This window comes from Bos taurus, chromosome 14 (assembly GCF_002263795.3).
Source record: "Bos taurus isolate L1 Dominette 01449 registration number 42190680 breed Hereford chromosome 14, ARS-UCD2.0, whole genome shotgun sequence".
NCBI classification, from domain to species: Eukaryota; Metazoa; Chordata; class Mammalia; order Artiodactyla; family Bovidae; genus Bos; species Bos taurus.
In genome coordinates, this window is record NC_037341.1 from 20,829,787 (window position 1) to 20,901,875 (window position 72,089).

Consider the following 72,089-nt stretch of genomic DNA (forward strand, 5'->3'; position numbering starts at 1 on the left):
GTCAGCCCCCATTGAGACAGCCTCCTAGACACATCCAGAAACAACGTCTTATCATGTATGTGGTGTCCAGCAGCCCAGAAGCCATCGTGGTCCATGTCATGACCTTGTACTCAGGAAATTAGAATGTCACCCACTGGACAGATTTAAATGTTAAAATGTGAAAGATGTATCTTATAAACTATTATGTGAGGCAGAAAAAGATTTTACATTATTTTCTGGAAATAGTGAGTTTATTTTCTAGGCTCTACAACTTCACATGAGTACAGACCAAAGAGAGAAGAATCACTTCACTGTCTTCAAACACTGCAGCAACGAGAGGTAAATAAACATTCATATGCTCATTTTACTTTTTATTTTTATTTTTAAAAAATCCAGAGAATTGAGACCTTTCAAAGATTGAAACTAAAGGAATCCCAAATTTATATAAAAATGCATTTTCTGCCTTTTAATTAAGATGATTAATGCAATTAATAGTGATTACTTTTTCTAATGAATACTTAATTTACTCTTTGGGAAGTCACTTATGATTACAATTCATTACCAAATAATTGTGTACTCACTCTTTAGTGATTTGTGTTGTGTTGTGAATTCATACTAATGAAGGGGATCAACATTCCTAAACTTAAATTTCTAGCCTTCTGTATAGTTTCTTTTGCTAATAAAAATTAAGGTTAATCAATGTTGTTGTTGATATTGTTGGTTAGTTGCTAAGTCATGTCCGTCTCTTTGCAACCCCATGGACTGCAGCATGTCAGGCTCCTCTGTCCTCCACTATATCCCAGAGCTTACTCAAATTCATGTCTTGAGTCAATGATCCCATCCAACCATCTCATCCTCTGTCATCCGCTTCTCCTGAACTCAATCTTTCCCAGCATCAGGGTCTTTTCCAATGAGTCGGCTCTTTGTGACAGGTGGTCAAAGCATTGGTCAGCTGCAGCATCAGTCTTTCCAGTGAATATTCAGGGTTGATTTCCTTTAGGATTGCTTGGTTTGATCTCCTTCCTATCCAAGAGATTCTCAAGAGTCTTCTCCAGCATCACAGTTCAAAAGCATGTATCTCAATGGAACCAAATAAAAAGTCCCAAATACTTTTTTGTATGATATACTATAGAATATATTTTGCTACATTTCATATATATATATAAAATATTATATAGCCACCTTGGAAGTTTGTGCATATATATACACACAAGTACAAATATATACACAAGTATATATATACACAAGTACTTATATATATACATAAGTACAAACTTAATTGTTTGTACTCCATTCTTTTAAGATAACATGATATATTTACTGGTTGAAAATATCATGAAGCTTACTTCTTAAAATTTTATTTATAAGACTTTAGTTCTGGAAATATGCTTTAGACAGGTTCAAAATAACATGATCAACTCACTGATATTACAGATATCATTTAGATTTCTACAAGCAGATTTGATCAATTTCCTGTCAACTAGAGTAAAGAAATAATAACTTCTTCAGAAGAAGTTGAATGCCTGGGGAGGCACCCAATGCATTTAATAAAAGTGAACAATGGCACGAAAGATGATGAATCTTACATACTCACTTAGCTTGGTTACAACAACAGTGTTATTTTTTGTTTGTCCCCATATCTCTGTTATCTGTCTAATGCACATTTTATTTTCCAGGAAGAATTCTTATTGAGGATATATGTGCCTGACTGCTAAGGCAGTTAAAATAATAATTCTAAATACATATGATTCCAAAACCTGTGAACAGAGCTGAAGTCAATGAAGTGTGTATGCTCAGTTGCTCAGTCATGTCCAACTCTTTGGGACCCCATGGACTGTAGCCCACCAGGCTCCTCTGTCCATGGAATTTTCCAGACAAAAATACTGGAGTGGGTTGCCATTTTATTCTCCAGGAGATCTTCCTGACCCTGGGATTGAACCCGTGTCTTCTTCCTCCTGCATTGCAGGCAGATTCTTTACCCTCTGAGCTGTTGGGGAAGCCCCCAATGGTAAGCAAGGAGTCAATTTAATCAATGAAAGAGCACCCAGGTTCCTATTATACCTTTTGAATTATGCATTAGAAAATAGAGGAGGCAAAAAAGCCCTAAACCATAATATAGAATCAAAACTGCAGGAATGGGGCTTGAGGGTCTCCTGCTGCTGCTGCTAAGTCGCTTCAGTCATGTCCGACTCTGTGCAACCCCAGAGACAGCAGCCCACCAGGCTACCCCATCCCTGGGATTCTCCAGGCAAGAACACTGGAGTGGGTTGACATTTCCTTCTCCAATGCAGGAAAGTGAAAAGTGAAAGTGAAGTCGCTCAGTCGTGTCCGACTCTTCACGACCCCATGGACTGCAGCCTACCAGGCTCCTCCGTCCATGGGATTTTCCAGGCAAGAGTACTGGAGTGGGGTGCCATTGCCTTCTCCGTGAGGGTCTCCAGGTAACAGCAAAATTAAAGAAAACAACAGATGCTGAAATACCTAAAAAGAGCAAGTTTCTGATCCATGTCAGACACAAAACTCTCTCTCAGAGTCATCCCCTGGAGGATCTAAATTGCCACATGCCACCTCTCAGGTGGGGTCATAGCGGAGTCTTCCAGGGTCCCTTCCCAGATTCATCGGGCCATAGCTTGTGAGCGATGGGGTTTCGAAATAAGACAAGTAAACTCAACAGCATGGGCCTTTGCACATTCTTACCCTGTGAAGGAAGTTTCCCGGTCAGAGCAGTGTTTCCTGGAGCATCGTCTTGGCAGATAAAGCATTCTGAATGTGCACAGAAGGCAGTGCTGGCAGACGCATTAGAGACAAAGAAAGGGAAAATACATCTGGGAACCCCGTATCTTTTCATGAGAAGATTGCTGTTCCCTGTAGGATGGCAGTGATCCAGTGTATGGAATACCCTCTAACCTCCAGTGCGATCACTTAAGCGCTGGGACTTTGGGAGATAATTGGGGTTAAATAAGGTTCCAAATCATACAGGACCCACTCCCTCATGAGAACAAACAACAGAGATCATTCCTTTGAGGTGCTTATAAAGAAAAGGCCATGTGAGGATGCAGCAAGAAGACACAAGAGATGCAGGTTCTATCCCTGGGTTGGGAAGATCCCTGGAGAAAGTGGCAGTCCACTCCAGTATTCTTGCCTGGAGAATCCCGTGGACAGGGGAGCCTGTGTGTCAGTCTCTTGGTTGTGTCCAACTCTGCCACCCCATGGACTGTAGCCCACCAGGCTCCTCTGTCCACAGGATTCTCCAGGCAAGAATACTGGAGTGAACTGCCATTTCCTTCTCCAGGGAATCTTCCTGACCTAGGGATCAAACCCATGTCTCTTGTGTCTCCTGAACTCTCAGGCAGATTCTTTACTATCTGAGCCACCAGGGAAGCCCCACATAATCTGAAAATTGACTAAAAATACCACTTCTTGCTTTATTACTAGAATTTAGTGAGATAACAGCTAATAAAGATCTACATGTACCTTGCTTTCAATGAATGTTAGTTTTTACTTCTATTTTTTCCTCCCACCTCTCTAATATTTATGCACTTAAATGAGAAACAATCAGAAGTATTTTATATTGTCTGATTATGTTAATATCATATAACTTTTACATCATAAAGATAGCTTAGACAAGAAAGTCTGTTTCCTTATGGATTACATATTCCATCAAAGTAAATGAGCCTGAGAATATCTCCTTATACAAGATTATTGAGTTTTAAGTGGAAATTACAGAGCATAGCTGACATGTACCATGCATAATTTATAATTCAAAGGAAACATCAATACAAATGGAATTCTCTAATGTACAAGAAATGACTTGGTTTCTTTTTTCTTTTCACTAACTAAGAAAATTCCTGAGATGATCAACAGATAAGCAGAAAAGGTGATGGTATTAAATGATTTAGCGTCACAAATGAGTTAAGATTTTCTAATTTAATCTTTATTTTGTTTTGGAGTATAGTCTGACACTCGTTAAGGAAATATTTTCCTTAGGATCAGATTGTCCCTTTCAATTTTGCTTCAGTTCCTTATTTCAGCATTGATTGGTCCCATTTCTCAGTGACCTTCTATAGATGCCATGCAAGTTCATGGTGATTTCATTCATGCCGTGTGCACGTGACTCTAAGAGTCCTTGGAGAAACAGCTTTATTTTCCTTGGGAAATTAAAGAACAACAACTACTACATGTTAGTATTGAAAAATAATTTTAAAGGCATAGACTTATGCTGGAAAAGAACTCACAGAGAGGAAAAATGCTTTCCTTCTACCACTTCTTTTCAAATAATTTCATGAAAGACCTATATTTATACTGAAAAGAATTTAAAACATTTTAAGATGCTATAATTCTCTACTATCTGTTTCTACTAATTGGCTGCTAAATAATAACAGTTACCTATAAGCTATTTTCTATCCTATTATACTTAGATAAAATACAATGTTCTTTGTTCTATGTCTATTGTTGTTATTAGACAATTTTCAAAATGTAGAAAGTGGTATCAATTATTTTAAAAATTATCCCAAGTCATTACTTACATTACATGGGTCCCTAGTTTTGCGTTGTTCTAATCACAGCATTTCAGAGGAAGAGGAAGCACTGCTTTTGAGTTTCATCGCCTCAAAAGTCAGAGTATATCACTGAGAAATTCTGCACCGGAAGGTCTGTAGACCTGCCTTGTACTTTGTAGATCTTTCCATCTTTTTCTCTGATGCTCCCTCATACAGATGTGTCACATCTGTAACACAGGCGTTACCAGACTTGTTATATTCCAGATAGAAATGTTATGAAGCGACTGTTGGACAACATGGCAATTTTCTGTCCATCTCTCCGCAGTACCATGTGTGACATCAGAATGAAGAGCCCCAGGTTAACGCTCCTTATAGCATCTACTTAGGCTTCGTTACTGGAGTTAACTGCCAGTCCGGGCTCATTGCTGTGTAGCTGATGAACCAATATACAGTCATCCTTGTCATCAGGCTTCTGATTCAGTTAATTTGTGTTGCCTGAGGGGTCGCAAGGCTTTGACTGCTGCCTCTTCCGAAAGTCCCTCTGCACAAACCAAACCCCGAGGAGCCTCCATGGGGGGGAGGAATGTAAGCTCACCATGGTTCCCCACTCACTCACTGATTTCACCCCAAGATTATAGAAACAATGACAGTTCCCACTGTGATCTCAGACCTCTTCCTTTACTTTTAGTTTTTTAATTTAATTTTCAATTTTACATAGGTGAATAGGGGATTTACAGTGCTATGTTACTTTCAGGTGTACAGAACAGAGATTCAGTTCTACATATACATATATTCATTCTTTCTCAGATGCTTTTCCCATATCGGTTATCACAGAATATTTTAAAGCATAATGAGTAAATACCGTCAAAATGTCATGAAAATGACATTTTAAAAAAATCTGGTATTAGAATAGATCCCTCTTAAATGGTTTCACATCAGTGCTCAGCTTAGACTCACCTGGAGATGTTGGAAAGCAAGGTTATTACTTTTCCTTCCTTCCAAATATAAATCAACAGCCACTGAGACCGAACTGGCTGTACATTCAGTTCTTGACTGCAGAACAATATCTATTAACATGTGAACGAGCAGAACACATACCAAATTACATGGCAACAGAGATTCAAGGAGAAATAGACCAAAGATCCAAGGTGAAATACACTGTGAAGCCTCATGAGTATGGTTTTGTGTTCTAAAGCCAGCAGCATACGATTCTACAGCTGCCTAAAATCATATTAAACAAAGAAACCACACTGTATTTATCACAGAAGAATGCAAATAAACCTGTGTCTAACACACTGAGTCATGTCCTACTGAGGAGAAGCAACCTTTTTACTCTTAGTCTGGTTTTCTTTGCAAAGCAGCATTATACAGTCCAAGGTGAATAACATACAAAGTGAAGCAACTAGTCTAAATAGAATCAAAACAAATTTGACTAAAAATGCAATCAATATATTTTTCCATCTTTCCTTATTGTGCTAGTTGCTCAGCCTTGTCCAACTTTGTGACCCCAAAGACTGTAGCCTGCCAGGCTCCTCTGTCCATGGGATTTCCCAGGCAAGAATACTGAAGGTAGACATTTCCTCCTCCAGGGGCTCTTCCTGACCCAGGGATTGAACCTGGGTCTCTCACATTGCAGGCAGATTCTTTACCATCTGAGCCACCAAGGAAGCTTCTCAGAACTCTCCTAGACAAGATTAATTCTGATACATGGGGAGCGGGGAAGGCGGGGAGCCAACATTTGATCAAAACTCCGTAAAGCCAATTCTGGTCAAGTGGCAGGTTCATCTTGGGCTTGGCCGTCAGCAGTCAGGGTCCTCACCAGCCTTCTGCCAAATGTAGTGATCTCCTTTTCCACTTGCATGGTGTGTGGGGAGGTTTCTTCACATCTCAAAGACATGAAACCCTTCTACCCACACCCAGCAACACTGTACACACCAACACTCACACGTGAACTTTCAGGTGACAGCCCACAGCCTATATGGAGCCTTTACAGATGTTCAGTATTTTTTTGAACTCGTCTGCTTATCAAATTTTTGTGAATTATTCAGTTGGAAACAATCCGACGGCTATCAGTTCTGCTTTGACAAGACCGTATGTTTCACAAATCAAATTTTTACACCTTTCTCTGCTCTTCAGTGATGACATTTGTCATGTAAGTGCTAGCCCCTTTTACATTTCACTTTCAAATTCTTTAAAAATGTAAGTATTGCTCTTCACAATAGCTGATCCGTGAAAACAGAAATAGCGTTTTGAGCTAATCCTTTTCCAATCCTGGGGGTGGTGTCAGACTTTAATTATCAAGGCATTTTGAATTCTTATAGATGAAGAGTTAAGAGACCCTACCGCTACCAGCAACGAAACATTGCCCATGCTCTCTGCAGCACTCAGGTGTATGTACAATTATTTGATCTGTATCTATGATGAGAAAAGGGTAGGATAAGATATTTGATTCTAAGTCATAACCCACTGAGTTAGTAGTAAAAGAACAAAATGAAACTTACTAAGGTTGATATTGGCAGTCTTGGTTGATAATATACAAGGTCATCCATTTCAGTGATTTCTCCCAGGAAGAAATGCCTTTGGAATAAATAGCAAGCCTAAGAAATGCAATGTTCTGGCTGCCCTGAAGTCCTTAAGAGACTTCAGTGCAGTAGACAGGTTATCAAAAAGATCCTTTGTACCATTTCCAAAACGCTTAGCCATTCAACCATGTTACCAGTCAGAAGAATCCTATAGATAACTGAGCGATAAAAACTCCTAGCAAAAACGTTTAGAACATAAATGCAATGATAAAATAGATCTTCTCCAGGTTTCTGCTTATTTATGTCAAAGATTCATTCCCTTTACAGAGGCAGAGTCATTGGAATACTATCCTTTTGCTTACATGTAATTCTTACACCTACATGCACTCTCTCTCCAACTTCTGTAAATTATTAATCATTCCATTTAAGTTTGATAGGTCACATCACTTAAATCTCTCCTTTCTTAAGCTAAAACAAAAGAATGTGGTGGTCTGCAATGAATAACCTGACCATTACAGTAACTGGTATCAGAAACAAGGAGTTAATATCTGCTCTAATTGACTGAAGGCTAGTGAGAATAAGTATTAAATTATAGGATATCTGGTAGTCCTGAATACCAGCAAGAAAATAGATACCAAGAGTGAAGGGTCAGTCAAGACTGTATTTAGACTGTGAAACTGTTGCCCCATGGCCTTAGGATGGTCACATAAGTTGCCAGGAATGTAGGGTGGGATGGTCATCTTTCTTTGCATTGTATAACTTGGTAGTAAAATATTACAAAGTCAAATTTTATTTTTGGGGCTTGAATTACGGTCATAAGATGAGCAGGTCTTTATATCTGCCTCAAAATGATTTCTCATCTCTGGTGCCATGTGGGTGAGGGCAAAGGGAGAAGAAAATCAATCACCAAGACAGGTCCCAAGCAGAGACATTACTTTGCCAACAAAGGTCCGTCTAGTCAAGGCTATGGTTTTTCCAGTGGTCATGTATGGATGTGAGAGTTGGACTGTGAAGAAAGCCGAGCACTAAAGAATTGATGCTATTGAGCTATGGTGTTGGAGAAGACTCTTGAGAGTCCCTTGGACTGCAAGGAGATCCAACCAGTCCATCCTAAAGGAGATCAGCCCTGGATGTTCTTTGGAAGGAATGATGCTAAAGCTGAAACTCCAGTCCTTTGGCTACCTCATGCGAAGAGCTGACTCATTGGAAAAGACTCTGATGCTGGGAGGGATTGGGGGCAGGAGGAGAAGGGGACGACAGAGGATGAGATGGTTGGATGGCATCACCAACTCGATGGACATGAGTTTGAGTAAACTCCGGGAGATGGTGATGGACAGGGAGGCCTGGCATGCTGCAGTCCATGGGGTTGCAAAGAGTCAGACATGACTGAACTGACTGACTGAACCCTAACGCTAACCCCACCCTCACCAAGGATCACAACCTACCTTTTCCAGTGAGCATGGATGCCACCCCCACACTCAGTAGGTTGACCTCACTTGGAGGCAGCAAGTTCAACTTGCTGAAAGTCTTGTCATTGCCATCATTCATGCAAAAATAAGACCTTAAAATTGGACCTCAAAACATAAGATAATAAACCTCAATTCCATATACAGTAAACCTGAAATTTTATCTGAGTGCTAGGGCAGTAAGTATACATCAACATCTTATCAATGCTTTAATTTGCTTCTTGATACAATTCATCTTTAGGTCGATATTCAGCCAAGTACCTCATTTCAACAGTGGAGCAGGACATTTAGATATTAGCTAGGGAAAAATCACATCTTTTTAATGTTTTTCTTCATTCTACTGTTGGCTGTAAAGCTTTCTTCAGGAAAACTTTGACTAGTCTTGACTCACTGTTCTTCTCCTACATAACAGAATAAGGAAAGAAAGTCCTAACTTGAATTGCACTAAAGTGCCATAATATTCTCAGATTGTATTGTAAAAATATTCTGTTGTGCTTTGAGTTATTAAAGTACTGGCTTTGAAAGTCATCAGGCATAGAAATGTTTACAGGTTTGTTCCAAAGATACCTTCAACACCAAGTCAAACCATAAAAAAATCAAATTGAACTTGAGCCAGACTTGATTAATTAGTTTTATCAGCTGAAAATCACAGTCAGGATTTTGAAGGAGCTCCCCAATTCCTCCAGGCTTTATTACATGGCATATTCTTGGCATGTTTGTTTGTTTGTTTTCATATCAATTTATTAAAAAGCCCAATGTAGCTGAGAAGAATCACACTGTTTCTCTGGATGGTCCACGTGGCATTTTAAGGGCAAGGTACTGATTCTCAGCATGTTTTTTAATTTTTGTCTTTGGCACAACAATGGTAAAGAAAAAAGATAGCTTTGGTCCCTAAGAGACTCCTCCTGTTGCATTTTCATCACTATCTTTTCTTAACCCTACAAAATAATGATTTTAGAAGTCTATTTGGCAAGAGACAGATGTTAAGCTTTCTACCATTGTATATTCTGCTCAATTCGTGTAAAAAAGAGTGATCCCATACCTGATGATATCAGTTTTACAGGAATATTCACTTTTAATAGCTCCTTGTATCCTTCTAGAAATTTTCTGTGTCTATAAGAATGTATGTGATTTTAACTTGTGTAAACTTGCACAAAATTATCTACTAACCTTCTGAAAATTGTTGTTCTACATCAGACAAGCAATCAATCATGGGTAGGTTGTAAATCTAAATGTAAAGGATAAAACAGAAAAGATTCTCAAATAAAATCAAAGGTATGAAAAAACATCTCCCTGAAGAGGATTTACAGATGGTACCTAAGCACATGAAAATTTGGTGAACATCATTCGCTATTAAGTAAATGCAAGATAAACCACAACAAATGATCACTACATGCCTATCAGAATGGCCAATTTTTTTTAAGTGACAGCATCAAAGGCTAACATCATGTGTGGAAGAACTCTGTCACTCACATTGTTGCTGGGAACGTAAGACTGTGTAACTACTCTGAAAACGGTTTCACAATTCCTGACAAACTAAATCTGTCCTTACCACATGACCCAGCAATTGTGCTACTGGGCATTTATCCCAGAGAAATAGAAATATATCTTCACATGTAACACCCTGGATATGAATGCTTCTAAGAGTTTTATGTTAACAGGCAAGCTCTGGAAACAACACGCATGTCCTTCAGCAGTTGGATGGTTAAACACAGTGGGTGCCACTAACCACGGAAGGCCATGTAGCAATAACGGGAAGAAACTGTTAATACACACAGACTGGGATGGATCTCAAGGGGATTTCATGGAGTGAAAAAAGTAATCCAAAAGGATTACACACTTTATGATTTCACTTAAATAAAAGTACTGAAATGACATGACTTACAAACATGAGCAAGGCTTTTGTGGTTTCTAGGCTCTGGGGGTCAGAGAAGGCAATGGCACCCCACTCCGGTACTCTTGCCTGGAAAATCCCATGGACGGAAGAGCCTGGTAGGCTGCAGTCCATGGGGTCGCTAAGAGTCGGATCTGACTGGGCGACTTCACTTTCACTTTTCACTTTCATGCATTGGAGAAGGAAATGGCAACCCACTCCGGTGTTCTTGCCTGGAGAATCCCAGGGGTGGGAGAGCCTGGTGGGCTGATGGGACACGACTGAAGTGACTTAGCAGCAGGCTCTGGGGGTAGGTGGAAATGGCTTATAAAAGGCAGCACAAAGGATTCTGTGATGAAGTGTCCTCCACCTCAACTGCAGTGGTTTTCTATGAATCTGCACATGTGATAAATTGCAAAGAATGAAATATACACACACACATACACACACACACACACACTGGACTGCATATAGAATGATGACCTTCACATACAGCCAGTGTGTTGTATCAACCCCAGTTTCCTACTGTATGACTGCACTCTAGTCAAGCATGGTGACCCCACTGGGTAATATGGGGTAAAAGATATGTGGATTCTCTCTGTAATATTTCCTACAACTGCATGTGAACCTACAATTGTGTAAAAATATAAATAAATCATGTAAACCGAGTATATATTTTAGTATGAACAAAACGTCAAAATGAAGTAGTAGAGACGTGTCAACACAGATCCACAAATTGTGACAAATATTCCATTCTGTGCTGTGTGTTGATGGTGGGAAGGCTAAGTCCATGGGGGCGGATTGTATATGGGAACTCTGCACTTTCCACTCAGTTTTGCAGTGAACCTGAAGCTGCTCTATATGTCAAGTTGACTTAAAGAAATAAAAACTTTTATCATTATTATTACTGATCCTTTGTACTTTGAAATCCAAGGTTGTCATCTTCCTCTCATTGTCAAGTTGCAGCAAATAATGGATCAGGTTTCCTTTCCTTCCAGCAGGCTCATGCATCTTCTTAAAAATTATCCTGAACTGATTATCAACTACTTCCCCCTTTTATCTAGTTTTGTTTCATTGAGTAGCAGCCTTGTAGCTATTTAACCAGAAGCCCACTTACTTACGAGGCACTGAGGACTGTATCTTCCCCACGAGACATATTACTAATTTATATTCCATCCACTTAAAGTGATTCACTCCTGTAGTAACATTGCTTCAGTAATAGGGACATATTTCTTCACCATCTCGTCCCCATCTCCCGAATGTGGTGACAAAACAGATTCCTTCAGGACTCATATTCATGTGTAATGACTCTCTCAAGTCACCAGTATCTTTCTGAACAAAGCTGAAAACCACATTTCTAGCTCTATTACTTTCCATCTACCTGATAGATGCTTCCCATTCATCATCTACGGGGAGAGAAGGGCTTTGAAATTAAATCAGCAAAATAAAAGCCAGACAGTCCCCCAACTCAGCCTTCCTCACTGACTTCCTGGAAACATTTAAACAGCTACAGAAGCTATGTTTCTTTTAAAGAAATCAAATCAATACTTTCTCTCTCTCTCTCTCTCTCTCTCTCTCGGCAGTGGCAAGTATTTCTTCTGAATTAGCCCAACTTATCATAAAGATTGCTTGCTAAAAACACAAATTTGAAATCACTTTTCTTTTGAAATATTTAAGTATGATATGTGTTCAAAATATGTCCATGTCTTAATGTACATTTTTTTTCAACCGATATCACTATGTCTGTCTTGCCTTGAGTTTCTTCTTTAATATGATAGGTAATGTTAATTGCTTTTTTGAGTTACTTTGACTTGAGATGTCTTCAAGACATCAAACTAATGGAAAGGGAAAAGAGCAGGTGAAATATTTCACATAGAAGCTGTCTTTAGTACTCTCACCTTGCCAACCGTTTGAATTTAATCTGATTACATTCTTTAGTTAAAAAAAAAAAAAAATGAATTTCCCACCTGCTAGTGACCAGACTGCTTTGACATCATATTCTTGGACAGACTTCTCACACTTCAAATCTGAGCTGCCAACTGACAGCTCGTGTTTAAGGTGTTCCCAGGACTCCTAGGGAGTGGAGCTGGAGGTGGGGAGATGGTGGTTTAATCACTGTGACAGTTGCCCAAGTGTTCCTGTCGCAGGAGGCAAGCCCCCTAGCTCTTGCTATTAATGGAAAGAGTGATTGAACACGGCCTCATGCTTTCCATGATGTGGGATTTCATGCCATGTTGTATTTGTCTTTAATCTTTTTCTGGCACATTAACTATGTTGCACGCATAATCTCTTAACTGATTTCATTTGCTCAGGAATCATAAACATTTTATATGCTATTGAACGAAATTTGCCTTTGATGTAGGAAGCCTAGGGCTTAAATTCCAAATGTATGATTCATTACTGCACAGTTTTGAATATGCTCACACATGTTTCAAACAAAATCCCAAACCAAAATATAAAACATTAAATATATTTTCACCTGGATATGAATGACTTCATATAGGAGAAGAGGGCAGCAGAGGATGAGATGGTTGGATGGCATCACTGATTCATGTACCAACAAGTCCAAGTCAAAGAGAAGTTAAACAAAACAGGAATGTTTTATTCTCTATTTCAAATGCTTATGTATGATCAAACAAATAGAAAGATCCACTTATGTCATGACAGAGTTTCGAAAAATGTAATTGTAGAAGCTATTATTTTTATGAATGAAAGGAAAATAGAGAACAGAATATCCTTCACTACATATAATGGCAGCAACTGACATGTGAGTACAGTTTACAGGTAATGAGGATATGCTGTGCTTAGTCACTCAGTCAAGTTCGACTCCTTGTAACCCTATGGACTGTAACCTGCCAGGCTCCTCTGTCTGTGGGGATTCTCCAGGAAAGAATAGTGGAGGGCATTGCTATGCCCTTCTCCAGGGGATTGTCCCTACCCAGGGATTGATCCCAGGTCTCCTGTATTGGAGTGGAGTCTTTACTATCTCAGCCACCAGGGAAGCCCAAGAATACTGGAGTAGGTAGCCTGTCTCTTCTCCAGGGAATCTTCCCAACTCAGGAATTGATCTGGGGTCTTCTGCAATGCAGGTGGATTCTTTACCAGGTGAGCTATCAGGGAAGCCCATAATGAGGGGTGACTATAATCAAACAGAAGTTCATAGACACAAAATACAAGTCCTTCCCATCAGAAAACACTGAATGGACGCATTTTTCACAATGAATTTTCTTAGAATTTAATTTGCTTTTAATCTCCAGTTGTTGATCAATTGGTTCACAACTACTCTGGTTGTTTCAGAAGAGAATGCAGAAACAATTTGATTTATAAAAATTCCTCAACTTTGATTCATTTCAGTTCTGTTCAGTCGCTCAGTCGTATCCGACTCTTTGCGACCCCATGAATCGCAGCACACCAGACCTCCCTGTCCATCACCAACACCTGGAGTTCACTCAGACTCACATCCATCGAGTCAGTGCTGCCATCCAGCCATCTCATCCTCTGTCGTCCCCTTCTCCTCCTGCCCCCAGTCCCTCCCAGCATCAGAGTCTTTTCCAATGAGTCAACTCTTCGCAGGAGGTGGCCAAAGGACTGGAGTTTCAGCTTTAGCATCATTCCTTCCAAAGAAACCCCAGGGCTGATCTCCTTCAGAATGGACTGGTTGGATCTCCTTGCAGTCCAAGGGACCCTCAAGAGTCTTCTCCAACACCTCAGTTCAAAAGCATCAGTTCTTCGGTGCTCAGCTTTCTTCACAGTCCAACTCTCACATCCATACATGACCACTGGAAAAACCATAGCCTTGACTAGACGGACCTTTGTTGGTGAAGTAATGTCTCTGGTTTTCAATATGCTATCTAGGTTGGTCATAACTTTCCTTCCAAGGAGTAAGCGTCCTTTAATTTCATGGCTGCAATCACTATCTGAAGTGATTTTGGAGCCGAGAAAAATAAAGTCTGACACTGTTTCCACTGTTTCCCCATCTATTTCCCATGAAGTGATGGGACCAGATGCCATGATCTTCGTTTTCTGAATGTTGAGCTTTAAGCCAACTTTTTCACTCTCCTCTTTCACTTTCATCAAGAGGCTTTTGAGTTCCTCTTAACTTTCTGCCATAAGGGTGGTGTCATCTGTATATCTGAGGTTATTGATATTTCTCCCGGCAATCTTGATTCCAGCTTGTGTTTCTTCCAGTCCAGCGTTTCTCATGATGTACTCTGCATATAAGTTAAATAAGCAGGGTGACAATATACAGCCTTGACGAACTCCTTTTCCTATTTGGAACCAGTCTGTTGTTCCATGTCCAGTTCTAACTGTTGCTTCCTGACCGGCATACAGATTTCTCAAGAGGCAGGTCAGGTGGTCTGGTATTCCCATCTCTTTCAGAATTTTCCACAGTTTATTGTGATCTACACAGTCAAGGGCTTTGGCATAGTCAATAAATATCTTATTAATTGTTTTACCTAGAGATTTTGTCTGTATTTTGCAGATAGTTTACCTGTATTTGCTATATAGGTATCTGAGCAAAAAAATAAACATCAGTAATACTGATCCTAATTTAAGACGTTGATATTTTATTTTATCAAGCATTTCTGCATTATTTTTGATTTTTTTCCCAAACAACAAAGCTTTTTTATATTTTTAAAATTTATTTATTTGTAACTGAAGTATAATTGCTTTACAATATTGGTTTGATTTCTGCCATACATCACATGAATCAGCCATAGGTAATACATATGTCCCCTCCCTCCTGAACCTCCCTCCTGTATCCCACTTCCCAGCCCTCTAGGTTTCTACAGAGTCCCGGTTTGAGTTCCCTGAGTCATTGGGAAATTTCCATTGGCTATCTATTTTACATGTGGTAGTGTATATGTTTCCACTGTACTCTCTCCATTCATCTCATCCTCTCCCCCGCCCCCTGCCCCGTCCATAAATCTGTCTGCGTCTCCAATGCAGCCCTGCAAAAACGTTCATTAGTACCATCTTTCTAGATTCCATATAAACACAATATACTATATTTTTCACTTTCTGACTTACTTCACTCTGTATAACAGGCTCTGGGTTCATTTACTTCATTAATTTTTTTATTGCATAAAGCATGGTTTATCTGTATCCTGTTTTTTGACATACTCTTACATTTTGCACCTGATGGTAGACATGAGCATGAGCATGAGCAGGAAGTGAACCTTGAATCAGGGGCACCATTGCTCCTGGGCAACTTGTTTTCATAAGAGTCATACACCATTCCTTTATTTTCTAACATTAACACATTGTTATTAAAACACTGCTTATGGATCAGTGACTCAAAAGGATTAATTATAGCAAAAAGTAATAATTATTTCACAAAAAATAATGTGAAGAAAATACTAACATAAAGTATAAAAATAAAAACTGAAAATAACAATGTAAATGGAGAATATGAGTCATGGACTGTGATTTCAAATTCAAGTGAGAAGTAAATATTTAAATGTTTTGGTCGCACCCAGACTCTTACGAAGTAAACTCTGAATAGAAAACACAATTATAATTATCTAAAAAGTGTTTTTAGTTAGTTAGTTCAGTCGCTCAGTCGTGTCCGACTCTGCGACTCCATGAATCGCAGCACACCAGACCTCCCTGTCCATCACCAACTCCCGGAGTTCACTCAAATTCACGTCCATTGAGTCAGTGATGCCATCCAGCCATCTCATCCTCTGTCGTCCCCCTCTCCTCCTGCCCCCAATCCCTCCCAGCATCAGAGTCTTTTCCAATGAGTCAACTCTTCGCAGGAGGTGGCCAAAGGACTGGAGTTTCAGCTTTAGCATCATTCCTTCCAAAGAACACCCAGGGCTGATCTCCTTTAGGGTGGATTGGTTGGATCTCCTTGCAGTCCAAGGGACTCTCAAGAGTCTTCTCCAACACCACAGCTCAAAAGCATCAATTCTTCAGCACTCAGCTTTCTTCACAGTCCAACTCTCACATCCATACATGACCACTGGAAAAACCATAGCCTTGACTAGGCGGACCTTTGTTGGTGAAGTAATGTCTCTGGTTTTCAATATGCTATCTAGGTTGGTCATAACTTTCCTTCCAAGGAGTAAGTGTCTTTTAATTTCACGGCTGCAGTCACCATCTGCAGTGATTTTGGAGCCCCAAAAAGTAAAGTCTGACACTGTTTCCCCATCTATTTCCCATGAAGTGATGGGACCAGATGCCATGATCTTAGTTTTCTGAATGTTGAGCTTTAAGCCAACTTTTTCACTCTCCACTTTTACTTTCATCAAGAGGCTTTTGAGTTCCTCTTCACTTTCTGCCATAAGGGTGGTGTCATCTGCATATCTGAGGTTATTGATATTTCTCCCGACAATCTTGATTCCAGCTTGTGTTTCTTCCAGCCCAGCGTTTCTCATGATGTACTCTGCATATAAGTTAAATTATATGATATCAAAAATCCTTAGTTCCTTGTATATTATCTTTCATAAATTTTGTCAGAAAATAGCATAAAGCCAGAAAAATGTGTATCATTTTGTTTTTCCAAAAATTTTGGCTGTCTATAACATGATCAAAAGCATGTTTTATAATAAGAAATGGATTTTTTCCACCCAGAAGACACAGAAGAGACCCAAACTAGAGAAATGTCACTTAAAGGAATACTAGTCATGGCTCAAAGTATCCAAGTAAGTCTATTACAGAGAAGTTTAAAAACTAGCACCAACGTTAGTGAAAAGGGCCTATGACTGAGGCAGAAACCATGCTAATGTTGACCAGACCGTGTATTGTATGACACTGTGGAAATTGCAATTAGTAGAAGAGTGATTGTACTCAGGCCTCTGGAAGAAGCCAGGTGAAGCTGGACCAGCTCTCAGCATACACACGAGAACAGAACAATTTCAGGAAGGGCACTGACTCTGCTTTTTGTTGCGTGAGAAAGGTGTTTTACTTATTGAGCGACTTTTTCATGTGTCATGGAGGAGGCTGAAACTGTGGTTTGGAATCAGCATAAATACAGCAAGAAAATGCCTTAGTGCCAGTCTTCAGACTGTTTATTCATAGACAACTGGTCACAACACACTTTATGGTTGAAAGAGGCAGTGACGCATATGAAGCTGGTGAGTCACGGACACAACCATCAGCTGTTCATCAGTCGCATCCAGGAACGGCCACAGGGTCAACAGTTAGGTATGTTCTCTGCCCAGGGAACAAACGCACACTTACATTATCCAAATGAGTGACATGATTTCTTAAATTCTTCAGGAAGGCATAGTTTAGCATATTGTATTACATTGAAAAGCCTGACTCTCTCACTTAGTCCTGAGATGACTTTTTTTTTTTCCGTTATTGAGTGCTATCGTCATTTCTTAAAAAATAAACAGTGGAAAATCTTGCCAGTTGAATAATTGAGTTTTACCAACTTATTAGTTCAGTTCAGTCGTTCCATCATGTCCGACTCTTTGTAACCCCAAGGACTGCAGCAATACCAGGATTTCCTGTCCATCACCAACTCCCAAAGCTTGCTCAAACTCATGTCCATCTACCCACTTATTATGTCTTTTAAAAACCACATCTAAATTCAACAATAGAGAATCAGAAATGTATTCCAGGGGTGAACAAAACCAAAGAAAAGATAGGAAATCCTTTATTTGCCTTTTCCAAGCTTAAATTTTAAACTTCCAACTTTTAGGTTTTATTTATTTATCTAACCTGAAAAATGTCTTCAAAGTTTTCAAAGGCAATTCTGAGATACCACTTTCCTGTTCCCTGTTTAACAAAGGTCCCAGCATTCTCTTCCTAAAAATGTAACTCTGAATTAGAAATGTCATCCTCATAAAGATTTGTTAGAGAAACTAATGACACATTAAACCTTATTTATTGTTCAAGCCCTCTCTTGAGCTTGATGTAGATATGAGTGTCAAGAACTGCCATTGTATAGCTTCCTGATATGACTGTGTGTGGGGGCACATACACATACACACATGAAATTGATGCTTTTGAACTGTGGTGTTGGAGAAGACTCTTGAGAGTCCCTTGGACTGCAAGGAGATCCAACCAGTCAATCCTAAAGGAAATCAGTCCTGAATATTCGTTGGAAGGACTGATGCTGAAGCTGAAGCTCCAAGCCTTTGGCCACTTGATGTGAAGAGCCGACTCATTAGAAAAGACTCTGATGCTGGAAAAGATTGAGGGCAGGAAGAGAAGGAGGAAACAGAGGATGAGATGGTTGGATGGCATCACCAACTCAGTGGACATGAACTTGAGCAAACTCTGGGAGATAGTGAAGGACAGGAAACTCCGGAATGCTGCAGTTCATGGGGTTGCAAAGAGCCGGACAAGACTTAGCAACTGAACAACAACAACAAAACAGCTTTTTTCTTAAATTTGTTGTCTCTTGTGTTGAAAAAACATGACTAACTGATTCCAAATGTTTGAGAAACTTTACTTCAAATTTAATATTATTTTATTTTTACATTAATACAACACCAGTGTGATTGATAATAATTGACTAAATGTTAATTGATTAAATATTAACAAAATATATTTGGCTTTAAATGTGCAGTTCAAACAAATGAACATAGTGCTTATTATATGATTGCCTTCTCATCACAATCTTTAAGAAATGACTATGGGGAAGCTCTTTACTCTCCCACAGATAGTAAAGATGGTTTTTAATCGTTAAGAAAATAAATGATGAATTCAGCACATTTGTGTAGCACAAGACCTTGTCAACCAGAGGTATGAGTTTGAATTTTTATCCTAAGGTGAGAAGGCCCATAGATTTCAAACAGAGAAGAGGAATTTTCTGAGTTTTGTATTTAGAAGATGGCTCTGGAGAGATAAACAAGGGGGCTGGATAGAATGAACCATGGATGCCTGGCTTGAAGTCAGGACATAGTTGAACCATCAGCTTGATGTAGGTACTAATGGGATATGTACACACACACACACAATTAATACACAGGCTTATATCCTAGCCCTGCCCACTGAAATGGTCTAGAAGCAAAAGCAGCCCATAGAGAATACCTAAAAATTTATATAGATATGCCCTCCCACAAGGAGGTGGGATCCTTGAACTGTGGTCTGCATCTGTGGTAATCTGCCTCCCAAAATACAGTGTGAAGGAGAAGGGAGGGAGTTAACATTTCAGTGGAGAAACCAGTAAACACCCCCTAGCTAGGAGATCAGGGTCAACATCGTTTACGATAAATCCTGTTGCTGGAACATAAGTTACACATAATGTATTGAGAATTGCACTTCCCTCTGTCAGCTTCCTCTCCCAAACACAAAACCCCAGGCTAACCTTGAAAAGACACCAGACAAACACAAACTGAGGGACCTTTTACCAAATACCTGAGAAACTGGCAAAGGCCCGAGTAGCCTAAGAAGACACAGTGATTAAATAAAATATAACATTATGGAAGGGATTTTGATGCAGAAAAAGGATATTAGAGAAAAACAAATGCATCTCAGTGAAGTGTATTTTAGTTTAAAAAGAAAACAAAGATCACTCTGGCTGATGTATAAATAATAACACTAAGAATGATGCAAAGAATCACACTAAGACTGGTGCTAAGAATGATGCTGTATAAAGAATGATGCTGAGAAGGATGCAAGAATGATGCTATGTAAAAATGATGTTACAAGCCTGGGTGCCTCATGTCTATATAGCCATCACACCAACTTTTCATATCTTTATCTGGACTCCTTATTTTGGAGAAAAGTGAGCCTTTGTATGCTGAAGTTATGAGTCTTCTTGTGTGTGTGTGTGTGTGTCTTAAATATCTTTATTGATATCTTTTGTATATCAGCTCATTAAAGTCTTTGTTTCCTATTTATTGCATTAATTTCCTGAAAGCTCCAGACTGGCAAAAATATTAAGTACACAGAAGATATCTATATGACATACTTAATATTTATAAATTTGTTATTTGTTTTGCACGTCTATGGCTTAACTGCTTTCAAAACAAAAATCACATATAAAATTACAGACTAATCAAAACATAAAAGTCAGCCAATGTCTATGGTTTACAATGTAGAGCTTGCAGACAACACAGACTATATAATTCATCTGTTTTTTAAAAAAGAAAGCAGTGCCTCATACTGAACTCTAGAAAAATGTGCTCATACACGGGGAAGCTCACTGATGATTCCCTTTATGTTTATAATATAGATCTACACCAAATTATTTCACATATCATATACTCTCTTATATATATATATATATATATATATATATATATATATATATTTAACCAGATTCTGGTGTAAAAGTCACAAACCAACATGCAAATACAAAATGTTCAGTTCAGTTCAGTCACTCAGTCTTTTTCGACTCTGCAACCCCATGGACTGCAGCACGCCATGCTTCCCTGTCCATCACCAACTCTCAGAACTTACTCAAACTCATGTCCATAGAGTTGGTGATGCCATCCAACCATCTCATCTTCTGTCATCTCCTTATCCTCCTGCCTTCGATCTTTCCCGGCATCAGGGTATTTTCTAATCAGTCAGTTGTTCACATCAGGTTGCCAAAGTATTGGAGTATTAATTATGTCAAAGGCTTTGACATAATTAATAAAGCAGAAGTAGACGTCTTTTTCTGCTTTATTAATTATGCCAAAGCCTTTGACTGTATGGATCACAACAAACTGTGGAAAATTCTTAAAGAGTTGGGAATACCAGACCACCTTACCTGCCTCCTGAGAAATCTATATGCAGGTCAAGAAGCAACAGTTAGAACCAGACATGGAACAATGGACTGGTTTCAAATTGGGAAAGGAGTACATCAAGACTGCAGAAGTAGACGTCTTTTTCGGAGAAGGTGATGGCACCCCACTCCAGTACTCTTGCCTGGAAAATCCCATGGACGGAGGAGCCTGGGGGGCTTCAGTACATGGGGTCGATGAGGGTCGGACACGACTGCACGACTTCACTTTCACTTTTCACTTTCATGCATTGGAGAAGGAAATGGCAACCCACTCCAGTGTTCTTGCCTGGAGAATCCCAGGGACGGGGAGCCTGGTGGGCTTCCGTCTATGGGGTCACATAGGGTCGGACACGACTGAAGAGACTTGGCAGCAGCAGTCTTTTGGGAACTCTTGCTTTTTTGATGATCCAACAGATGTTGGCGATTTGATCTCTGGTTCCTCAGTCTTTTCTAAATCCAGCTTGAACATCTTGAAGTTCTCAGTTCATATACTGTTGAAATGTTAGGAATGTTAGAAAAAGGTTAATATATATAGGGGAAAATAATGTCTTATGCATTGTGAAGAGTTTTTACAATCCAGCATAAAGGCAAACGTGGTTGAAAAATAGGGAAACACATATACAATGATAGAAAAAAAAAATGTAGTCACGCCATCTAATAATAACAGATTTCAGATATCACGTACTTAACATTATGTCCAAAAATGTCCATGTGTTGCAGAAGTCTCTACAAGTCAATTAGAATAGGGTCAATTAGATCTGCAAATAGAAGCCTTAGCAAGTAAGTTCACCTCATGATTCTGTCTCTGAGAGAGAGAATGAGGCTTGACTTCCAGTGAAAGGCAGGTAAGCAAAGCCATGAAGAAACCTTCTTTACAATAGCTTAACTGTACCAATTCAGGGCACTGCCCACATTTCCCCAGCTGCTCATGCACACAGTATTCTGTGATAAAATGATTCCGTTAATTTTAAAAAAAGCATAAATGGAAAAAATAATAGAACTCAATGAAGTTAGTGAAACCACAAAGGCACTGAACTCAGCAACGCTTGGGAAGCTAAGGGATAAAATTAATCGTAAAATCTGAATGATTAATCTTCCATCAGCACTCTGATTTTGGATTTACTATTAACATTTCATACTAGCCTTTGGATAAAATTGAAAAGTTTGACAAGAACCAATGTTTCAGAAGAAGCAGTGTCACCTGTAAACATCCTGCCACCTAACAAAATGGCCTCGCATGGAGACCGGGATGTGACAAGACAGGAAACTTTCAACACCCAGGCCTGGAGAAGACGGACTGCACATACCACTGTGAGTAAAACCACTCTGGTGCAATAGAGCTACGGATCATTTATGTTTGCTCGTAAGAAAAATTCCAAAACTAACAAATCTTTTTCTCCAGAATTACAAAAGATAAAATCTATGAGTCAGTACTGTAATGTGATTGCAGAAAAATGGACAACTGAAAAGAAAACTCCACGCCAACCCCAGCATCCCAGTCCACTTCCTATGGCCAGCTCCTTCCACCTGCTCTGAGGATGGAGCCTCAGACACCATCAACTCAAAGCTGAACCAATGATCATCTCTGTCACTGCGGCACAAGCAATGTAGCTTCTTTCTTACACACAACACTGATATGCTTCTTCAAGATTTTCTTTGAGGGTATTACTCAACACCGATTCTTCTAAAGGTAATGAAGGTGGCACAAAAAGTTCCGTGGAATTCTTCTGCAATTCCACAAAGACATCTGGTCACTTCATACTTTCATTCCTCCCCCCATCAGTTTTTTCTTTTTCTAAATTACAATTGACAACTCATGTAAGATTTCGTTATTTTACTTAAAATAAGGGAGCTTTTCTGTGTCTCCCCACTCCAGATAGTGAAGATTTAGTGAAACTCAGTGCCAGTAATTAGGAGGCAGATACTGTAAAATTCAAACCTGGACATCAGCGTGTCCCACTCAGAAAAGATTCTATACACGTAGAAACCTGTGCTTTCTGTCTCACATTTTATAAGCAAGACAGGTTAATTTCAATTTCAGTTTTCCTTTCTGATGCAGACACGCGTACCTGGCGTAAGGAACAGTCTCCCAGCCACCTTCACACACAGACCTCAGTGTTTCCTGAGAGCCGGAAGTCAGCGCCTCCTCCAGGGGCACGCGCCCATTTGAGAAAACATTCTCCCTTGCATCTTACCTAGTAGACTATGTTCACAGAAATCAGACAGAGGCAGGAGTGTCCTAGAGGACAGTCAAGGACAGGGGATGCAGAGCCGAGCCCCTGCTTCCCCAGTGTACCTGCACGGGTGGTGCTCCAGGCAGGCTGGGCCTCCTCCCTGGACCACAGACCTACTTTACTCTGTAATAAAGCAGGTAGTACATCAGGGGATCTGGCAGAGGGAGGCTCAGGACCTTCTCTGAGGAAGTTCCTCTGAACTTCCTCAGAGAAGTTCAGGAAGTTCACCGGGGTCCCAGGCTTGGCCTCTGGCGGGGTGGTCACCTCTTCTTTCCCACCACTCCTCCTCCAGGTCTCCAGAGCCATTGTCATCAGTGGGGTTGGAGATCCGACTGGCAAAGACCTCTTTGTGCAAAAAGACAAGCGTTTCCACTTGGCAGCGGCGAACTCGCCTTCGTTTAAAGCTGGGAGTGTTCTTCAGTCTGTTTCCCATTTCTGTTCCCTTCTTCCTGGTGAACGATCTTCTTAATGGTACCCCGGATGGCGATGTGGGCCAGGTCCTGGAGACTGTGAACTGCCAGGGGTGTCACGTAACTGGACGAGCCTCGGCTTCGCTGACTGACTGGCAGGGCTAGAGCGGCAGAGCAGAGGAGACAGCCAAGAAACCTGCTTCTTGGTTTCCCAAGCGGCAGGGCCAGTGCGCGTTAATCTCCATCGTTTCTCTTGCAGCAGCGGGACCAGGATGCCCCCAACCTTGAGGAGACTCTTCGTGTACTGCTCCTGCTCCCTCTGCACGCCTGGCCTGCAGTCCACCTAGTCATACTGACAACAATCCGGAGAAATCTCCAGGCCATTGCCAGTAACGAAGGAGGGTTCAGAGAAGTCAAACTTGTCGAAGCTGTCACTTGTCCTGATAAAGAAGCCCAGCTTCTGCTTTGCGTACTCTGTCACATCTGAATGGAGTTCCACCGCGTGGTTCACACCCAAGAGGCCGACAATGAGCCCCACTATGGAGCTGAGGTACCCAGTGCCGCTGCCCAGATTCAAGAAGGAGAGGCCAGGCTGCAGGTCGAGGGACTCCATCAGCCCCAAAGAGATGCACGGAGCAGAGAGGTGGATGTTGCTGTGCTTCCACGCCATGTGCGTTCTCTAAACTCTTTGAGGTAATAGCCTGCATGGTCAATAGCTCGGAAAGCCTGCACCACCAGCTTTGAGCCTCCTTCAGATTGTCTATCAGCTCATTGTCATCCTCACCAGTACTGAAGGCGCCTCCTATCTTCGAGATCACGCTTAGGCAAAGCTACCGCTCCTCCGGTGCCCCTCGCCCATCCACCTCCCACCATGCAGCCTGGACCTTTGCCGCCATAAACATCCACCCAGTCGTGAGTCTTCTTGATGCACAATTTCTCTAGATGTGAAAATACGATGCATATTTCATTCTTCTTTCATGAAATGTGACTGTTGACAACCTTACCATTTGGATGGAATACTGCTTTCCCTGCTACACAGACCACTCCTGTTATAACTTCATTTAAGGCACTGTAATTCTGAAAACTGATCTCTCTTTTCACATTGAGGGTGACACCACTTTCAGTGACAGCAACCTCGGGAAATGTTTGCCAAATCACTCACATGACTAGTGAGGGGTGTACTACTCTTCTGGTTGACCAAAATATATCACCAAGTCGGGAAATTCTAATAGAGAACCTGAGACACAACACTTGTTTACAAAAGTGGAATAGTTGTGTTTCAAGTCGGTCTCAGTGGTTTGGAGCTAAGCTTTCTAACCTGACCTTCACTTTGGTGCACCTGTTTTGTGTTCTGTATACTTGTTTGCAGTCTGTCCATCTCATCTTGCATTTCTACAGTTATACCAGAATTCTGGTACACCTCAGTAGCATCAACGAACAGAATGGAGTCAGACTGGACCCCTTGGGGAGCATTTGTCCAACGACTCCTCCGTGATATTGACAGCATCATCAAGATGTCTATATAGATATAGATATAGATATAAACTGCAACTAAGCAAAAATCTACCCAAACAAAAACCTTGGGTAAATTAATCTACCCTAATCAACAAAATTTGTAAATATGTGACAGATGTTCAAATCTAGGTCAGCCAAGCCTGGATGTTTCCTAAGCCTGTATATTTTCTACTGATAACTTGATTATAAAATTACTGAGTTGTGTATTTTGCATTTGCACATATAATTCCTCTTTACCTTTAGAATTAAGTCACTGACCCCCAAATTGCCCTCTTCTGCTTCTAATTTATTTAAAATAGAACACAGTTTAGCATGGTCAAGAGGAAAAGAAATAACATGTAGGGCATGCTTGCTGTATGCCAGGTTTTAAGCTAGAAATTTCACAAATTTTAATCATTTCCCACTGCAGCTTCCATCTAGCTTTTTGTAGGAAATCTTAATTTCATTGGGAATTAGAATTACACAGTAGGTTCTGTGAAGTGAGAAATGATAGTCTATCTTAGGGGCTTCCCTAGTGGTTCAGCTGGTTAAAAAAAAAAAAAAAAAAACCTGCCTGCCAGTGCAGGAGACAAAAGAGACATGGGTTCAATCCCTGTGTTGGGAAGATCCCCTGGAGGAGGGCATGGCAGCCCGCTCCAGTATTCTTGCCTGGAGAACCCCATGGACAGAGGAGCCTGGCGGGCTACAGTCCATGCAGTCGCAAAGAGTTGGACACACTGAAGCAATTTAGCATGCACGCACGCAGTTTAATACACAATTCACTAAATCAAACATTTCACTGTCAGTACACCCTTTGGCAGTTTTGTTCCTCCAGTTTTAATATTCAGTTCTTTTCTCAGTCAAATGTTCTATAGTTTTGAGTACATACCTTCATTAAGAGTTTTAAATATGTATCTTTGTTCAGAGTCAAGTCATGGATTTTCCGAACAGTGTGACAGGAGCAACATTATATTTGAATAGACAGCTCCAACTGATTTATTAAAGTATTGCTTTTTAAAAGATGAGCAACACTAATCATATCCAATGTTCAGTCAGATCTGCAATGTGTGATGTTTGCCATGCAGGTTGTGGTCTATAACGAGCCTGTATGGTTTTCTGAGCTGAATGAGTTGGGTTTTTAGTCCTTTTCTCTACTAAAATACTGAGATTACAAGATTGTCCTCTTGAGTAAAAACATGTTAATATCTTTCTCTTGCTGAGGCTAGGCCATTTTTGAAGCTGGAGGGTAACTGCCTTGCTGAGGGAAGGTAAGTAGCTGTGGTTTCCTGAGAGTATTAAGTTCCAGTGACAGCCCTCTCTGCCGCAGGCCCAGCAGATGAAAACTACTCAATTCTAGATCCAGTACATAGCCAGACACATTTAAACCTGGAACTATATTTTACAAAAAGATGTTTAATATCTAAGATATTTGATAAAAATTTTCCCCATAGGTTAGGGTGTCAGGAAGGACCATTCATATCTCCAGATTATAAAACATTATTGATTAATGATACTTGTCAAGGGTTTAGAAGGTTATGGTATTTTAATCAAATTCACACTTGGAAACAAATTTCCCCTCTTTTGAAAAACATACAGTTTTATCTCAAGATAAAACAGCATCAGTTGAATGAAGGTTGACAATTTGTGTTGGTGGAGCTAGACAATTGATTTAAACTTTGATCTTTAGAATTTTCTGTGACATTGGAGACATTTTGACTCTGAAACATTACACAGCTGTATCTTGCTGGAAAGGTCCAGGAAAAGGTGACAACCGATATCAGTATAATACCGATGGAAATTAGACCCACTCCTGATCCCCACAACGGTGTGTCCATGTATCACTTTCCCCTGCAAAATAAAAAATACCTTATTGAAATGAAGAAAGGATGCTCTAGAAAACTGGGCTGTGTGAGATGCCTGCACTGTGTATCTTCACCTGCTCTGATGTGGTCCCTGTCCTTTGCCCTCTACCTCATCCTGGTGGCAGTTTTTTAACTGTGCCCTCTTCTTGTATATTCTTTCAGTGCCTAACTTTCACCATGATTTTGTGACAGTTAGTCACTGTATTTGATTGCTTTTTACACATTCTTTACTCTGTAACCTCTGCTGACAGGATAAATAAAATCTTCCCAAAGCATTAGATACAATGATTTGAATGAAAATCCTCTAGGAGCCTCTACACAATTTTTCAAGCCTATGTATAATGTCATGTTTTATTACACTTACTCAATTTAAGTTGAATTAGGCAAGTGCTATGTCTTATTCTTCCTATATTTGGATTTTTCCTCACCTACAGTCTAGCATAGAACATGCACAATCAAGGTTCATTGAATTTAATTAAATTCCTTTTCCATGGAATTTGGGCTTCCCTTGTGGCTCAGCTGGTAAAGAACCCACCTGCAGTGTTGGAGACCTGGGTTCAATCCCTGGGTTGGGAAGATTCTTTAGAGAAGGGAACTGTTACCCACTCCAGGATTCTGATTGGAGAATTCCATTGACTGAATAATCCATGGCGTCACAAAGAATCGGACATGACTGATCAGCTTTCACTTCACTTTCCATGGAAAGACATTCTTAATTCCATTCAACAGCTGTTTTTCAGTGTCCATTTCTCCAACTCACCTCACTTCAACATCACAGATGATAGACAAGCAAGTTTCTTCTCAGATATCATGACATATTTTGCTTCTTCTGATTTTTTGCCTGTTTGTATACTAATCCAAGCAAAGATGATTGCCAAAGTCTTGAAAGTGGAGGAAACTCAGTTAACATGAGCCAGTTTATGCACCTTGGCCACACCCTGCAATAGCAACGGTGCTTCCCACTCGTGTGTCAACTAGACCAAGCAGGGACCTTGAGCCTATACCTCCACCTGTGTAACAAGGGGGACCCACATTCTCCTCTGCAGCAGGATTAGAGGGGGACCACTGCAATATAAGCTCCAGAGCCTGGATAACTTTGTCACAAAATTGTTAATATGATCCAATTAAAATGAACTGGAACGTCTACATAAAGAAGCCAAAGGTTGCTTAAAGAGCTATCAAATCTAAGGGTTTCCCAGGTGACAGAGTGGTAAAGAACCTGCCTGTCAATGTAGGAGATGCAGGTTCGATCACTAGGTTGGGAAGATCCCCTGAAGTAGGAAATGGCAACCCACTCTAGTATTCTTGCCTGGAATATTCCATGGACAGAGGAGCCTGGCAGGCTACAGTCCATGGGGTTGCCAACAGTCGGACACAACTAAAGTGACTTAGCATCAGATCAGATCAGATCAGATCAGTCGCTCAGTCGTGTTCGACTCTTTGTGACCCCATGAATCACAGCACGCCAGGCCTCCCTGTCCATCACCAACTCCCAGAGTTTACTCAGACTCACATCCATCGAGTCAGTGATGCCATCCAGCCATCTCATCCTCTGTCGTCCCCTTCTCCTCTTGCCCCCAATCCCTCCCAGCATCAGAGTCTTTTCCAGTGAGTCAACTCTTCGCATGAGGTGGCCAAAGGACTGGAGTTTCAGCTTTAGCATCATTCCTTCCAAAGAAATCCCAGGGCTGATCTCCTTCAGAATGGACTGGTTGGATCTCCTTGCAGTCCAAGGGACTCTCAAGAGTCTTCTCCAACACCACAGTTCAAAAGCATCAATTCTTTGGCGCTCAGCCTTCTTCACAGTCCAACTCTCACATCCATACATGACGACAGGAAAAACCATAGCCTTGACTAGACGAACCTTTGTTGGCAAAGTAATGTCTCTGCTTTTCAATATGCTATCTAGGTTGGTCATAACTTTTCTTCCAAGGAGTAAGCGTCTTTTAATTTCATGGCTGCAGTCACCATCTGCAGTGATTTTGGAGCCCAGAAAAAGAAAGTCAACCACTGTTTCCCCATCTATTTGCCATGAAGTGATGGGACCAGATGCCATGATCTTTGTTTTCTGAATGTTGAGCTTTAAGCCAACTTTTTCACTCTCCACTTTCACTTTCATCAAGAGGCTTTTGAGTTCCTCTTCACTTTCTGCCATAAGGGTGATGTCATCTGCATATCTAAGGTTATTGATATTTCTCCTGGCAATCTTGATTCCAGCTTGTGTTTCTTCCAGTTCCCCCCCAGTACAAAATAAAAAAGCATAAGGCAAAACAAAACTGTGTCCTTTTACTACTCAGTTCTCACTGCCTTGCCAAGGTCATATGTAAGCCACTTAGTAAATGTTTCCTGACAAATGAGTAAATGAGCCAAATCATAGTAAGTTGCTTCTTATAGACCCAATTTCAGTCACATATTTTTTCCACTGTAGTAGCTTTACAGTAGTTAATGCTTTCTGTAATTTGACTATGTAAAAACTGGGTGGATGGATGGATGGATAGATAGATATAGATTAATGATTACCAATTTTAACCTGTTCTCAATGAATAACATATCTTTTAAATTTGATCTAAATTGTAGATGCTTGGTTTATTTTATATTTGTGCTTGAATCTTGTTCATAAATAATTATTTTTAAAATAGGTGTGCTTGAAATAATCAAATAAGTGGATTATGTAGTTGTTTCCTTTTGACCATTATTCCTAAAGATGCTTCCAAATCACAGGTTTCTGAAAAGAATCTCTTTATTTCCCTTATTATAAAAATTATGTGAGTACACAGTGATTCTGAAGTCCACTGAATGCATTTCTCTCTTTGTCAGAGAACTCATTCTGTATTTTTTATCCATAAAGGTCCTTGCAGGAAGATATTATTAATGTCCGTCCCTTAACTTTACACCATCTGACCTCATTTGTAAGGTTTCTTCCGAACACAGCTTGCATGGCTGGCTGCTGCATCGCACAGAATCAGAAACATACATTTTGGTCTGAGCTTGTCTTCTCTCCCTGCCCCAGTTCAAGAATCATTAACCTGATTTATAACTTTTCCAAGTTTCTTTTTACTTCCACTTTCCAATTTTTAAGGTGTTTGGCGAGTTTACTTTTTTTCCATTCTAAGTATCTTTCTCTTCATCACAAAACAAATCAATTGTTTTAATGCACTAGCCTGGGGGCAAGAAAGGCTGCCAGACCCCTGAGAGGAGGCAGCCTCCCTTCAAGTCTAGAGACTTAAAGAGAGAGTCTGACAGGAAGAGGGGGAGCAGCCATGGACTCTCTCAGAACAGGGGGCCCAGCACACAGCCCAGGACTGACCAGGAGGAGGAGAGATGTCCAGAGCACAAGAAATCTAAAATGGATGCTTAAGTGCAATGCTAAAGTGGATGAGTAAAAAGCAGGATTAGTCTGGCACTTCAGGGGGAAAAAAGCTATGACAAACCTAGACAGCATATGAAGATGCAGAAACATCACTTTGCTGACGAAGGTCCATATAGTCAAAACTATAGTTTTTCCAATAGTCAGTTATGGATGCGAGAGTTGGACCATAAAGAAGACAGCACCATAGAATTGATGCTTTTAAGTTGTGGTGCTGGAGAAGACTCTTGAGAGTCCCTTGGACAGCAGGGAGACCAAACCAGTCAATCCTAAAGGAAGTCAACCCTGAATATTCATTAGAAGGACTGATGCTGAAGCTCCAATACTTTGGCCACCTGATGCAAAAAGCCAACTTGTTGGAAAAGACCCTGATGCTGGGAAAGATTGAGGGCAAAAGAAAATGGCGCAGCAGAAGATGAGATGGTTGGATGGCTTCACTGACTCAGTAGACATGAATCTGAGAAAATTCCGGGAGATAATGAAGGACAGGGGAGCCTGGTGTGCTGCAGTCCACGGGGTCTCAAAGAGTTGGACATGACTTAGTCACTGAACAATAACAACAATATGACAAATAGTATATATGCTTTTTCTATGAGAGTAAGTATGACTTTTGAAAAATGTAAAAAAATTAACAGAATTAAGTGTAGTAAAGAAGATGGTAATCTAAATTTGCAATATGCTGTAGGGACAAGCAGAAAGTGATTATTATAAAGATACAGCTGTTATCGACTAAAAGCCCATGGGGTCTCAAAGAGTTGGACACAATTTAGTGACTGAACAACAGTCTGGCACATTTATTTTTTATTATATTAACATTTTATATAACACTGGAAGGTGTGGTAATAACTGAATAAAATCCACATTTTGTATAATTGCATGTATATATGTGGGGTTACTCAGTCGTGTCCGACTTTTTGCAACCCAGTGGACTGTAACCCACCAGGCTCCTAGGTCCATGGGATTTCCCAGGCAAGAATACTGGAGTGGGTTGCCATTTCCTCCTTCAGGGGATCTTCCTGACCCAGGGACTGAACCTGAGTCTCCTGCATTGGCAGATGGGATCTGCCACTTGAGAAGCCCCATAATCACACTGAATTATCCAAATAATTTTTAAGACAACAATAACACCACCACCAGCAATGAGTGATATGATGAAAGGCATGGGGAGCCAATATGGTGGCTCCATCAGACTAATATTAGGTGAACACGGAAACAGGTAAGTGCTGGGGTTAAGCAGGCATTTCACACTAAAAAGAGGGAGCAGGCTGGCCATGATGAAGGAAAACTGAAAATTCAAATTATGAAATAGAACTGATAAAATATGTGATTCAGGAAAACAGGAAATATAAAACACACAACAGTCTTGGGCACCAAAGAACCACAAGTTTGAAGGTGTTTTTTTTTTTTTTTTTGTCCTTTATCATTATTTTCATAGCTAACATAGTTAACATTGAACCTGATGCTCTTGAATAGAGGTGAATTTCAATTATTTTAAAACTTTCACTATATGTTCCAACTGTTTTGAAATATATTAATACATTCTCCACATATGTAAATGATACCATTTTCACCATATCATGGCTTAAGACAAGGAAAGGGGTTGACAGAGTGTTATTCATTACAAAATTCTTGTAATTATTGTCAAAGACTAGTTGGAATTTTTGTAAACAATATATTAACCTGAATTAATCTGAAAAGTAAATTATCTTTTAAACCTTTTTCCTCTTATATAAATTAACATTATTTGTTGGGGATGTATTGATTTGACTCAATCAAGCAACACTTGTAAAGTTAATGAAAACCAGGATATCTGCAGATTAAACAGAGGATGACTTGCTTCCTGATGCTGCGTCAAGCATGATGTGAGCATTGCTGTTAAATCCTGTTTTCCATTATTGCTGCAAAATGTTATTAAAAGCATTTATGAATTCAAATGATTAAATCTTTTGATCTCCACAAATGAAATAATCCCTGAAGACACAGGATGAAAATTCTAATTTTCCTTCAAACCACTGTATATTTGAGGACTCTAATTAATCCACTAGTTTTTTTTACAGGATAAAGTTCATCTTGATTTTGCATCCATTTTAATAACTTGAAGACTTCAAGAACTGATTTAAACTTTTGATAATTTTGCTTGGGATGTGTTATTATATGGAAAGATTTCCTCAAGCTGTCATTTGCAAACACATAGTCTAAGATACTGCAAATATATTAAAAGTAGCAAAAATACAATAGCCAAAAATAAAAAGACAGAAAACAAACTCAAGAATGTGTTTGCCAAATCCCTTCATCTTATTTTCCTATCACCCTGGCATCTTTTACATACGGCAATGCTAATGTGAAAACAAAGCCTCCTGCCAATAAACCTCTTTAATTTTGCTCTTGTTCAGTCTCTAAGTCTTGACCAACTGTTGTGACCCCATGGACTGCAGCACACCAGGCTCCTCAGTCCTCCATTGTCTGCTGCAGTTTGCTCAAACTCATGTCCATCAAGTCAGTGATGCTATCTAACCATGTCATCCTGTGTCACCCTTCTCCTTCTGCCTTCAATCTTTCCCAGCATTACGGTTTTTTCCAATGAGTCATTTCTTTGCATCAGGTGGCCAAGTATTGGAGCTTCAGCTTCAGTATCAGTCCTTCCAATGAATATTCAGGACTGATTTCCTTTCAGTTCAGTTCAGTTCAGTTCAGTCGCTCAGTCATGTCCAACTCTTTGCGACCCCATGAATCGCAGCACGCCAGGCCTCCCTGTCCATCACAAACTCTCAGAGTTCACTCAAACTCACGCCCATTGAGTCAGTGATGCCATCCAGCCATCTCATCCTCTGTCATCCCCTTCTCCTCCTGCCCCCAATCCCTCCCAGCATCAGAGTCTTTTCCAATGAGTCAGCTCTTCGCATGAGGTGGCCAAAGGACTGGAGTTTCAGCTTCAGCATCATTCCCTCCAAAGAAATCCCAGGGCTGATCTCCTTCAGAATGGACTGGTTGGATCACCTTACAGTCCAAGGGACTCTCAAGAGTCTTCTCCAACACCACAGTTCAAAAGCATCAATTCTTTGGCGCTCAGCCTTCTTCACAGTCCAACTCTCACATCCATACATGACGACAGGAAAAACCATAGCCTTGACTAGACGGACCTTTGTTGGCAAAGTAATGTCTCTGCTTTTCAATATGCTATCTAGGTTGGTCATAACTTTCCTTCCAAGGAGTAAGCGTCTTTTAATTTCATGGCTGCAGTCACCATCTGCAGTGATTTTGGATCCCCAAAAAATAAAGTCTGACACTGCTTCCACTGTTTCCCCATCTATTTCCCATGAAGTGATGGGACCAGATGCCATGATCTTTGTTTTCTGAATGTTGAGCTTTAAGCCAACTTTTTCACTCTCCACTTTCACTTTCATCAAGAGGCTTTTTAGTTCCTCTTCACTTTCTGCTTTAGGATTGACTAATTTGATCTCTTTGCTGTACAAGGGACTCTCAAGAGTCTTCTCCAGCACTACAATTTAAAATCGTCAATTCTTTGGTGCTCAGCCTTCTGAATGGTCCAATTCTCACATCCTTACATGACTACTGGAACTACCTGCAGTAGTCTGAATAAAATATTTAACCTCTCTAATCTGTTCAGTTCAGTTGCTCTGTCAAGTCTGACTCTTTGCAGCCCCATGGACTGCAGCACGCCAGGCTTCCCTGTCCATCATTATCTCCCAGAGATTACTCAAACTCGTGTCCATCGAGTCAGTGATGCCATCCAACCATCTCATCCTCTGTCGTTCCCTTCTTCCTCCCACCTTCAATCTTTCTCAGCACCAGGATCTTTTCAAATGAGTCACTTCTTTGCATCAGGTGGCCAAAGTATTGGAGTTTCAGCTTCAACATCAATCCTTCCAATGAATATTCAGGACTGATTTCCTTTAGGATTGACTGGGTTGATCTCCTTGCAGTCCAAGGGACTCCAACACCACAGTTCAAAGGCATTAATTCTTCAGTACTCAGTTTTCTTTATACTCCAGCTCTCACATCCATACATGACTACTGGAAAAACCAGTTTTGACTAGATGGGCCTGTGTGGACAAAGTAATGTCTCTGCTTTTTAATATGCTGTCTAGGTTGGTCATAGCTTTTTTTTCAAGGAGCAAGTGTCTTTTAATTTCATGGCTGCAGTCACCATCTGCAGTGATTTTGGAGCCCAAAAAAGTAAAGGCTCTCAAATGTTTCCATTGTTTCCCTATCTATTTTCCATGAAGTGATGGGACAAGATGCCATGATCTTAGTTTTCTGAATGTTGAGCTTTAAGCTAAGTTTTTCACTCTCCTCTTTCACTTTCATCAAGAGACTCTTTAGTTCTTTGTTTTCTGCCATAAAGTTGGTGTCATCTGCATATCTGAGGTTATTAATATTTCTCCTGGTAATTTTGATTTCAGCTTGTGCTTCATTCAGCCTGGCATTTCACATGATGTACTCTGCATTTAAGTTAAATAAGCAGGGTGACAATATACAGCCTAGACATACTCCTTTCCTGATTTGGAACCAGTCTGTTGTTCCATGTCCAGTTCTAACTGTTGCTTCTTGACCTGCATATGGATTTCTCAAGAGGCAGGTCAGGTGGTCTGGTATTCCCATCTCTTTCAGAATTTTCCACAGTTTGTTGTGATCCACACAGTCAAAGACTTTGGCATAGTCAATAAAGCAGAAGTAGATGTTTTTCTGCAACTCTCTTGCTTTTTCAGTGATCCAACAGATGTTGGCAATTTGATCTCTGGTTCCTCTGCCTTTTCTAAATCCAGCTTGAACATCTGGAATTTCGTGGTTCAGATACTGCTGAAGCTTGTCTTGGAGAATTTTGAACATTACTTTGCTAGTGTGTGAGATGAGTGCAGTTGTGTAGTAGTTTGAGCAATCTTTGGCGTTGCCTTACTTTGGGATTGGAAAGAAAATTGACCTTTTCTAGCTCTGTGGCCAATGCTGAGTTTTCCAAATTTGCTGGCATATTGAGTGCAGCACTTTCACAGCATCATCTCCCAGGATTTGAAATAGCTTACCTGGAATTCCATCACCCCCACTAGCTTTTTTTGTAGTGATGCTTCCTATGGCCCACTTGACTTCTCATTCCAGGATGTCTGGCTCTAGGTGAGTAATCATTATTATCTGGGTCATTAAGAATCTTTTTTGTATAGTTCTTTTGTGTATTCTTGCTGCCTCTTCTTAATATCTTCTGCTTCTGTTAGGTCCATACCATTTCTGTCCTTTATTGAGCCCATCTTTGCATGAAATGTTCCCTTGGTATTTCTAATTTTCTTGAAGAGATCTCTATGCTTTCCCTTTCTATTGTTTTCCTCTGTTTCTTTGCATTGCTCACTAAGGACGACCTTCCTATCTCTCCTTGATATTCTTTGGAACTCTGTATTCAAATGGGTATATCTTTCCTTTTCTCCTTTGTCTTTTGCTTCTCTTCTTTTCAAGTTGTTTGTAAGGCCTCCTCAGACAACCATTTTGCCTTTTTGCATTTCTTTTTCTTGTGGATGGTCTTGATCACTGCCTCTTGTACAATGTCACAAATCTCCATTCATAGTTCTTCAGACACTCTGTCTATCAGATCTAATCCCCTGAAACTATTTGTCACTTCCACTGGATAATCTTAAGGGATTTGATCCAGGTCATACCTGAATGGCCGAGTGGTTTTCCGTACTTTCTTCAATTTCAGTCTGAATTTGGCAATAAGAGGTTAGTGATCTGAGCCACAGTCAGCTCCCCATCTTGTTTTTTCTGACTGTATAGAGCTTTTCCATATTTGGCTGCAAAGAATATAATCAATCTGATTTCAGTGTTGACCATCTGGTGATGTCTGTATGTAGAGTCTTCTCTTGTGTTGTTAGAAGACGGTGTTTGCTATGACCAGTGCATTCTCTTGGCAAAACTCTGTTAGCTTTTGACCTGCTTTGACCTAAAGTAACAAGCAAATTTGGCCTTGGAGTACAAAACGAAGCAGGTCAAAGGCTAACAGAGTTTTGTCAAGACAACCTCTCTAATACCGCTTTTTAAATATTTTATTCAGATTATAGCAGGTAGTTCCTAAGCAGAGCTGTGAATAGCTCTGAAACCTTTTCTTCACAGAAACTCATCCAACACCCATCTCTAATATTTCACAATAATCACTTTTTAGGCAAAACCTTTCAAATGTGTCTGTTGAAATACAGATGCCCAAGAGGAAACTAGGAGGGAAGACTAGACTAATTCATCAAGCCCAAGACTCATTTAAAGGATCGTAGGGTTTATGAAAAAATTTTATTCATAAAGTTTGGCCAAATGTGTTTGACTAATCATTTATTTAAGACCCAGCTTAATTCCACGTCGACCCTACTACAGTAACTGTTGCGGTACATTCTCCAGGAGTGCATCTTCCTCTGCTCAGCGCCATGGGGCATCTTGGTTTTCCTGCAGTCCTCACAATGTATGCTCCCTGCTGGTCACTTAGCCTGCACTGACCCACACTGTATATTTCATGTGGAGTCCACCTCCTCTACCTGGACTGTCAGCCCCTGGAGGGTGGTGGTCTTATTCTGTATACAGCACGGTTCCCAAACTCTGGGATCGAATGCCTGATGATCTGAGGTGGAGCTGATATAATAATAACAGAATCAATGTGTGTGTTAAGTTGCTTCAGTCATGTCCGGCTCTTTGCAACCCTATGGACTGTCCATGGGATTCTCCAGGCAAGAATACTGGAGTAGGTTGCCATGCCCTCCTTCAGGGGATCTTCCCGACTGAAGGATTGAACCCGAGTCTCTTTTTCCTCCTGCAAGGGCAGGCGGGTTTTTTACCATCAGTGCCATCTGGGAAACCCAAAAAGAAATGTACAATACATGTAATGTGCTTGAATCATCCCCAAACCAACCCCAACTCTTGGAAAACGTGTCTTCCAAGAAACTGGTCCCTAGGGCCAAAAAGGTTGGTGACCACTGAATACAGCACTGATCAGCATCTGTGAAGATGCTGGAGATGCTGTCAGCCTAGAAATTGAAAATGTGTTACCCGCGTGTATGTTCTTCAGCTTCCAACTGGCATGCAGTGTCTCCCTGATCTATTTCCCAATGCCTTACTTGGGCTGACTGGCTTGTTGCATGCATACTGTTGCTTCAGCCGTGCCCGACTCTTGTGACACCATGGACTATAGCCTGCCAGACTCCTCTGTCCATTGGATTCTCCAGGCAAGAATACTGGGGTGGGTTGCCTTTTCTGTCTCCAGGGGATCTTCCCAACCCAGAGATCGAACCCCCGTCTCCTGAGGATCCTGCATTGCAGGTACTGCTGGGAAGCCCCACCACTTTGGAATAGGCAATTTGAACCTATTCCAGAATATTCTGATATATTAACAAATAGGGAAATATTTCAAAATCCACTTTCCAATTCCAATCATGAGAGAAATTTTTCATAATATATTTACATCAGAGACTTTTAAGATATTGATTAAGGGAGGAAGATTAATTTAGAAGGACTAGAGTCTCTAGAGTGAAAAATTATTGCATTTATGCTCTAGCTACATGGCTTTACCCACAAAATATCTTCAGTTAACAATGTTTGCTTAGTGCATACTGTGTTCAAGTTTGTATCTCATCGTGGTTTTGATCCTTTATATATCTTTTTTGGATACAATGTCTAATCAGGTATTCTGCCCACTTTTTCAGTTGGGTTATTTGATTCTTTTGCTATTAAGTCGTAGGATTTCCTTGTATATTTTGGATATTAACCTCTTATTGGATTATTCTTGTAAATACTACATTAATTAAATTTAATTATTAAATATTTTGTAAGTTAAATATTAATATTCTTATAAATATTCTCTCACATTCTATAAATGTTGATTGTTTCCATTGCTATGGGAAAATATTTTAGCTTGATTTAGTCCCATTTGTTTATTTTTGCTTTATTTGCCTGTGCTTTTGTTGTCAAATACAAAAACTCAGGGCCAAGATCAGTGTCAATGAGCAGTTACCCTACATTCTCTTCTTTCTGGACACCTTAAATACGTACAATTTTTACACATCAATCATACTCCAATCAGGCTGGGGAAAGTAAAGAAAAATTATTCAACAAAATTGAAAACAATGTGCAAAACATAGATGTTATAATTGTGCAAAATACAGCACCCTTGTTAGTACACTAAGGGTCTGCTGTTGCTAAGTCACTTCAGTCTCATCCGACTCTGTGCAACCCCTCAGACAGCAGCCCACCAGGCTCCCCCAGCCCTGGGATTCTCCAGGCAAGACCACTGGAGTGGGTTTCCATTTCCTTCTCCAATGCATGAAAATGAAAAGTGAAAGCGAAGTCACTCAGTCGTGTCCAACTCTTAGGGACCCTATGGACTGCAGCCCACCAGGCTCCTCCGTCCATGGGATTTTCCAGGCAAGAGTACTGGAGTGGGGTGCCATTGCCTTCTCCACAGCTAAATAAACCATTACAACAATGACATTAAGGACGGGCTTGAGGTTTGTGCAGAAAGCAAAGGAAACACATGGGAAGCACATCTATTTTATTTTGTAGGCTTTTTTGAGAAGAGGAAGGTAAAGGACAAGCAAAGTGTCTCAGGAGGAATAAACTGGGCGAGTCCACTGACGAGAAGGACTAGAGTTTATTGATTAAGCTCATGGGAATGTCCATGCTCCATCTTAAAGCAGAGGAGGTAAGACTTATGTATCCATCCCCCTCAGGGGTTTTGCTTGTAAAGATCAAATCTGATGAAAGTATGAGTGTGCGTGAGCTTATGGGTCTTTCTAACTTCACTAAGGCAGTTTCTATTTATAGTAAGGACTTAATTTTAAATTATTATTCAATTTACTTAATATATAGGAATATAAGTCAACATAATTTTAAGTTATTAAATCTAGTTTATAAATATCACTCTATTTATAAATATAGTACAATTTATTAAGTCATTTACCAGGATTTTATATCTCAGATAATTAAAATCCTTTATACATTGTAAACATTATAAATTTAACATATCCAATTTCCTAAGTACTTAATTGTCTATCTAACAAGCAAAATGCTTCCAATTATTAAATAAGGCTTATAAATCTAATGAGTTATGCTCATAAAGTCGATATATTACAAGTTCTTCTAAATATTACAAAACTGCTTAAAATCTTTGTGAACATTCCTTTATAGTTTTCAATCATAAGTGTAAGGTAATTAATATTGTTACACATTTCAAATAGAAAAATAAAGTTTATCTGTTAAGCCTCTAACATTCCAGTGGGATATGGTGTGCATGCTCAGTCATGTCCAACTCTTTGTGACCCCATGGACTGTAGCCCACCAGGCTCCTCTCTAGGCAAGAATACTGGAGCTAATAGCTATTTACTACTCCAGGAGACAATAAATAAAGCAATACTAAATGTTTTCAGTTGTTCTAAACAGAACACAAAAATATTCAGAAAATGAGCTTGATTTTCTTCATGTTTCATATTTCATTTCAGTTATTCTGGAATTCGTATTCAATATGCTTACCCACTGACAATTATTTACCATTCCAAGCAAGTCAAAATTTCCTTTTCAGTATTTTTATATCACCCACAGATATATTTGACCAGAATGATGGCTTGATTCTTGCTCTAGATGCTGGTTGAGAGCAGGAAGCCCAGTGGTTACAAGAACAAAACTCCCTAACTACCGAGGACCACAGTGTCTACAGAGTAACCTGACTTTTATCTAAAACCTACCAACCGAAGTGCACCATCCATTGATTAAATTAAACAAGTCTATTTACTGCTTAATTGTGTTCTGAAGTAATATTCCTCTTCTTCCCATCTGGTAGGAAGACAGGTTCTTTAGCCAGTTCCTGACACCCCACTGGGCTCCCTTCAATCCTGGAGACTCTGTCACCTCAGTCACATCACTGACGTGTAGTCCTGCCAGGCACTGCCCTGAGCACTGAGTACAACCAACAAGTGCGGGACATTCTTCCACGAGGCTTCTGTGCTAGTGGGTTAGTGTCCCGCTAGGAGTTAGAAAATTCAATGAGATCATGGAACAGTAACTAGTGACTCCTTTCATTAGTTGGTCAGGTAAGCCCTTAAAAAAAAAAAAAAAAAGCCAGATCTGTTAAAATCAGAACAGAGAGCCACCTGGAGAGACGGAGAAGCTAGTGATTTGGGGTTGAACACACCATACTTCAGTGTCTGAAAGTAAATCAGTCAGTCAGGCTGGGACACAGTAAATTAGAGACAGAAAGGTTAGGGATAACCACAGCCAGGTCTTACAGACACTTTTAGGCAAAGATAAATTTGGGACAAAAGCCATCAGAGCTGTGACCAAGTGTGGTGTGATCACATTTTAGAAAAATCTCTCCATTGATGACTGTGTGAAAAACGGGTATTAAAGATTTAGAATGAAAGTAGTGAGACAAGGATGCAATTAATTGGGCAGTGGATGGTGGTGAAATAAATGTGGATGGTGAGACACGCGGACTCAGGCTGTCTCCCGGGCACAGAGTAAATTAAGACATGCTGACGGCCTGACTCTGGGCACTGACCAACAGGAGGAAATCAATTACTGCTGGGGTATTACTTCAAAACTTGAGGTTTGAGAAGCACCATTGTGGGAATTCTACATGAGGTGTGTTGAGTTTGAAATGCTTATTCAATACCTAACTGGAATTTTTAACTGGCTATACCCCAATACTGTGGTGTTGGAGAAGACTCTTGAGAGTCCCTTGGACTGCAAGGAGATCAAACTAGTCCATTCTAAAGGAAATCAGTCCTGAATATTCATTGGAAGGACTGATGCTGAAGCTGAAGCTCCAATATTTTGGCCACCAGAGGAAGGAACTGACTCATTGGAAAAGACCCTGATGCTGGGAAAGATTGAAGGCAGGAGGAGAAGGGGACAACAGGGGATGAGATGGACGGATGATATCACTGACTCGATGGACATGAGTTTGAGCAAGTTTGGGAGCTGGTGATGGACAGGAAAGCCTGGCGTGCTGCAGTCCATAGGGTCACAAAGAGTCAGACATGGCTGAGCGACTGAGTTGATTGATAGATACCTCAATACAAAATAAAAAGTTTAAAGTTTGGGGGAAAAAAAAAAAAAACCCAACTGCAAACATCAAGGGCACAAGCTGATATACAGGTCCGGGATGTACAGAGACATGTCAGGATGTGGGGATATATTGGAGAGTCACAACTTATAGGATTAGTTAAGCCATGAAACAGTTGAGATCACAGACAGAGCAAGTGGATGGCCAAGATAAACGTACCTGAGAGCCAGGGCAGCAACAATTTTAAAGACAAGAAGAAAAGACAAACAAGGGAAAAAAGAAAGGAAGTTCATGGCAATATTGTATACAAGGAAAAATTGATTTTTCTTTGGACAGAATCTCAGGGGGAAAATAGGTTCAAGATGGAAGACACAGTGACATGTGTCAAATACTGAAAAGCATCTGGGTGAGCTGTAAACAGAGAAGCAAGCACTGGATTCGTGAGGACACAAGGTGAGGCCAGAGCCTGGCCAGGGAGGGTCAGGGAGTATGCAGAGCTAGATGAAGACATTATTTTGACCTCATTTAGAAATCAAGACCAGTGTCTAAAATCCCTCGAGAACATGGCCCACACTGACTAGGTGATCACTTGCGCTGTGTACATGGGCATCCACTTCCCTGGTGCCATTGGTGAAACCAGCTGAGCCCAAACTGTTGTGTCTTCCACTAACCTGTCAATTCAGTGTATTGATCTCTCAAATGGGCTTCCCCAGTGGCTCAGTAGTAAAGAATCAGCCTGCAATGCAGAAGCCACAGGAGATACAGTTTTGATCCCTGGGTTGCAAAGATTCCCTGGAGGAGGAAATGGCAATCCACTCCAGTATACTTGCCTAGATAATCCCACGGACAGAGGAGCTGGTGGGTGCATAGTCCATGGGTTCACAAAGAGTCGGACATGACTGAAGTGACTTAGCACCTCTCAAATACATCTCCACTGAGGAACACCACGAAACGACCTCGAAACTTCTTTGCGTCCTTTGGGAGAGAACTCATCACTAACACTGGGTCACTAACTGGGCTAAGGGAAGTATTTCCCTCAAGTCAGAAAATTTCCATTTCTGATTTCCCTGCAGACGTCTCATCCCCAGACAGTCTTTTGTACAATAGAGCTAATCCGGTCCTCGGGTGCCACATTCTGCTTCCTGTCATACATAGACGATGCCTTGGCAACAGAACGTCTTGATTCACGGCCACGTGGAATGTGACAGCTCAGCCGTGTGGCTTTTTCTCCCTAGATGGTGGTGGCATTTCTCTAGGTTCCTGGGAGAGAGCTAGGATCGTACACATGCCCTAGAAGCCAGAAACTAGGAGCATGTGGTCAGTTACCCAAAAGATGAATCAGGAGCAGCTCATCACTTCTTTTCAGCAGATTATCCAGGTGGAGTATTTAGGCAGAGCTAGAAAAATTCCTCTCCCATGATGAAACAGAGATTTCTCCCTGTGCTGGCTTTCATTCTGCACCAGGTCCAAGAAGGTGAGCTCAGTGTGTCCCTCCCTGGTGCTGAGTTACTCTCCTGGAAACCTGAGGTCACATACTCCTGGGACCATGACTGGTATGTGAGTCACTGTCTGTTTGCCATGGTCTTCCCTCGTGTCTTTATTGTCTGTCTCCACCCCATCCTTGGCCAGAAGTGGTCATTTATCCACTGCTAACATAGAGCTTAACCTGCGGGCTTGCAACAGTCAGGGCCTCATAAGAAGCCTTGACCCCACACTGAGGAGAGATCCTGGGATTCAGCAGTTACAGAGTTTCAGTGTGTGCTCAGTCCTGTCCGACTCTTCATGACCCCATGGACTATAGCCCCCCAGACTCCTCTGTCCACGGGATTTCCCAGACAAGAATACTGGTGGGTTGCCATTTCCTCCCTCAGGGTATCTTCCCAACCCAGAGATCGAACCTGAGTTTCCTGCAGCTCCTGTACTGTTAGGTGGATTCATACCACCTAGCCACCTGGAAAGCCCCTCAGAGTCACAGTGCTGTCACAGCACTGCCTAGAAAGTTGCTTACTGTTGGAGCCGTTTTCACAATTACCTGTAAATTGGTGAAGTCAAGACTCTGATATAGCTTTAGGAAATTCAAAGGAAGTCATTTAATATCAAATATAGAGTTGAGTATCACATGTGTCAACTGCCAGCACTTTCCACACATACGTGAAAGTTTAACCAAAACCCGGGGCCACTGAATCAGGCAGAATGAAAGGAATATTTTGAGGGGAAATAAAGATGTATACAACTGCATCGTTTCCCGAGTTTCCATCCAGAACACGGAGTCCATGTCTCACACCCCTCGCATTCATCACAAAGGCTCGGTCAGCTGTGAGTCACCAGCCCTGGGAACCGGTTTCCACTCTGTTTATGTAACAAGTCTTCACGTGGCTCGGTGCAATTTTCAATGTGACAGCAGCTCTGAAGGTGACAAGGAGTGTGGTCTGTTTATGGCATTAGGTGTTATTGCCTTTTCTTTTTTTCTTAGACAACTGCAGATTGACTAGATGGAGAATTTGCTTTTTCCCAACCTTTTGCTGCATTCTCCAGGGAGGCTCGTGTTATGAGTAAAGAATAGGTCAGAATAAATGTGCATTTCAGTCAACACCGCTTGTCACCCCCACACAAAGCAGTCTAAAGGCTGGCAATGCACTCACACCTCTTTCTAGAGGACTCCATCTACAACATTGATGATGGAGGCTATTGCTTATCACATCAATTGTTTCCTCTTGCCTGAGTCCATTTGTCTATAACACCACAGACTAGGGGGCTTGCAAATATCAGAAATTTTTCTCACACTTATGGAGGCCAAGCTCAAATTCAATCACCAGCCTGGTCAGATGTGGTGACGACCCTCTTCCCACTTCACAGCCAAGCCTCCCCACTGGGTCCTCACAGGGCACAAGAGGCAAGGGACCACCAAGGGGTCTTTTTGCAAGAACACTCGTCCCATTCACGTGGGCTCCAACCTCAGGCCCTCACGTGCTCCCAGGGGCCCCACCTCCTGACCCCAGCATCTTCGAGGGCTAGGACATCAACGTTGGGATCTGGGGGCACTCAAACATTCAGACCTCAGCTCCTCGGATACGAGAAATGAGTGGTCTCCCTACGCAGGGTGAGTGGCTGAAGTGCCTGTCAGCCTGCATATCCCACGAACTAAGAAACAAACTATGCAACTTCCTTCACCCTGCAAAATGCCCTGAGCCGGTAACGGGGCTTTTTTTTTTTTTTTTTTGAGTAGAGGATTGGAGGGTGGACAACTACATGATCTAGTTGCATTGTCATAGATGCTTACACACTTGGGACCCCATATTTTCCTGTCAGTGTATGCTTGGTGTCTAGACGTAACCAGAAGACAAACTTACAATGCTAATGTTATTAACACGGTATTTGTTCTGCTGTTGCTGCTCCTGTCTGAGTCTTTGCAACCCCATTGAACTTCAGCATGCCAGCCTCCCCTATCCTTCACTATCTGTGCCACAGATTAATGTAATATCCCTATAAATATTTAAATCCCTCACTAACCAGCAGAAAGAAATACACTTCAACTTCAAAACTGTTAAAATATTCAGTCTCTCATCCTATAAAGAAAAGCATTTACTAGTTTAACATCAAAAGTTTAAGATATAAGTTCTGCCCTAGAGACTTGTAAAGTACACCACTTTCTCTGTTTTTCGGTCTTTTGTTGTTGTTGTTGGTTGCTTCTTTGTTTTTACAAAATATTTCTTCCCCTTAAAGGATCTAAGGCATTTTGGTTACATTATATAGCTAGCCCTTTATCAGAGAAATGCAAATCAAAACCACTATGAGGTACCATTTCACGCCAGTCAGAATGGCTGCGATCCAAAAGTCTACAAATAATAAATGCTGGAGAGGGTGTGGAGAAAAGGGAACCCTCTTACACTGTTGGTGGGAATGCAAACTAGTACAGCCACTATGGAGACCAGTGTGGAGATTCCTTAAAAAACTGGAAATAGAACTGCCTTATGATCCAGCAATCCCACTGCTGGGCATACACACTGAGGAAACCAGAAGGGAAAGAGACACGTGTACCCCAATGTTCATCGCAGCACCGTTTATAATAGCCAGGACATGGAAGCAACCTAGATGTCCATCAGCAGATGAATGGATAAGAAAGCTGTGGTACATATACACAATGGAGTATTACTCAGCCATTAAAAAGAATACATTTGAATCAGTTCTAATGAGATGGATGAAACTGGAAGCTATTATACAGAGTGAAGTAAGCCAGAAAGAAAAACACCAATACAGTATACTAACGCATATATATGGAATTTAGAAAGATGGTAACAATAACCCTGTGTACGAGACAGCAAAAAAGACACTGATGTATAGATCAGTCTTATGGACTCTGTGGGAGAGGGAGAGGGTGGGGAGATTTGGGAGAATGGCATTGAAACATGTATAATATCATGTATGAAACGATTCGCCAGTCCAGGTTCGATGCACAATACTGGATGCTTGGGGCTGGTGCACTGGGACGACCCAGAGGGAGGGTATGGGGAGGGAGGAGGGAGGAGGGTTCAGGATGGGGAACACAGGTATACCTGTGGCGGATTCATTTCGATATTTGGCAAAACTAATACAATATTGTAAAGTTTAAAAAAAAAAAGTTTCCCATTAAATGATCCTGATACATCACTCTTAAATATGGAGTCTTATGAAAATATTCCAAGGAAATTAACATGAGGAAACACAGAAACTGCTCCTTTTAACAGAATGAAAATTGGGTAAAAAAAAAAAAAAAAAGAAATACCAATGAAGCATCAATACTTGTGCAATAAGAGAAAAATAATGAGATGGCAAGTGAATCCTGCATAATACTAATGTCATGTGACATCTCTCTCAAGTCAAAGATGGGCTGATGCGACTGACAGGCTCAGTCTTTGCTCTCCAAGCTCAGCAAGTATGAGTCTTCAGGAATCAGTCTGCAGAGGCAGGCAGCAGGCACAGGACTTCTTTGGCAATGCCAACGTCTGTGAGAAGCCCAAAGGAAATATTTTTGTCTAAAGCCCGACAAGTATGAGTTTCACAAAATTTAATTAGAAACATCTATGCATGTCAATCTTTAAAAATAATAGTAAAAAGATGATAGGCTTGTGAAACAATCTGAAAAATACATCATTATTTCCAGGACAAATAAAGATGCCAAATTGGATATAAATAAATTGCAAAAGGATTATGTCTAAATTTCTACCATCAGAAGAACTGAATATCATTAAGATTAGTGTGACTTTTTATTATCTGTATAGAATTAATTAGAAGAATGCAGGAGAAGCATCATTGAGACCAAGTTAGATTTCACGTATCTGGGAATCAAAATAACCATGGTTTATGCAAGATAGTGATTTCTTTCTCTCTTAAAGAATTTGAAAGTAGGACATCCAATCATATCTGTGGCAACTCCTGACTATCATCCTAGAGGCAATCTCTAAACCTGTATTCTATCAGCCTCAGTACAAACAGCACCCTCGAATTACCTCAAGCTCCAACACAGGTACCAGGGACTCAGTCACCCTGTGAGCCTAACAGGCTGTGAAAAGGAGGAGAGAAGATGCAGGAAAAAGGACCTCAGGAAGCCAGGTTGAAATCTCGAGGAAAATGTCACTTCAGTATCATCACCTAGTTAACAAGGCCACATCTAGGAACAAGGATGAAATCTTTTAATGAAATAGCAATATGTTAACACTAGGGTTTTACAACTAAAGAAGGAGGAGAGAAAATAATGTTTTGACAACTAGCAATTTAAGCCATAAAAAGGAAAATAAGGAATGTATGGTATTATCATTGTTAAGGAGACAGATTTTTGTTTGGAGTCAGACACACTTGATTGAACCCAGGTTTTGCCAATTTCAAAGTTACAGACTTGAGCTAGTTATGTGTATACCTAGGCCATAACTGCGAACTGAAAAATGGAAATAAACAGTGATAGTACCTCCCACAGGACAAAATAAATTAATGTATTAATGAATTGCTGGATTGAGCAATTAGTTACTAATACTTGGTTGAGGATTTTTGGATCTGATTTCAAAAATAAGATATTGATCTGCATTTTTGGTGGGATATTTTTTGTACTCTGTCTAGTTTACATGCATGTCTGCTAAGTTACTTCAGCCGTGTCCGACTCTTTGCAACCCCGTGGACTGGGACTCGCCAGCCTCCTCTGTCCATGGGATTTTCCAGGCAAGAATACCAGGGTAATATTAACCTCATAAAATGAGTTGATAAATCTTTCTTTTTCCTCTATTTTGTGTTTGTAAAGTTGGTCTTAATTCTTTAAAGTTTTAGCAGAATTCTTCAGTAAAACCATGTTGACCTTGAAGACTTCTTTCTTAGGAACTTTTAAATTACAAATTTAATTTCTTTTACCGTTATAGCAAGATTCAGCTATTTTGCCTTGGGTTGAGTATTAGTAGTTCATGGTTTTTGAGGAATTGGTCCATTTTAGCTACGTTGGCAATTTATGGAGAGAAAAGCTGTCTGCAGAATTTCTTCATTATCTTTGTTATGGCTACAGAACCTGGAGAGATCTGGCTTCATTCTTGATATTGGAGATGTTTGTCTTATCTCCTTTTATCTTTGTCAATCTTGCTAGAGTTTTCCAATTTTGTTGATTTTCTCAAAGAAATAATTCTTTATTTCATTTTATTTTCTATACTTTTCCTGTTTCAATTTTATTGAAATCGATGTTTTGTCATTTCAAGCAGAAATCTTAGTTCACTTAGGTTTCTGAAAGCTCCCCATATCTAAATTATACTTTTCTCGAGTATTTCTTTTGCATTCAGTCAACATCCTGTCATCCTGGTGGTTATCATATTTGCTTCAAGTATAAAGTATCATTTGAGAACTTAAAAGAAAAAGAAGGGTCAATCACAGTTATCCTTATTTTCACTCATGTCCATGTTTCCTTCCGTTTCTAAAGTTCTAATCCTTCCTCTGTTCATAGAACTTCTTCAGCTATTCTTTAAGGGTAGGCTTGTTTGTAATAAACGATCTGATTTTGCTTTGCTGGGAATGTCTTGATTTCCCTTTATGTTTAGAGATATCTTTGCTGGATGGAAATCAGAGCTGGCAGCTCCCTCTTTGGGGGGTTAACATGTGAGCTGCTACACTTATGCCTCCATGGTTCAGGTGAATCATCTGTTAACGTTCCAATTGCTGTTCCTGCAGGTAAAGTGCCATTTCTCCTAAGATGCAGCCAAGTTTTGCTTTCTTTTTGCCTTTATCATTCAGAAGGTTTAGTTATCTGTCAGCATGGATTTCATTGTGTTCATCCTTTCTGGGGTTTATTCAGCTAGCTAACTGTAAAAGGGGTCAGAATAGGCCACCCCAAAATATGCCACTTTGGGAGAAGGATTATTTTGAGCTGAGTATTTTTGAGATGCAACAATAGATGTGGAAGGAAGCCTCCCCAGAGGTTCCCTCATCTGACTGAAAGCAGAGGCTTCTGACAAAAGAGAACTGCCATAAACCCCTCCCTCGGGGAAGTTTTAGGGTCATGAAAAGACAGGAAGCTGGCATCAGGATAAAGCTTCACAAGCAAACCTCGTGAAGAGAGTCTTTATCCTGCATATATTTTCCCTAATATATCTACTTATCCAGTTTACAGCCTCTGTGGTGGTTTAGTCTCTTGGCCGTGTCCAACTCTTGTGACCTCATGCTCTTCAGTCCATGGGATTTTCCAAGCAAGAATTCTGGAATGGATTGCCATTCCCTTCCTCAGGGGATCTTCCAGACCCAGCGACTGAACTGGAGTCTCCTGCATTGGCAGGCGGGATCTTTACTACTTCGCTACCTGGGAAGCCCTTTTTAGGCTCCTGGGTCAGGAGGATTCCCTGGAGAAGGAAATGGCAAACCACTCCAGTACTCTTGCCTGGAGAATCCCCGTGGACAGAGGAGTCTGGAGTGCTGCAGTCCATCGAGGTCACAAAGAGTCAGACACGACTGAGCACACACGCACGTGAAGAAGCCTAAAAACCCTTTTCCTTTGGCAAGTCACATCTTTACAATTTATCACTCCATATTAAAAAGGGTATATAAGCTCTCAGACCTTTTCTAGGAAGTTCCCTGTGTCATGTAAAAATTAGCATTAAGTAAAATGCGTACTTTTTTTTCGAATACCTATTCTGTCCATCTTCTTCCACTTAGTGATTCATACATGCACACATCTTTTATTCACATTAATTTCAGTTATTTTGAAAACTATTTCCAGTGAAAAATTATGTGATGAATTATTAAATGCAGCACATATTCCTCAAGGTTGAAGATCTAAATTTTCTTATCTGGGAGTGCTTTACGCATGGGTTTTCACAAACCAATCACCTACTTTCTTTGTCTCTGCCTTTTTTATATATGTCATTGCTTTTGAAGATCCCAAGCTCATCTGTGGTTTTTTACAGCACTTTTTGAAATGTTTGCTTTAGGTGAGAGTTGTTATTTTGATAGAGTCCTTTACATCCTTGGCCTGATGACAATATAGCAATTTAAAGCAGCTTTTGTCATTTTCAAAAGGATAATCTCCACTTGCATTGTACTACCTACCAGTGTATCAGAATAATTCACTTTATTTATGAAGGAATATGTCAGAATCCACAACATGAAATATACAAGTTTAAGGAAAGATTTTATTTGACTTTATTCTACATATAGAATAATTAATAGCCAGAATACAAAACTAAACACTTACTTGTACTTTCTCAAGAAACACATTTTCTCTATGTTTTCTCTTCATGTCTATTGAGAAGTTTTATTTATTGACATCAAATCCTTAAAAAAACCTTGGAGTCCTCAAAACATTTCTGGATGGCACTCTACATTCCTGATGTTTCAGCTCACTGCCTGCGGCTTACACTGTGGCCTCACTTTGGCACCCTCGGTCACTCTGTGGTTTCCTTTGGTTGGGTCAGGTTAGGTCAGGTAAGGATAGATTCAGCAAGATTAGGTTAGGTTACGACTGGTTAGGTTAAGATAGGTCAGGCTAGGTTAAGTTAGTTAGGATAAATTAGGTTAGGTTAGGATTGGTTAGTATAAGTTAGGTTTGGATTGGTTAGGTTAGGTTAAGATTGGTTAGGTTAGGATTGGTTAGGTTAAGTTAGGATTGGTTTCAGCATGAGTTTCGACTTAGTGAAGGGACTACACTGCACATCTCTTCCATACAGACGTGTCCTCTTCTCTGTGGTTTACAAAGTTGATATTCATCATCTCTAAAATTCAGTGATCTATTTTTTTCAGCGACTAATTTATCACTCCTGGAACTCATCACTGAGCACCTAAATCTGATACTAAACAGTTACTGGTTTGAAATATTCCACTTAGAAAAATAATTAAGTTTATTTTGTTCCAGATACTGTTGTTAAGTCACTAAGTCATATCCGACTCTTTGCGACCCCATGGACTGCATCACACTCAGGTTCCCTGTCCTTCACTATCTCCCGGGTTTGCTCAAACTCATGCCCACTGGGTCAGTGATGCCCTCTGACCATCTCATCCTCTGTTGCCCCCTTCTCCTGCCCTCAATCTTTCTCAGCATCAGAGTTTATTCCAGAGTAATGTTATTACTCACAGGTGTGTAAGACATTTTTTTACAGAATTCCAGTAAGACACACATAATGGATCTCTCTTCCTCACAAATAAAGCAATGGCCTGCCCTCTGGGGAATGTCTTTCTCTGCTGGATGAGTACAGAGCCAGCAGTAAGGAGGCACTCAAGCACCCATGGGTGCAGGAGGTCAGCAGGTCTAGCTGTAGCAACAATCTCAAGTTATCTGACCCACACAGTTTTGCATTTCCAAATAACATAAACAAACTCGGATAGCAATGCATACCAAAGGGAATTCATACCATCTATTCATAAAAATAAATGAACACACCAGAAACATTTGGTGTTTCTCCCATCTACAGTGAAAGAAGTGTTAGTTGCTAAGTTGTGTCAGACTCTTTGTGATCCTATGGACTGTAGCCCATCAGGCTCCTCTGTTTGTGGGATTCTCTAGGCAAGAACATGGAAGTGGGTTGCCATTTCCTTTGCCAGGGGATCTTGCCTACCCAGGGATCAAACCTGGATCTCCTGCATTGGCAGGCAGATTTTTTTGCTGCCTGAGCCACCAGGGAAACCCTTATTTGAAAATAAATAATCTAATTCTAAAATATGAGCATCTGTTTAGAAATAAATAAGCAGTGTAGCAATAATATGAAATTAAGTGTTCATTTTGGAATCGCTAAATCCATATTATTAAGTCCTAGAACTCTGCTGTGAATTTTTTTTTAATTAAAAACTTTTATGCCCTTAAAAACACTCTTAAAAATTTAAGGAAAAGACATCTTATGTGTGTTCCTTATTCTTATACAGTATAAAAATTTTAGGCAACTGAGGTTCCTTTTATAGGAAAAACTCACCTAACAGCCTTGTTTAGTAAACTGCAGGTGAATATGTTTTATACTTCAATGCTACAATCTATATACTTTTTAATTAAGTCGGTTTGTAACTCAGTCAGCAAATATTGTGAGATGTCTATTAAGGAAATGAGCAGTAGGTGAGACCAAAGGTAAATAAAGATAAAAGGGAGTGTTTATTAGCAGAAAGATGACAGTTTCTTGCAGGTGACAGGTATGGAGAAATGATTACAAGATTACAAACCTGTGAGAGCTGATGTCCATGTTAGGAACACAGCTGCAGGTCCACCTGTGCATCTCACCTGAGTATGTGAACAGAATGGAGGTGAGAGAAACAGGCCTGGATAACCAGGCTGGATTTTAATTGGCCTTTAGATGGTATCGTAGCCAACTAATGTTTATTCAACTTCTCTCTTAAGGAGAATTTCAGCCGATATATGCTGAAAATCTCTTTTCCTTTTTTTCCTATTATGTATTAAAGAAGAAAACTGTTTCACTTTTGGCATTGTATGACACTTTTTATCCTTGCTGTTAAAGAAAACTGAAGAAAACTGTTTCACTTTTGGCATTGTATGACACTTTTTATCTTTGCTGTTAAAGATAAAGAAAACTGAAGAAACTGTTTCACTTTTGGCTTTGTATGACACTTTTTATCTTTGCTGCCTAATAAGCACAAAACCTCCCAGAGTGAAAGCTCTGTAAGGAGACTGAAGGAGAAGCAAGACCATCCCCACCAGGCAGAGAGGAAGTGGCAGTCCTGCCAGGGGCAGCTGTGACGCTTGAAAGAATTCATCCACCCATAGGAGCCATAAGCCAAGGGTCTTCTGGAATAGGGATTCATACAGACTTCAAAATTAAGATCAACTCACTCAACTATTTCAGTGCTGTCACTACAGAAATTTCCAGAGTAAAGCATACCAACATTTTTTTTTAGGTCCATTGCAAGAATTGACTAATATTTTGGGGGATTTCCCTGAGAGCTTTGTTGGTAAAGAATCTGCCTGCAATGCAAAAGACCCCAGTTCGATTCCTCGGTCAGGAAGATATACTGGAGAAGGGATAGGCTACCCATTCAGTATTCCTGCGTTTCCCTTGTGGCTCAGCTTGTAAAGAATCAGCCCGCAATGCGGGAGACCTGGGTTCGATCCCTCAGTTGGGAATATCCCCTGGAGAAGGGAAAGAACACCATGGATTGTATAGTTCGTGGGGTTGCAAAGAGTCCGACAGGACCAAGGAAATTTCACTTCACTTCACTTTGTTTTTATGGCACATAAATGTTTCTTTCACTGAATTATAAATAGTATTCTCCTTATTCCTTTGCATCTTGTCTTTCTATCACTTCCTTATCAAAATGGGTCTCCCTTCTAAAAATCCCTTACTTTACAAATTTTAGCATTTTTATCAATGACTTTTAAACTTCTTCCTTCAATGTCTTATTTTTACTTCATACAATTATTTCATATCCATTGGGGAGAAAATGACTATTTGGACAGAGACTGAACAAGTGATAGACTTAAAATATATATTGGTAATTAAATTTACTGATTACACATATCAAGTTTTTCTCTTCATACTTCCTTTAGTTACTTACTTACTGAAAACCACTTGACCGGTTACACCTTTTGAGACCTCACAACAGAATCACTGGTTATGATGTTTGCCAAATGGGTCATTGCACCTTAGTCTGGAGGTGAAGGTGACTTGGGTCTGCAGATGTGAGGGGGGCACAGCGCTGGGCCTCTGCTGAGCCTCCGGGCAGCTCAGCAGCCTGGGTCAGTGTCTGCAGCATGTCTGGGTGGCAGAAATCAGGTCACCTTCTAAGATGTGCTGCCTGAGAAACTACCAGCTCCAGCTGAAAACTTCTGTGATTTTTTAAGTCGTTAGCTCCCTCTGTGCTATCAAACTTGCTTATCTGTTAGTTTTCTGCTCTTTATTTTGAAGAGGATATTCAGTAAATACGTGTCAGCAGAGATGCACAATTTGTCACTTCCCCCATCTCATAACATCTATATCAACAACGTGTCCGTTCCATTAACAGCCCTGTTGATCCCACGTCTGTGACCCTGTTGTCCAGATGTGAGAAGATGTTGTTAATGAGACTAAGACAGTGTATGTGATTCTTCCAGAAAATGAATGGAGATGCTAGTTTGACCTTGACTCTCAAAAAATGTCCTGTTTGAACTAAAGTGGAGATAAATATGGGGTTGAGAATGAATTGGTAAAATTACAGCTCCACTGCCATTAAAACACAAACAAACTTGTTTTTAGTAAATGTACTGGATTCATTATTTTGGTAGACTCTATTTCAGGAGATTCGTTATTTCTTCCCCACATCCATTTGGTAACTGAAGCTGATTTGAAAGTTTATTTCACCCGATTTTAAAACAGTTTTCCAACATGTTATGTGGCATTTTTTTCTCTTCTCTACTGGCCCAAAGAGTTTTTGTTCTTCTTCCAAATAACCCAGAATTCTTCATTAAATATTCTAGTATAATCAGCATTTCCTGCACTCCTTTCACACATACACACATATTTTAGGCTAATTCATAATTTAGGATGATTTGTAATTCTCCCAGACATTGCAATAATTCACTTAGTGCTGTGCTGTGTGTGTGCTTAGTCGTTCAGTCATGTCCAACTCTTTGGGTACTAAAAACTAAATTAAAAATATTAAATTATTCCAACTTCAGTTATGAATTTTACCAACTGAGACGGAATTTCGTCTTACAACATTTTTACAAATGGAGATTAATGTTAAGTGAGATATTTGAATCACTTATTAAGAGCCTACAAACACAAACCTTAGAATTAGCTGGACTTCCCTGGTGGCTCAGATGGTAAAGCATCTGTCTACAATGCAGAAGACCTGGGTTTGATCCCTGGGTCGGGAAGATTCCCTGGAGAAGGAAATGGCAACCCACTCCACTACTCTTGCCTAGAAAATCCTATGGACAGAGGAGCCTGGTGCAGGCTACTCTCCATGGGGTCACAAAGAATCGGACACAACTGAGCGACTTCACTAGAATTAGCTGACTTGAAGTACTGGCTGTTTCCTTTTTTAGCTACACATTTGCCTAAGTCTCTTGTGCATGCTAATTCTCATAGTTGCATCCAACTCTTTGTGATCCCATGGACCATAGTCTGCCAGGCTCCTCTGTCCATGAAATTTTCCAGGCAAGAACACTGGTGTGGGGAGTCATTTCCTACTCCAGAGCATCTCCCTGACCCCAGGATCGAATCTCAGTCTCTTTCGTCTTCTGCATTGGCAGGCAGATTCTTTACCACTAGTGCCGCCCAGGAAGCCGTAAGTAAAAGGCCTCATTTGTAAACCAGGTGTGTGGTTGGTTCTCACCTCCCTGGGATATGAACATTAAAGACAGTTAAGATCGGAGTATATGTGACTGTCACAGAACACCAGGTAAAGCCTGAGAAAAATGGCAGCTATAGTCATAAAGAGAGCAGTAGAGACAGGAGAAGTAGTGGTCTTATCAATGTACTTCTACAGTCCAGATGAACACTGAGGAGGGACCAGAGCGGTGGTCGGTAAGGATGCAACACTGAACAAAGCTACCCAAGGAGAAACTGACGAGTAAGCAGAGAGGGATGTGAGGCTGAACCTGAAACAACTCCCACAACTGGGAGGAAAGTGAAGGAAGAGGACGCCGCGTCAGAAAACACCAAGGACAAGACGTAAGTCCAGGAGGAAGGAACTGTGAACCGTGCCAGATTCTGAAGGAAGTGCCAATAACAACCCCGGAAAAGTGTGGAATGGGCTGGAAAAGTTTATATACATCCTCCAAATTGTGAGGGCGAAACCCAGATGATAATGGACTTAAAAAAAAAAAAACTAAAATAGAGGCAGTAAAAATAATATATCTTGAGATGTTTCATGGTAAAAGAGAAAGCAAAGATAGATATATGAGTACTGGGAAATTTGGAGATGAGCTACTTTGTGACTAAAGTTTTATTGAAACACATCTTTGAGTGAGTCTTCCTGACTATCTCATGGGGACAGAGCTGAGAAGTTGTGACAAAGACCACACGACCTACACAGCCTAAACCATCAACTACCTGGCTTCCTACAGAAACAGTTTACTGGCCTTTACTCTAGGTGGTCCTGGAAATATTGACTTTGGAACTCATAGAAAGAAACTTGTTATTCCTTGATCATATGTATTTTAAGATAAAATACTTATTCAGATTTATTACTTTATTTGTGTAGATATTCACTCTTCCTTCTTGAATAATTAGCATCTGAAGTCCGTGAAGAATACACTCTGTACTCTGATAACATATTTTTAGTGTCTCACAAAACAGCAAAAACTAATGTTATTCCTTCAACTATATAAAAATAAATGTTATTTGAAAGTAAAAGAACTTTCATCAAAATATACTTTAAAAAAAAAAACATCTTATGAAGATACAATGGCTTTTCTTACCTCCTACGATTTGGAGTTTCTTTTTAGAGTATTGACAAATGATTGAATTTAAGTCATGTATGATAAATCACAATTAATCAGTAAGTATGTTTAATCACTTCTATATTGATTTTTAAATTGAGTTATTCAATAAATTATCATTCAGACAAGTAAAAAACTATTTTAAAATGTATTTTTCATGCAGATGTGTATAATGTGTTGAGCATATATATCAATAAACTTGCTTCTATAAACACCATCTTGGTGAGTTACAGTTTCTATGGTGTCCAATAAAAACATATGCCAAATTCAATTCCATTTAATTGCAAATTTCTAAGGATGTGTTGGAACATATTGGATTTCAGAAATGCTAAAAAAAATACTTATTGGCTCCAGGCACAAACATTAGCTATTTCTTAAATCTTTTAGGAAGTGAAAAATAATATCTGACCTCTCAAATAAATGCATAAGAAGCAAAATTGAATGTGCTATTAAAAATCTTAATGGTATATGTGCCTCAGATGCCAAATACTGAAATTTCTATTTGATGAGTATGCAATGAAGATTAGAATAATGGAGCAAAATAGTTAAGAATGAAGCATACATATGGCGTCTATGCTTTTAATCAGGCTTTTAGTCCTTGCAAAGACTAAACCTGTAGCATTACTCTCATTGAGAAAGTTTTCTTTTTTTATTACTGTCCTTCAGAGAGTCTGGATGTTCTCTATAAAAAAGGAGAGTCACATATTTCCAAAGTGAAATGGGTGCAAGTGATTTGCAAGTGCGTATATATATATATATATATACACACAGGCAAACGTAACCCCCATGCCCAAAGTTTAGAATGTTTTGAATCTCTAAGTAGAACAGAGATATTTGGATATTTGGAAACATTTAAGCATCTTAAGTGGGCTTCCCTGGTGGCTCAGATGGTAAAGAATCTGCCTGCAATGAGGAAGACCCATTCAATCCCTGGGTTGGAAAGATCCCTTGGAGAAGGAAATGGTAACCCGCTCCAGTATTCTTACCTGGAAAATACCATGGACAGAGAAGCCTGGGAGACTATAGTCCATGGGGTCACAAAGAGTCAGACAGGACTGTGCAACTAACACCTTCTTTCTTTCTAAGCATGTTAAGTAAACTTCCTTATGAAAGTATTTTTAAAAATTATTTTTGAAATGTAACCTACACTTTAGCCAAAATCACTCTTGAAATGAAATTATTGATTCTCCATTAGACTATACAAGTATTTTTAAAATTGACCTAAAAATCAGAAGTTTATCTATTTGTGTATTTTGTAATGTAGTTAAATGTACTGCCATTATCTTTATCAAGCTCTTAGAAGTCCTGTTTTTCCAATTTTACATCAATATATTTTTTATAAATCTATCAGAATTCTCAGCAGCTAACAAACTTATTAAGAATTTGAAATGATCAAATATGACTTGGCTTTCATTGATATATCTGCCTCTGGAAATACGAGAAAAGCTGTCCTGGGTGATAACACATTTTTTTTTTTTTTTTTTGAACTTGGAAAAGGTCTTAAGAGGTAAGTGGCTGATGTATCATGTTTCCATGTCCTGGTTGCAGGAACAGATTAACTCTTGTTCAGAGACCTTCTCAAGGGCACAGAACTTCTGGCTCATCTATGGCACCTGCATCAAGGACAAGCCAGCTTCAAGCAAGACATTTGCTCCTCAGGATATGTTATTCTTGGGAATGTGAGTTTCCAAAGCAGATGCTTCGGAAGGTTTTTATTGTTGTTGTTGCTCAGTCATGCCTGACTCTTTGCGACCCCATGGACTGCATGCAGCACAACAGGCTTGCCTGCTCTTGTCTATCTCCCAGAGTTTGCACAAACTCATGTCCACCGAGTCAGTAATGCCATCCAGCCATCTCATCCTCTGTCACTCCCTTCTCCTCCTGCCCTCCATCTTTTCCAGCATCAGGGTCTTTTCCAATGAGGTAACTGTTTGCATCAGGTGGTCAAAGTATTGGAGCTTCAGCTTCAGCATCAGTCCCTCCAGTGAACATTCAGAGTTGATTTCCTTTAGGATCGACTGGTTTGACCTTCTTGAAACCCAAGAGACTACAAGTCTTATTCTTACTGAATAAGAACAAGAGAAATCTCTGGGCTTTGTCAGTAGCTTGATCAAAAGGGTCCAGGCTGAGTGGGTGCAGGTCCTCTGAGCCAGGCCGGCTAAGACAGCATGAAGCTGGGTCCATAGGCATTAGCCCACCACCCAGGCCAGTTCATGAGCAAGAAAGCCTAGAATTCAGTAAAAGTTTAAAAACAGAAAAGGGGCTGTGCTGGAAGGAAAGAATGTTGGTGTGCTCTTCTCATACATTCCCTCATAAGCACCCAGAGAGGGGACCTCAGACAGGCCCCTCCACCACTTGGACTGATGGACACGGGAAACTCCTCCAGCCGGGGCTGGGAGAGAGCAGAGCACAGAGTGTGCTTCCCAAAGGTCAAATATGGAAACCTCATGGCAGGGACCCACCGGAGCACCCCAGACAGATGCCAGGGTTTCCAGGAGGCCAGGAGACCCCAAGCTGCCAAATCCAGGCTGAGTCCTGGGTTACGTGTTTCCCCCAGGAAGTCTCTCCTGATCAGACCGTGACCGGCTCTCTGCTGGGGAGCCTGAGAAGGGTTGTTTCCACTTCTCTTGGAGATCTGTCAAAGTACCAAGAACACTGCTGTAAAACTGAAAGAGCCTTTACTCCTCCTGACACCCTCTTATTCCTTACTTTCATCTCAGTGAAAGATCTTTATTTCCCGCTATTAAAATTAATCATTCCAGATGTGTTCCCATCATCTCAGTGACTTTCTTCCTAATATGCCCATCCACTCCCAATTCCAGGCCTGCCTTTGCTCTCTCCCCCAACCCCCATTATGCTCCCAAGGCTCAGCAAACATTCAATGGTCTCCTTGTAAACCTTACAAACAGAAATGGATGAAAGCTTGTTTAACCTGTTTTCTCCTCCTAAATTTGAAGGGATTTTCATTTCTCTATTGCAATCATAAAGCAAATGGTCCACACGCATCGCTTCTGGCTCCTCACCAGTGACTCAATTTTTTATGTCTAAACTATGTTCTTTCTTATGCTCTTACTTTGTTCAACTCACAGATTTGGGGATTAACATATACACACAACTGCACATAAAATAACAAGGACCTACTATTTAGCACAATAAACTCTGTTTAACATTGTGTAATAACCTAATGGGAAAAGAACTTGAAAAAAAAAATAGATACATATATATGTATAACTGAATCACTGATCTCTATACCTGAAACTAACTCAACAATGCAAATCAACTTTACTCCTATATAAAATAAAAAGTTTTGGAAAATGTGTTCTTTCTTTCTTACTCTGTCAAAATCACCTTTTAAAGACTTTTCGCCACTTGCATTCTACCTTTAAAAAGGCCTATATTCTTTAAAAAATTATTCTCAATCACTTCTTAGTGGTATTTCCACCTCTGTAGTGGGTATTGAGAGTCAGAAGTATTGAGTAGTCTCATTTCCTCTAGGATAGGTCTATTTCACCCAATTTTAACACACAGAAATGGAAAACCAATGATTCAGAGCTATACACACACACACACACACACACAAACACACATATGCACATATAATATTTTGGCCACCTGATGTGAAGAGCCAAATCATTGGAAAAGACCCTGATGCTGGGAAAGATTGAAGGCAGGAGGGAGAAGGGGATGACAGAGGATGAGATGGTTGGATGGTATCACCAATTCAATGGACATGAGTTTTGAGCAAACTCCAGGAGAGAGTGAAGGACAGGAAAGCCTGGTGTGCTGCAGTCCATGGGGTTGCAAAGGGGTGGACATGACAGAGACTGAAAAGCAACACACACACACATATACACTTGAGCTCTAGTTTAAGGATTCTTCTGAATTTCTAAAATTGGCTGGAATACTATCAGGCTATCCTTTATGGGGACTTCCCACATGGCGCAGTGGTAAAGAACCCACCTGCCAGTGCCGGAGACACAAGAGAGACGGGTTCAATCCCTGGGTCAGGAAGATAACCTGGAGTAGGAAATGGAAACCCACTCAGCGTAAGAGCCTGGAGAATCCCATGGACAGAGGAGATCGGTGGTCCACGGGGTCGCAAAGAGTCAGACATCACTGGGTGACTGAGCATAGCACAGCACAGCCTTAATGGGTCACTTCCCTTGACTTAATTCTGACCTGAATCTCCAGTGTGAGCCAGAATTCCTGGGGCCCAGAGAACCTGGGAAGCAGGCTAAGGGCAGGACGCCCAGAAGATGAATATGAACCCTGGAAAGCAGCAGAGTGCTCCCTGGGGGAGAGGTTGATTTGTTTATTCCCAGGCCCTAAAAGAGTAGTTACCATCACTATAGTTAGACTATACTTGGCTTCCTAATGTTTGCTAAGTATCCTTTGCATTTAATTTGGGTTGATCAATATTCAATCTAAGTTTCCAGAGATTTAATTGTATCCTGTTCAACCATTAAGTAAGTGTTGTGATGGATTATCAGAGTAGATCCAATCCTGTCATACATTATGTGTTTGTGTCAAGGAGTTATTTTCAGTGGTTTTCCCACTCACTTTTTCAGGATGCAGAAGCATAAATAACTTCGACATGAATAATGCATCGAACAAAGTTCGGCTCAATAGCACTAATCTACTTTTATATAAAAATCAATTGCTCCTTTTTTGGCATTCAATTCCAGTTTACTGCCTCATCAATATCTGCTCGTTTGACATTCTTGAGGGAAAAAAACAACCAAGACAGCTGAAACATACCGTTATTTCTATAATAAAGAGACGAGATACACATATATCTGTCAGGATACATCTTCTCAATATAACGAAGGGACACTCAAAAGCCAGAATAATTGGTTTAACTTGTACACCTGATCGATTCTTGGCTGGAAATGTTCAGTAGGACCCAATCTCTTCAATAATTTCTTCACCAATTTCATAATAATTCTGATCCATGGAAGAAGCTCATGTGGCCGTGACAGACACTGAAGATCCTCTGACCAGCACTCACCCCCAACCCCTTTCTCCCAGGCATCTGTCCCCACCAAGAAACCAAGAAGGCTGACCAGCATCTCCCAAGGTTCCCCTGCTGGTGGGTGGTCAGCTGGCATGCTGCCAGCCAACGTGGTCAGAAATCTGCTGAAGACAGGGGCCTCTGGGCTAGTCCTAATTTTTTATTAAAAAGGACAAAAAGCTTTGAGCATAGATATCTCCTGGTATGAACACAGTTTTACCAAGACCCTGAGACAACAGACAGGAGGCGACAGAGAGGGAGGCCCTGACGCTACACCAGTGCCAACAGCCACCACATCCACAGTTCTTGTTTTTAAATCAAGTCTACGGGCTTCCCAGGCGGCTCAGTGGTAAAGAATGCACCTGCAATGCAGAAAATGCAGGTTCAATCCTTGGGTCGGGAAGATCCCCTGGAAAAGGAATGGCAACCCACTCCAGTATCCTTGCCTGGAGAATCCCATGGACAGAGGACCCTAGTGGACTACAGTCCATGAGGCTGCAAAGAGTTGGACATGAGTGAGTGACTGAGCATGTTTGCCTAATGGCTCCACAACATCAGACCGTGACTGTATATACAAGGTATTTAATATAAAACAGGCACTCACGATGTGGCCATCATTCTCTCTTCTGATTTTGAAAGACACCATTTCAAGTTCCTTGTCATTCATAACAGCGGTAACACCTCAATAGACAGGTCTAGTCCAAGACCATTAGCAATTGGAGAAGTGTACTTAAGTGTGCCCCACCACTGTGTTGCTCAGATCTTGCCCAACTTTTGTCTGCTTGATGTATGTGAGTTTCTGAGAGAAGTGAATGAAAATCTGAAGAAGGAGGAATTACAGTTCGTAAATTTCATTCTGTGAATCTGGCAGTTTTTAATGTGACCATTATGATGTTTTATGCATATTCAGGTACAGGATTGCTGTATATTTCTGATAAATTGTTTTTTCTTCCCTACTGAATGACCATATTTGCCCTGTATTATTTTTCAAGGGCAGTTGTAATAGAGTTCTGTATTTCTCCTTCAGTATTTTGTTCTGTCTTTGGAATTGACCATGCTTTTGTGAATGAAAATCATACATATCTATTATTCCAGTCATTACACTTAAGTTTCTGAACACATGCTCAATTTAGAAAATACCATTAATCAATACCTCTATATACTTTACCAAAAAAAATAAGAACTTTAGAATTCTTCCTCTCTGAATGCCTCTCACATGGTTATGTTATATTCTTTAATTCTTTAGTTATACCCTGTTTAAAAGTAGTCCAAAATTAGTCATCATTATTGTAATATTGTAAAATCTCTTTAACATTTTCTAACTCTATCATGCCCTGTTGAATTCTGCACAATTCCATTTCATCTAATTATAGTTAAAAATGTTCTTAAACATTGTCTAAATCTTCTGGTTAAGCCAAGTGGTATTTATTTTGATCATTATATTTTCATTTTTAGACACCATATTGGTTTCTTTCAATATCGGTCTCAAATTTATTGTATCCTATTTGACTACGGCTCTATTCCTCCTCTTACTTATTTAAACCTTTAAAGTTGTAATTGTTCACTCTCTTCCAGAATGTTCTGTCATCTCAGATCCTGTGGGGTGCTAATCCTTATGTTTGAGACACCGTTCCCCGCTTGTGATGAGCTGTTTATAGCATGGTTTATGATGTCTTCATTGGAAAAACCAAGGGTTTTCATTCATTTCTTGGTCTGGGGTGTCTATGGTCCATCGGTCACAGGTTGGACTCGACTTCTTCATAGAGTCTTCAACCCAGACTCAATATTCTGTGTGCATCCCGCCTGTTCTCTCAGTTCTAGCAATAAACTCTTGTCATCATACTCTTACACCTAGCTTAGGTACTATTCTTTTGCTCTAGATGACCTTCTCCTCTCAAGCACATACTTGTTAGAGAATTCTAACTCTCCAAAAATCCAAGTTTCCTTCTAACTAAAACTAAACTTAGTTCCTGCCTTTGCGAAGTAATGTAACCACTTCAGGTGGGAAATATATGTAACCTTCACTCACCTGTGTGTCTGACATGATATTTTCCTTTAAAAGCTGAAAAGTTGGTATCTCCACCCATTCAAACTTCTCTAGCAAATCTCAGTAAGTCAAAGAGCAAACATTCCCATCCCAGCCCCTCCCAGCCTGGGCATGCCTGTGGGTATTTTAAGTAGTTAGCAACTGCTTTTCATTATATAATGTGATACACAGGGGTGGAAAAATACAAGACAATTTATTTTAAATGTTGAATCAGAGATCCTTCTTAAATGATTTCCATTTTTATTCCTCATATTTTAAGATATGTTTATGTGCATGGAATTAAGAGTGGTCTCAAGACTTTATTGACCAAAATATGAATGATAGATGGCTAGATAAATGATGAATAAATAATTCAATAATGTATTTTCCTTCCCAAGATAAGAATATTATTTAAAAGTTTTTACACTGGATCTTTCTCACATGCACAGATTCTAAATGTACAACAATATTTAGGTACAAGTTATAAGAAAAGATACTATTTTAAATTTTGTTTACATATATTACATGTATTATACATAAGTGTGTACAGTTTTTTTATGACTGTAATAAACCTATATATATTAATATATGTATTATTTTAAATAGATACATGTGCTGAGTCTTAAGAGTTAAACCATTTTGATTAATAATTAATTAAAAGACATTCTCATTTGTTTTACAAAGTATATTAATAGAGCAGAAAACAAGCTTCATAAAGTTGGGAGAAATTATATATTCTCTCTTAGTTTATGTTTGAAATGTAAATTTAAACATCAATTTATTTCTGTTGCTTCAAACAAAAGTCAGCAAATTATCTGACACGAGGGATAAAAATACAGCATATGGAGTTATATTTAAGCTACAGATTTTAGCACTATTTATACATAGTACATCATCCCTCATTTTGGATATTCATGAAGAACAAATAGATTTTGCATTGTTTTTCACAAATTCCATCAAGCCAACCAGTGCTGGGGACAGTCAGCTAACCATGGAAGGAACGTTATGACCAACCTAGATAGCATATTCAAAAGCAGAGTCATTACTTTGCCAACAAAGGTCCGTCTAGTCAAGGCTATGGTTTTTCCTGTGGTCATGTATGGTTGTGAGAGTTGGACTGTGAAGAAGGCTGAGCGCCAAAGAATTGATGCTTTTGAACTGTGGTGTTGGAGAAGACTCTTGAGAGTCCCTTGGACTGCAAGGAGATCCAACCAGTCCATTCTGAAGGAGATCAGCCCTGGGATTTCTTTGGAAGGAATGATGCTAAAGCTGAAACTCCAGTCCTTTGGCCACCTCATGCAAAGAGTTGACTCATTGGAAAAGACTCTGATGCTAGGAGGGATTGGGGGCAGGAGAAGAAGGGGACAACAGAGGATGAGATGGCTGGATGGCATCACTGACTCGATGGACGTGAGTCTCAGTGAACTCCAGGAGTTGGTGATGGACAGGGAGGCCTGGCGTGCTGCGATTCATAGGGTCACAGAGTCAGACACGACTGAGCAACTGAACTGAACTGAAGTAAGTGTTAGTTGCTCAGTCACGTCCAGCTCTTTGTGACCCCATGATCTGTAGTCTGTCAGCTTCCTCTGTCCACGGAATTCTACAGGCAAGAATACTGGAGTGGATTGCCACTTCCTTCCCCAGGGGATCTTGCTGACCCAGGGACTGAACTCGGGTCTCCTGCATTGCAGGCAAATTCTTTATTGTCTGAGCCACCAGGGAGATCTCTTAAGGTGGAATGTGGGATTTCTATGTGAGCTGAAACTTCCTGTAACTGAGCTTACTGGAGGATTACATTTTATTTGAAAATAAAAAGGCCTTACACTTGACACTGTTCAAGGGGCAACTGTAGTCATTACAAACCAGTAAGTCTGTGTTAACATCATCTCACAAACTAAAAATAAAAATCCTTACCAGAGCCCCAAACAACTATCCCTCACTCCACCCTTAGATATATGAGTTGAAGACCATAATATTCAGTCTAGAAGATAAACAAGTCACACAGAGATGCATTTTTTCAGACACCTGTTATGAGCATAATTGACTGACTGCTGGATAAATGCTGTTTTCAGTCCCAAACCACAGTGTCTACACCCTCCAACCCCAAGCATGTGGCTCCTCGTGCCTGTGGGCACTGTGCACAGGGGATCAGCACAGAAACGACCGCTCCCTTGTCACACAGTCATACTGCCAGCCTGAAACATGGCTGACTCAATCAAAGGAAACCCCTGGCAGACCAAGGAGTGCAGTCTCCTTCCTCCAGGGCACTGCCCTCCCTCCAGCCACCCCACCACCACCACCACCATCATCTGTGCATCCTAGCCCTAGTTTGTTCATCTAAAGAAGAGAAGGAAAAGAAACCAGAAATTCAAACTGCAGCAACAAAGTCGATAAATAACATGACTTGATGAAATGGTCTGATTTGTAGGCACATACCAGAAGGCAAAAGAAACTTCAAAGCAAACACAACGTTGTTTCTTCATTTTTACCCAAAAAGTAATGAATCTGAATCATTCAGTGTCTAAGCTAAGAACCAGCTGCTTGTATGTGGCAATGTAGCAAATACAGATCTAGTATCTGAAGCAGTGAATTTATAAAGGAAAAGAAATTAAAATCAAATGACTAGCATGGAAGAATATACACTACCATATGTAAAATAGATAGCCAGTGGGAATTTGCTATATGACTCGGGGAACTCAAACTGGGCTCCATAACAGCCTAGAGGGGTGGGAAAGGGTGGGAAGGAGGTTCAAGGGTGAGGAGACATATGACCACCTATGGCCAATTAATGTTGATGTATGATTGAAATCAAGCCAATATTGTAAAGCAATTATCCTTCAATTAAAAATAAATAAATTTTTTAAAAATCAAAGGAATAAAATGACCTCTTTGGAAAATCTTCTCAGAGAGCATGAATACAAATTCAGCTAATCAATAGTTTATTTTTTGTTCCAGGGTTACCACAGACAGCATTCATTTAACAAATATTTGTTAAGTTTCAAAGGAACTGAAATCTGGTGGGAGACAAACCACCACCATAAGGCAGCTGGATGATGAGGGTCTGTGGATGCCTGAGAGGGGCAGGAGACTGGCCACTCCAAGTGCTTCCTCGGGACAATAGAGTGGCTCACCCACTGGGGAGCTTCAGGGAAGTAGGGGGAGTGAGGCGGGGAGGGGGATCATTTGAGTCATAAGCGGAACTCTGACTATGGCTTTCAGGAGAACAAGTGGGGAGTTGGGGTCGGGGGAAGGTATTTCAGACAAATGGAAACAAGTTTTGGCCAAACCATGGGGACTGAGAGCACGTGAATATTTCAAGAACATAAGCTACTGTGCAGGCTTCCCCAGTGGTGTAGTGGTAGAGAACCTGCCTGCCACTGCAGGAGTTGCAGGAGACACAGGTTCAATCCCTGGGTCGGGAAGATCCCCTGGAGAAGGAAATGGCAACCCACTCCAGTACTCCTGCCTGGAGAATCCCATGGACAGAGGAGCCTGGCGGGCTATAGGCATGGGGTCATGAAGGGTCAGATACTACTAAACACGTGAGATGCTGCTTAATCCAGTAGGACTGTGTCCTTGTTAGAAGTTGGGGTGAGGAGACAGATACCCACAGCAGGACAACCACGTGAGGATGCAGAGGGCAGACAGTTATCTGCAAGCCAAGCCTCAGAAAAAAATCGACCCTGTCAACACCTTGACCTTGAGCTTCCAGCCTCCATAACTGTGAGAAAATACACTTCTGTTGTCTAATGCCGCCCAGACTGCAGTGTGGGTCATGGAAACCTGAGCAATCAAGAACGTGGGTCTCTAGGACTAGAGCCCGGCCTCTCAAATGGCCTTTCAAGTGTCTCACACTCCACCTATGCTTCACTGTGTTCCCATCCTGTGAATGTTCCCTTCAGATTGTTTTGAATGCTGTTAGGTGAGTGGAAATTACAAAACAATTTCTAATACTTGACCAAGATTGTTTATATGTGAAAGAAATTATTGTGCCAAAGAAAACGTCTGAGACAAACCATTGATCAGACTAGATGCCTTGAGGATCATCCAAGTCATGATTTATTTTTAAATAGTTGTTGAGTACCTCCTACTAGTCAACATGGTCTAGTGAAAGTGAAAGTGTCAGTCGCTCAGTTGTGTCCGACTTTTGCAACCCCCTGTAGCTCGTCAGGCTCCTCTGTCCATGGGACTCTCCAGGCAAGAACACTGGAGTGGGTTGCCATTTCCTCCTCCAGGGGATCTTTCTGATCCAGGTATTGAACCCGGGTCTCCTGCATTGCAGGCAGATTCTTTACCATCGAGCCACCAGGGAAGCCCTTATTACAGGAAACATCCCCTATACATGCTTAGTATTCTGGTATTGTGCTATATCTTTGGAGAGTTATGTGTTCATTTTAATTGGAGGCTGATTACTTCACAATATTGTAGTGGTTTGGCCATACATTGACGTGAATCCGGCACTTAGTGCAGCTGAGAGGAGCTAGCCCATGTCCAAGGTCAGGGGCAGAAGCCGGGAGGACCCCACGCCTGAGGGGAGGCGGCCAAGAGGAGTTACCCCACGTCTGAGGTCAGGGTCAGCAGCCGAGAGTGCCAGGCTGTGACGGCACAGGAACAGCCGAGAGGAGCTACCCCACGTCCAAGGTCAGGGGGGCTGGCCGGGAAGAGCTACCCTACGTCCGAGGGCAGGGGCGGCGGCCGTGAGGAGCGACCCCACCTCCAAGGAGCGGTGGCTGCGCGGGCACAGGAGGGCCTGGAGGAGCTATTCCACGTTCAAGGTCAGAAGGGGCGGCGGTGAGGAGATACCCCTCGTCCAAGGTAAGGAGCAATATGGCTGCGCTTTGCTGGAGGAGCTGTGAAGAGATACCCCACGTCCAAGATAAGAGAAACCAGAGTAAGATGGTAGGTGTTGCAAGAGGGTATCAGGGGGCAGACACTCTGAAACCATACTCACAGAAAACTAGTCAATCTAATCACACTAGGACCACAGCTTTGTCTAACTCAATGAAACTAAGCCATGCCAGTGGGGATACCCAAGACGGGTGGGTCATGGTGGAGAGGTCTGACAGAATGTGGTCCACTGGAGAAGGGAATGGCAAACCACTTCAGTATTCTTGCCTTGAGAACCCCATGAACAGTATGAAAAGACAAAATGATAGGATACTGAAAGAGGAACTCCCCAGGTCAGTAGGTGCCCAATATGCTACTGGAGATCAGTGGAGAAATAACTCCAGAAACAATGAAGGGATGGAGCCAAAGCAAAAACAATACTCAGTTGTGGATGTGACTGGTGATAGAAGCAAGGTCCGATGCTGTAAAGAGCAATATTGCATAGGAACCTGGAATGTCAGATCCATGAATCAAGGCAAATTGGAAATGGTCAAACAGGAGATGGCAAGAGTGAACGTTGACATTCTAGGAATCAGCGAACTGAAATGGACTGGAATGGGTGAATTTAACTCAGATGACCATTATATCTACTACTGCGGGCAGGAATCCCTCAGAAGAAATGGAGTAGCCATCATGGTCAACAAAAGAGTTCGAAATGCAGTACTTGGATGCAATCTCAAAAACGACAGAATGATCTCTGTTCGTTTCCAAGGCAAACCATTCAATATCACAGTAATCCAAGTCTATGCCCCAACCAGTAACGCTGAAGAAGCTGAAGTTGAACGGTTCTATGAAGACCTACAAGACCTTTTAGAACTAACACCCAAAAAAGATGTCCTTTTCATTATAAGGGACTGGAATGCAAAAGTAGGAAGTCAAGAAACACCTGGAGTAACAGGCAAATTTGGCCTTGGAATACGGAATGAAGCAGGGCAAAGACTAATAGAGTTTTGCCAAGAAAATGCACTGGTCATAGCAAACATCCTCTTCCAAAAACACAAGAGAAGACACGGACATCACCAAATAGTCAACACCAAAATCAGATTGATTATATTCTTTGCAGCCAAAGATGGAGAAGCTCTATACAGTCAACAAAAACAAGACCAGGAGCTGACTGTGGCTCAGATCATGAACTCCTTATTGCCAAATTCAGACTTAAATTGAAGAAAGTGGGGAAAACCACTAGACCATTCAGGTATGACCTAAATCAAATCCCTTATGTTTATACAGTGGAAGTGAGAAATAGATTTAAGGGCCTAGATCTGATAGATAGAATGCCTGATGAACTATGGACTGAGGTTCATGACATTGTACAGAAGACAGGGATCAAGACCATCCCCATGGAAAAGAAATACAAAAAAGCAAAATGGCTATCTGGGGAGGGCTTACAAATACCTGTGAAAAGAAGAGAAGTGAAAAGCAAAGGAGAAAAGGAAAGATAAGAATCTGAATGCAGAGTTCCAAAGAATAGCAAGGAGAGATAAGAAAGCCTTCTTCAGCGATCAATGCAAAGAAATAGAGGAAAACAACAGAATGGGAAAGACTAGAGATCTCTTCAAGAAAATCAGAGATACCAAAGGAACATTTCATGCAAAGATGGGCTCGATAAAGGACAGAAATGGTATGGACCTAACAGAAGCAGAAGATATTAAGAAGAGGTGGCAAGAATACACAGAAGAACTGTACAAAAAAGATCTTCAGGACCCAGATAATCACGATGGTGTGATCACTCACCTAGAGCCAGATATCCTGGAATGTGAAGTCAAGTGGGCCTTAGAAAGCATCACTATGAACAAAGCTAGTGAAGGTGATGGAATTCCAATTGAGCTATTTCAAATCCTGAAAGATGATGCTGTGAAAGTGCTACACTCAATATGCCAGCAAATTTGGAAAACTCAGCAGTGGCCACAGGACTGGAAAAGGTCAGTTTTCATTCTGATCCCAAAGAAAGGCAATGCCAAAGAATGCTCAAACTACCCCACGATTGCACTCATCTCACACCCTAGTAAAGTAATGCTCAAAATTCTCCAAGCCAGGCTTCAGCAATCCGTGAACTGTGAACTTCCAGATGTTCAAGCTGGTTTTAGAAAAGGCAGAGGAACCAGAGATCAAATTGCCAACATCTGCTAGATCATTGAAAAAGCAAGAGAGTTCCAGAAAAACATCTATTTCTGCTTTATTATGCCAAAGCCTTTGACTGTGTGGATCACAATCAACTGTGGAAAATTCTGAAAGAGATGGGAATACCAGACCACCTGATCTGCCTCTTGAGAAATTTGTATGCAGGTCAGGAAGCAACAGTTAGAACTGGACATGAAACAACAGACTGGTTCCAAATAGGAAAAGGAGTTCGTCAAGGCTGTATATTGTCACCCTGCTTATTTAACTTCTATGCAGAGTACATGTTGAGAAATGCTGGGCTGGAAGAAGCACAAGCTGGAATCAAGATTGCTGGGAGAAATATCAATAACCTCAGATATGCAGATGACACCACCCTTATGGCAGAAAGTGAAGAGGAACTCAAAAGCCTCTTGATGAAAGTGAAAGAGGAGAGTGAAAAAGTTGGCTTAAAACTCAACATTCAGAAAACGAAGATCATGGCATCCGGTCCCATCAATTCATGGGAAATAGATGGGGAAACAGTGGAAACAGTGTCAGACTTTATTTTTCTGGGCTCCAAAATCACTGCAGATGGTGACTGCAGCCATGAAATTAAAAGACGCTTACTCCTTGGAAGAAAAGTGATGACCAACCTAGATAGCATGTTGAAAAGCAGAGACATTACTTTGCCAACAAAGGTCTGTCTAGTCAAGGCTGTGGTTTTTCCAGTGGTCAATTATGGATGTGAGAGTTGGAGTGTGAAGAAAGCTGAGCGCCGAAGAATTGATGCTTTTGAACTGTGGTGTTGGAGAAGACTCTTAAGAGTCCCTTGGACTGCAAGGAGATCCAACCAGTCCATTCTGAAGAAGATCAGCCCTGGGATTTCTTTGGAAGGAATGATGCTAAAGCTGAAACTCCAGTACTTTGGCCACCTCATGCGAAGAGTTGACTCGTTGGAAAAGACTCTGATGCTGGGAGGGATTGCGGGCAGGAGGAGAAGGGGACGACAGAGGATGAGATGGCTGGATGGCATCACTGACTCTACGGACATGAGTCTGGGTGAACTCTGGGAGTTGGTGATGGACAGGGAGGCCTGGCGTGCTGCGATTCATGGGGTCACAAAGAGTCAGACATGACTGAGCAACTGAACTGAACTGAACTGACATGAATCCACCACAGGTGTACATGTGTTCCCCATCCTGAACCACCCTCCCACCTCCCTCCCCATCCCATCCCTCTGGGTCATCCCAGTGCACCAGCCCTGAGCACCCTGTCTCATGCATCGAACTTGGAATGGCGATTCATTTCACATATGATAAGATACATGTTTCTTTAAAGTTTAGGTATTCCAACCTACACAATAAGGCAAGGTACTTGGGGAAAAAACAAACCTGCTCACTGACAGCTTTAACAGTTTTTTGAATTTCTGCTGCAAAGTTGCTGAAATCCTGAGCGAATTTTGCTTTTTCCAGAAGCACCACATTCCAACCATCTTCATCCACATTTGAGTTATCCTGTTGCATGTTTACACAAGAAGCAGACGAAGTGCTGGAAAATGGAAGCTACGTGAGGATAAAAATAAAATCGGCAAATATTTCTCAGGCATTTGGGACATACAAGGCATAGGGATTTCTGCACTGTGTGATTGTAAAAATAAAAATATGTGACTGGAGTTAGAAATTAAAATTAAGCGGCATGAGAGAAGATAAGCCAGAGTCACATCTTGCTTCACATAGTTTATTGAAAATGATAACGAAGCATTTCTTGTGGAATAAAAGGAATGTCATGT

At 40.7% G+C, this 72,089-nt stretch overlaps 1 pseudogene; it reads right to left on the minus strand.

Annotated features, from left to right (window-relative positions):
• Window positions 1–23,291: 23,291 nt before the first annotated feature.
• On the minus strand, window positions 23,292–26,047 carry LOC614437 (protein-L-isoaspartate O-methyltransferase domain-containing protein 2-like; annotated as a pseudogene).
• Window positions 26,048–72,089: the final 46,042 nt, after the last annotated feature.